Source organism: Bicyclus anynana, chromosome Z (genome assembly GCF_947172395.1).
Source record: "Bicyclus anynana chromosome Z, ilBicAnyn1.1, whole genome shotgun sequence".
NCBI classification, from domain to species: domain Eukaryota; kingdom Metazoa; phylum Arthropoda; class Insecta; order Lepidoptera; family Nymphalidae; genus Bicyclus; species Bicyclus anynana.
In genome coordinates, this window is record NC_069110.1 from 10,584,344 (window position 1) to 10,645,291 (window position 60,948).

Below are 60,948 nucleotides of genomic sequence, written 5' to 3' on the forward strand. Positions count from 1 at the left end.
TAAAATTGATTAACAATGCATACACATTCATTTATATGCAAGCTATCACACATCACTTAGACTTTCCACTTATACACAGAATATTCGATTACTTGATTGATGTTTTGCTGTTCCGCCTGAAGAATCGATTATTTTATTACTGTATTTAATACAAACTTGATGTAATTTACTTTGAAATACTTACAAATTAACCGTGAGGGGAATGGGAATATTTTGTTGGGAATAAAAAAAAGATATGGCAAATATTCTTTTTAAAATAAATAAATAAATAAAATAATTTTGCGCAATCGTTAGCATCAGGTACAAGAAAAAATTCCAAGTCACATTGAGGATGCTCAATTGAAAATCAAAATCAAACGAATTACAAAACGATAAAAATGTTTTATTAAATGAAATAATTTCTTTTCATTTTCTCAAATTATTTTGTTTGAACAATACAGCTCAAAACGTTTATAAAAATAATCAAACATTAAATGAATTCAAACTTAGGATAGTGCTAAAAAAGCGACCCGACTTCTCCGAGACAATGGACATGGACAAAGTCTACTTTAAGTAAGCTTAGTTTATAAGCACTTTTGAAACGTCAGGTTGTGTTATTATTATGGTGGTCGTGTTGGTCTAGTGACGGAAAAGAGAGTGCACCTGTGCTTGAGCACACACTTGTGCACTATAATATCTCATGCGTTATGGTGGTAACGTACATGGTGGCGTACATAGTTAAAATCACTATTAGATGAGGCCGAAAAAAGAAAACAATCCGTTCGATAGCATATTCTGGAGATATATTACATTTACTCGTAATGTACACTTAGTTTTATAATAAGACTAGCTGACGCCCGCGACTTCGTCCGCGTGAAACTCGATGTAAACTTACAAGTACTTCTACCCTACCCCTACCCTACCCGTAAAAAAAAGTATAAAAAAAAGGTATCCTATGTCCTTCTCCTGGCTCTAAACTACCTCCCTGCCAATTTTCAGCTAAATCGGTTCAGCCGTTCTTGAGTTATAAGTGGAGTAACTAACACGACTTTCTTTTATATATATAGATATCATTTAATTATGATGACAAGTGTAAAGTTAAAAATTATAGTTACGAGATTTCCAAACGTAGGTGGATTGTGTATAGTATATAGTGGTTTCACTTTAGGTGTCTTTGACATATTTCCAACTTAAATCCATTGTTAGAATTCGTCCCTCATATTTTGCACCACAATTACCTCTATTTAGTTTCCAGTTTACGTCAGCCCTCCCCTTTCTTACGTCAGGTAACTTCAAAGCGATATAAATTTTTAATATTCCCGGTAACGTCAAGTCGTCACCCAGTTAAGGCTGTTACGTGGCTGTAACTGATTTTCTTTCTAAAAGAATAATTTTCCGATACGGACGAGGATTCTTGTTTGCTAGTATCTTCATTTAAACTGTTTTTCTTCAATATCGTATAAGTTTGAAAATATTGTGATATACTTTTTAATGTAATTTTGACGACTTGAAATAAATCATAAAAGAGTTAACTCAGAAACTGTGTTGTTTAGATTTTCTATTAGAATTAAATTTCAGTTTTAAGCTATTTAGATATCAGTATTTTAAAATACTTGGTCTAGAGCAAGATTTCTCAAGGTGGGGTACGCGAACCTCTAGGGGTTCGCCATTCGACGGCAGGGGGTTCGCGACAAGATTTACGTAACTGATACAAAGTCAGAATTAAGGTTAAAATTGTCCAAAATTACTCCTAACATTGAATCCATTTGCGACAAGAAAAAAGCATATCCATCACATTAATATTACAAAGACATTCCTTTCGGTACTTTATGTGTTACTTTTTATTCAGATAAAAACCTTATTTTCTTCAACTGTCACATTAATTTTTTCTTTAAGGGGGGAGGGGGGTTCATTAGTTATTAGGGGTTTGCTGTCACTTGGAAATTTTAACAGGGGTTCGAGGACCCGAATGTTTGGGAAACCCTGGTCTAGAGAATAACTCTACAATTTGTGTTTAAGTAGTTAATATCTTTAAATTATTAGTTTACTATTTTTTTAAAATTTCTGTCTTTTGTTTTAGGTATTTGTTGTCTTTTGTGTATTATGTGTGTGTGTGTCCAAATAAAATAATTTTCTTTCTTTCTTTCTTTCTTTCTTTCTAGTTAAGGTATTCTGATACAGCTAGCGCCTGTCATCGATCCATAGCAGAGTTGATGTAGCGTAAATGTCTTTCCATGCTTCTAGATTCTAGGGTGACGGAGGTTAAGACCGTCTAACCTAAGAAGGGTACCTACCAATGGCGAAGGATGGAATTTAGATAAAGGTAAGCTGTCCCAAAGAAAAGGAAATTCGTATAGCGCGATTCAAACTCAGGTTTCTCATAATATAGCTAGATATAATTTTGGCTTGGCGGTACGATGCCGTGTAGAAACCGAAAGGAGTGTGAATTTGCATCCTCCTCCTAGCGAGTTAGCCCACTTCTATTTTAGATTGCATCATCACTTACCATCAGGTGAAATTGTAGTCAAGGGCTCGCTTATATAGAATAAAAAAAACAAACAGTACTACAAAGAATATACATAAATTTTTAAAGGTAATCCGCCAGGCATCCACTTGCATGAACTCTTCGCCGCTGGTACCTACCCACTCTACTTAAGTTGTCAGAGCCTCGCTCGTTGTTGAACGCACCCACAGATTTCCTTTAGCCAGCAAATGTGTTAAGCCGACATACATTGTCAAAAGACTCTAGCTGTTCTCTAGATGTTCTACTATTACAAAAACAAACGAAAATATTTTGCTACTTTCTTACATACTTTTTTTTTTTTTTGACTGAAAAGTTTAATATTTTACGACCGAGGATACGAATCTAGGTTTTTTTTATTCTTTACAAGTTGACTACAATCTCACCTGATGGTAAGTGATAATGCAATCTTAGATGGCAGCGGGCTAATTTATTAGGAGGAGGATGAAAAATCCACACCTCTTTCGGTTTCTACACGACATCGTATCGGAACGCTAAATCGCTTGGCGGTGCGTCTTTGGTAGGGTGGTAACTAACCACGGCCGAAGCCTCCCACCAGTCAAACCTGGACCAATTAAGAAAACCTCAATGAGCCCAGCCGGGGATCAAACCCAGGACCTTCGTCTGGTAAATCCACTGCGCATACCAATCTTTACCTACCCATATTTTAACGAAGTAAAGTTTGTGGTATTGTAGGGTTAATCTCTAGATCTACTGGACTGATTTCAAAAATTATTTTTGCATTAGAAAGCCACGTTATTTGTGAGTGTTATAGGCTACATTTTATCCTCGTATTCGCACGGGAATGAAACTTCTCGGGGCGTCGGCTAATTTTTAATAAAATGAACAATATTATCCAGTCTGTTTACTCGATATCGAACGTGGGTGGTTATAAAAAAAGAACGAATTATCTCTGAATGAAGTCTCTACTTCTTACGTCTCTACTTTATTAGGCTATCTATCTAAACCTGCACATCACTGACAGATAGGCAAACAAAATAATGTGATTTAATAAACAAGCTCGAATATGGAGTTGCATATTTCAAACATCCCCGTAACTTCGAATATGAGTGTTTTCATGTTGGCTCGGTGAGCTTTGCAGTGGGCGGAATTCGATCAAAGTAAATTGAAATGCGAAGTATGCAGACATGATGCCACCGCAGGTACCAAATAGCTAGCTAATTAATATTGAGGTTTACTATTCTGTACATACGAGTATTATAAACCAAAGTCCTCCGAGCTACGCCGCGTCTGTCTGTCTTATCGCGATAAACATGGATTTTTCATACGGTGTTCATATTTACAAAATTCAAATATTTTTTTTTCAATTAGTCTTAGTTTTCTGTTGAAACGTCAGGTCTGTCCGTTAGTTGAGAATCTACCATCTGCTGAGAAGCACCTGTAAGAACAGGTTGCTCTTTTGAAAATCATACATACTTAATTTCATCATTATCTACCCTTAATCTACTCACTGTTCTGCTCGAGTCTCCTCTCAGACTGAGAGGGGTTAGACCTTAGTCCACCACGCTGGCCCAGTGTGGATTGTCAGACTTCATACACTTTTAAGGAGTGATAGTAAGGATCATTATGTAATCATCATGTATGCAATGATAACCAGTGCACAGTAAAACTAACTGTGGTTTGTGTTGCACTATGGTTAGGCTTAATTTCAATGTGTTGTTTGTTAAATAATAAAAAAAAAAAAAAAAAAAAAATTAGCTATTAAATTGAATAGGGTCACATGGGGCAAAAATGTACCGATTTCGAAAAAAAGGGGCTCATCTCTTTTTTTTAAGAAAAGTTAGTTTTAATATTTATACATATAAGACGGTATTAGATCTGATTTTGTACATTATAGATAGTTATTTAGATTTTTTTATTGTAGGGCACTGTAATATAATCGACACTGAAGCCAATACATTTTATTTATGAATTTTTGTCTCTCTGTCTGTGCGTTTTTTTGTTGGCCGCGTATCTCGCCGAAATTACTTAGTGAAACTTGGCACGAATTGACTTCATACTACAAGATAGGACATAAGATAGTCACTTATTATACTAGAAATAGATGATCCGACAAACATTGAACTACCATAGATAAATCTATACTAATATTATAAAGCTGAAGAGTTTGTTTGTTTGATTGAACGCGCTAATCTCAGGAACTACTAATCCGATTTGAAAAATTCTTTTAGTGTTTGATAGCCTATTTATCGAGGAAGGCTATTATAGGTTATATATTATTTCCGTTTTTCTACGGGAACGGGAATCACGGGCGTCAGCTAGTATAATTTATAAAGACATACGAAGGGCAGGATAAAAGAGTGTTAAATACTTCACGTCCATGTGTTGAATCCATTACTTACACATTGCTAATTTTTCAAGGAGGTTACAGATACTACTCTAATTTTTCACTGCATCAAAGGTGATTTTTTTCAACGTAATACGCGTACAAAAATACGACTTAACCCAAAAACTACTCATTATTAAAATGTGACCTACTACTAAAAAAAATATTTATATAGTAAATACCTGTCACCATTGTCAAAACTTAACAGTAATATAACAGAATAGTAATAATATTTTTACTCTATATTTTTTTTGCATTCGGTATTTTTTGGCAAGTTACTGGCCATACATTTATGGCAATGAAAAAAATAAATTAAATGATCTGAGAATCTTAAATTATAGAGAAATGAATGAGTATATAATTTTGCAAATAATATCCGAAAACTCTATCTTTCTGTTCTGGGGAACTTCGTGATATTATTCACATCTTTCACAATAATTGGTGATTGGTGAATGAATGGTGCTGATACTATGATCAAATAGCTATTTAAAATTTCGTTCATAATTTTGTGTAAAAACAGTCACTATATATAGATGTACCCAGAAATTATTCTAATTTAATCTTTATAATTTTTACAATAAATGCGGTTTATAAAGAAAGTAGGCTAGACAGGAAGAACGACGTCAGTCGGGTCAGCTAATAATATATCCAATCCCTTTGTCATTATCACAACAAAGACACGAGTCTCAATAACTCGACGCCTCCACGCATTAACCACTATTGAAATAGCTTCACTCTTAAAGACCGGACCGGACACAAATCTGAGAAGGCTTGGTTTTGAGCCCGTTGGACCCGTTGGCCCGTTGGATGTATCCATTCCATAGCTGCACACGCTATTTGATTAATTAGAATGAAAATAGGAATACAAGTAAGCTCTGTAAAACATATATATTATAGATATAGCCATATTTATCCCTCTCCTAATTATTTCCTCAAAATATTGGTAAACTTATGGAAATCTATTTCAAATCAAATTAAATTCAAATGTAAATTATTGTATCATTATTTACATAATAGTTATGTGCATGCATAATTTTACGGTAATGAAGCAAGAAAACATAATATCATAATCATAATCATCTCTCATTTATTTATTTGTCCTTTTTTAATTTTTAACAATGTTTACAATATACAAAATATAGCACAAAACACTATTAAAATTTAAGAAAAAATAATAGTACCCTCCCGCTGCGGGACATTTAAGTGCCCAAGAAACCGGTGGTCATGGTTCCATTTTGGAACCTTCTTAAATAAGGGCCGTCTCAAGAATAACTGCCGTCTGTATCTGACGTTTAATCCAGCAGTTAAGCTGAAGCTTGAGGTGTTGGTCGAAGCTTTTCTCTTTGGTAATCTTTTGAGCAAGGTCCATTATTATGAGCCTAGTTTAATGCCATGCTATAGGGCGATTCCTTCTTTTACAATATTAGAGAGCTGGTTTGTAGCTTACACCTACCATTCTTCGCTATTTTTGGTCATTGGTTTTTGCTATTATTGAGGAGCTTCACTACGCTGTAGATTTTCTAACAGCGACTCCCAGACTGTAGCAGAAGCGAAACGAGTTCACACTCGCTACTCAGAGCATGTGCAAGCATATTTCCGAAGTGACAGTTTCTCCTGATACCTCTGGCTGCACTGGGTTATTCTTCATGAACAGTTTGTATGCCGTAGCACTTTTTGCTAGTACATCGCGGGGTACGAAACTTTGTTATCAGAGCTTTACTTTAGAACCTTTCAAGGATTTCGATATTAGATTTGCTGTTCCCCACAGCTGCATGTCGTATGTCCAAATTAGTTATATATTAGTCTGCTAAGTTCCTTGATGACACTCCCATGATATGCGGGCGACGAGGGGAAAGACTGCACAGGTGTGAAATCGTGCGAGGATGTGAGGTGCATCCTTCGTCGGCCTTTTATTCATCGCTAGACGCCCGCCGGCCCGGGCGGCTCATCGAGAATGTTACGAACGAAGTTGCCAAGCTATAGTTTGTTTTTTCAGGAGAAAATCCAGAGTTTCCAGAATTTTCAGGAGAGAATACTTGAACCACACGATAAAATATAGTACTTGTACTTTTCCAAAGTAAACTACGGACTTTTTGGAATAATCCAAAAGCCACACAGTCAATCAATGTAGGAAGGGTCTGCAAACAATTCTCCTGTCTTTTCTTTCTACAATTAAAATAACACCACATTAAACAAAGCATATAACGCTCCTCATGAGTTTTTCCGTTGCGTATCTACTCCCAGCGCAGAACAGTTGTAGTCTTACCTACCTTCCTGTTTCTGCAACAAATCAACTTAACAATTCACCGCGTAATTATTCTGTATTGAGCCCGACTGATTCTTCTATTTGTCTTGCAAATGAAGTACATGTACTCGTATATGTCACCGCTCATGAATACGATATCAACGCGACGTACTTGTGCGGTTTTTTTAACGAAACAGAGCCGAATAGAGTAATAGGCAGAGTAAGCAATTTTCCTTGTTTCGAAAAGAAAGGATTCGTAGGGTTAAACGGACTCTTTGTTCACATCAGCAGCGCTATTCTGTAAAGATGTTTTTATGATCGACGTAGTTGATACCTGTTTCATAGAAGATAGGATATGGAGCGTACACTAAGAAAAATAAGCTACTTAAATGAGTTACTTACATAAGGAGCTTTCACATTACTAATTGCTAAAGGTGCAGGATACGTACAATAGATGCCGTATACTAAGTAATGACGCAGCATACTGTACCGTTTAGAAGCAACACCATGCTACTTATGGAGCTTGACACAACATAGTATCTGGTTTGCGCACCAGGATTTTTATTTCAGTGTAGACCCACCGGTCTACTCTCCATATCCTCTCACCTATAAAATCGGCCTGCCTTGTTGGCCGATAAAGTAAGCTGATAATGATGATCTACATTATGGTCTACAGAGATCTCAGAACAATTATAGAAGGACCTGTATCGCACTCATAGTCAAGAACAAAATTATCTGTCATTTTCTAAGGAAAACGAGCTTAGTTTTGGTATAAATCTTATACTAAACTAGAAGTTTTTGCCCGTTTTTTACACAATTCAACTACACAAAAAGGTATTTTTACGGAGCTCTTTAACCGACGAACACGATAACAACTATTTAACATCGATTCTATAGAGACAGCTTTTATAATCGCATTAGATCGTTGATCATATATTTTGACAGAAAAGTAACGTCTAGCGAGGTAGGTCCTATTCAATAATTGGTCTGAGACAGAGATAGATATACACAAATTCTAGACTCACACAATCAAGTTTTCTAAACGTTCCACATAATAGCGACACTGCACGCGTACTATGAAAGCTTCTGAATCTTCAAAAAAATGCTTACCGGCGCCTGCCGTATGCAACGCTGTATGAGCTCATTCTGGTAGCCGGCCGCTGTCCTCTTCAGGTTGGACTTGGATCGGCTGGAGCCCCACTTCAGCTGCTCGCGTCCCTACGGCAACTGCCTAGGGGCCCTGTATTGGCTAGGGGCCCCTAGCACCTACAAAAGTAATTGAAAATGTCTAAGAATATAATTATTATACAAACAATAATTTTGTAATTCAATCTAATGGAAGTTTTTTTTTTTATTTTTTTTATTCATTACAAGTTAGCCCTTGACTACAATCTCACCTGATGGTAAGTGATGATGTAGTCTAAGATGGAAGCGAGCTAACTTGTTAGGAGGAGGATGAAAATCCACACCCCTTTCGGTTTCTACACGTCTTTGCCGGTAGGGTGGTAACTAGCCACGGCCGAAGCCTCCCACCAGCCAGACCTGGACAAATTAAGAAAATCTTAATCTGCCCAGCCGGGGATCGAACCCAGAACCTCCTTCTTGTAAATCCACCACGCATACCACTGCGCCACGGAGGCCGTCAAAAAAGTGCTGGTATTTTGGAATGGTTCTTTCAAAAGGGCTCTTGACTCTAACAAAAATTAGCTCTTAAAAGCTTAATATTTTTCAAACGGATGACTAATTAGAAAAATATTGGTAAAATACTCCTAATAGCTTTCAAAGACCTATCCAACGATACCCGATACTATTAGATAAACGAGTAAAAAAAATCATCCCCACTTTACATTTAGGGAAGAAAAAATATTTTTTAAAATTTTATTCCACGACTTTATTAACGTTTTTAGTGTACATACTAATGCTAATTTACAGCTTTCTGGTAGTTACAGTTTGTGCGCTAAACAGACAGACATGACGAAACTATAAGGCTTCCTTGTGGACACTACGGATCCCAAAAAAAGGGGCGTGGTTTTTACTTATATTTCAAAAACTATTTAAGATATTTCCTATCTGACATAACATTCAAAAAGAAGAGGAATAAACAAAAACTGTAACTTTAAGCCGTCATTCGCACGAGAGCTTTTTAATGGACGATAAAGAAGCGTTCCTAATATAGTATAAAGTTAAATAAAGGTCTATTTCCAACGCCCAAAATTGAAAATGCAACAATGCTCGGCAAAAGTGTCGTATTTTAAAAAAGCTGTCGTGTGAACATATACTTGGGATTTCATCTGTTGTATTCAAACGCTTTTTTAACGTCCGTTAAAAAATAACTCGTGCGAATGGGGGCTTACAAGTCTGACTAAATAATCATTGAAATAAACGTTGCGCTGAAACAATGGCAATTCATCGCTAGGAATGGTACGACTCAGATAATTTAATTTATATAAAAAGGATCCAAAAAGAACTAGGTTTTTAGAATAGATGAATATTTTTTCATGATCATTTTTATAAAAATAGAGCATCGCAAAATGTAGTAAATTTACAATCCACTAACTATTTGAAAAATCAAAGAAAGTCTTTTTTGACGACGGTAGTTGGTTCTGCTATGTCTAAAAATTAATCCATATTTATTACAGATTTTTAAATTAATATTTAGTTCTCGAAAACATAACAATATCTGAGTCGTCCTAGCGGCGACATGCCCATGTTTCAGCGGTTGGGCGGAACCCCATTTTCAGCGCAATAATTATTTAGTCCAACTTCTAAGGGTTACAATTTTTGTTGGTTTTTGAGATATAAATAAAAAACCTCTTTTGTTTTTTAGTTAATTGTTTGTATGTATGTATGTAATATTCTTTATTACCTCATATCTTCCAAACCGCATAACGGATTTACGTGATCGATATCGTTATATTAGTCTTAATAACCCAAGTGTTCTTAAATAGGTGAAAATAAAAAGCCAATACGACGATTGTGAGACGCTATAAAACTCGAGGTGAAAAATTTTTTTTTTTTTTAATTCAACGGCTCATCATAATGATTTCAAAATGGTATATCGTTACTAAATACAACGTTTATTTAAATATAAAACGTTTATTTAAAAATACTGCAGTTAAAAGAATGTTATTTTTAAATTGCTTAAAAACTAAAAAGTGTAAAATGAAATAAATAATTAATAAAATAAAAAAACTCGACTGCATAAAATATAAAACTGAAAAGTAAAAAAGGTAGGGTAAGGGTAGAGGTAGGACAGGGGTACGGGAGGGGTAGAGGAGGGGCAGTGCAGGGGTAGTGCAGGGGTAGGGTAGGGGTAGGGTAGGGGTACGGTCGGGTAGGGGAGGGGTAGATAAGGTATAGGGTAGGAGTAGGGTAAGGTGGGGTAGGGTTAGGGTAGGTTAGGGGTAGGGAAGGAGTAAGACAGGAATAGGGCAGGGGTAGGGCAGGGTAAGGGTAGGGGTGGGGCAGAGGTAGGGTAGGGGCAGGGTAAGGGTAGGGTAGGGGTAGGGTAGGCGTAGGGTAGACTTACGGTAGGCGTAGGGTAGGGGTACGGAAGAAGTGCACATAAGTCAAAGCGAAGCTTGATCGGGTCCGCTAGTGATCAATAATTTTAATATACTACTCGTACACTCTCCTATCTCTCTCGCAGGTCCTGGATTCGATCTCCGGCTGGGCTAATTGAGGTTGGCTCAGGTCTAGCTGGAAAGAGGCTTCGGCCATGGCTAGTTACCGCCCAACCGACAAAGACATACCAAAGCGTTGAGGTACGATGTCGTGTAGATACCTAAAGGTGTATGGATTTTCATCCTACTCCTAACAAGTTAGCCCGATGCCATCTTTGATTGCATCATTACCTACCATCAGGTAAGATTATTGTCAAGGGCTAACTAGCAAATAAAAGTTCTAAGTTTAATAGTCTTAATAGCCGAACAGTACAGGAGCGGAACGAAATCCGAAAGGATGTAGGATCAAATCTTCATATTTATTGTGCTATCATACTTACTCAAAACATTTAGCTTTTGGTTTTAGAGACGAAATTAAATATTTTTAACAAAATTGAAAATATATAAAGATGAATTATAAAATACTTGGATATATAAATTATAAATAATAAGAAAGCCTGAAAAAAATACTCTGATTTCAACCATAACAAAAGGTAAATATTACAAAATTAAAACTTACATTAGTTATAATACAGCCGCCTCTGATGTAAACGGAAAGTTCTCAAAGAAAACTAAGTTCTAATTCGAAAATTCGCACAAATTCACGACAGTACCGCAATCGTGAGGCGACGCGCGCTGACTGCAACAACTCGAGGGCGGTAGCTTCAAAAGGAAAAGCGAGTCGGGAAAATTTCGTTCGCGCATGCGTATCCATATATAAGGGATTTTTGGGATTATCACTAGTTTAAATAGAATAATGTAATTTAAACACATAAGAACATATTATTTTAATCATTAATACATATATGAATAAAAACAAATCGCCAAGTGTACCTATTTCTATGCAAGTTTATAGAAGAAGGGACATGTACGAGATGCACCTCGCTGTTCAAATTCTGGTTGGCGGGCTTAGGTTATCAGAATTTAATGAAACAGGACAAAAAGATAGCAATGACAGACAGACATTTTTTAAAACGCATCTTCTTAAAGTACAATTCACTTCTAACCCAAGGATTTACGTATAAAATTAAGTTATTTTGTACCAATTAATATATAAAATACACATTTTTCGATTTTTAACCTCCGTGGGTGTTTTTTTTCATCAAAAAGGGATAATTTTCTAAATAAGATGGTTTTTCGTGCGTTACAAATGCTCTGTCTGTCAATTATTTGAACTGCATTCACGTTAGAAATGTTAAAAAATCAAAATTAAGTGCAAAACTGTTTTACAAATATTTTTCATTCATAATCATCATCATTATTCAATGGACGTCCACTGCAGGACATAGGCCTTTTGTAGGAACTTCCAAACATCACGATCCTAAGCCGCATGCATCCAGCGAATCACTGCGCTTTCCAGTGCGGGGTCGCCATTCCATTATTCATTCTTTATCTCATTTACTGTTGTGAAAGATGTAGAATATAATATTCTTTAAATGTTTTTGAGATAAAAGTGGTGTTATTTGAAGGATCGCCATGAATTTTGACTGGCTGGGAAGATGATTACGCATAATATGACGAGAAAAATATAAAAACCATAAAAACATACGCTTTCTACTTGGACGGTTGAGGGTCAGGAGCTTCAGTTGGCGTGGTGAGTCTGAATCCATTAAATCTCAGCTCCTACATAAGAGAGAGACCTGATCTTGTTGAAGTCAATGGCGTACACAGTGACTTGCACTCCATAGATGTTAAAACGCACTGCCTACCCTAAGAACTCATTACGAACATGTATTGGAGATATTGGTTACGAAAATGTATCGCCTGTCTACCGATCTTTTACCAGATATACTTCGGAGAGTACACAAGAACTTTATAATATTGTTCCTCCACCCCCATCTCCATCCCCATCAAGAAAAATCTTCGTGAAGAAACCTGACCTACCTGGGAATGTTCTTAATTCTCTAAGTGTGCGATGTCTGCCAATCTGCATTGGAATCTCAGGTATGCAGGTTTCCTCACTATGTTCTCCTTCACCATTAGAGACACGTGATATATAATTTCCACCAACCACTGACAGTAACATTACTGAAAAGTTGGAGGTGCATGCCCCAGAACGGATTCGAACCTACGCCCTCCAAATCGAAGGCACAGATCTCACGAAATACTTATTGAAAGAGTATTGAAAATTAATTTTAGAGAATGAACCACAAAAGCTATGTATACAAAGTTATTGATTTGTTTCACTATAGAGACAAATTTATAAAGTGCAATTTTAGTAAGGTTTGAGGCCTCCAATTCATAGTTGTTACAATACATAAGCTGGAGATCTGCCAACTCTCGGTAGAACAAAACAGGAGACGTTGGCCAAGGTTATGGAAGTACTTATACTAAAGCATAGATTTTTTAAGCACTATTTTGTAATTTCACTTACAAAACACAATCAAGTGTTTTTATGTGTTTTATAAAATGTTTCTATACTTTCATTTGTTATGACAACTACGGCTTTTAGCTTTATTGTTTGTTACAAATAGGCTCCGAAACTACAGAACCAATTTTCTTTCACCATTAAAAGCGATAATATTATCAGAAAAAGCAAAGGATGTATTTTATCCCCGCTTTTCCGCTCACTCGCAATTAAAGTTTGGATCGATTTTCTCGCCGACGAAGTCACGGGAGATCGCAAGATTTTATTAAAAAAAAATTATTAAGTACTTTTTCAAATATTAATTTTCTACATTTTTTTTACTCTTGACTTGACTACAATCTCACCTGATGGGAAGTCATGATGCAATCTAAGATGAAAACGGGCTAACTTGTTAGGAGTAGGATGAAAATCCACACCCCTTTCGGGTTCTACACGACATCGTACCGGAACGCTAAATCGCTTGGCGGTACGTCTTTGCCGGTAGGGTGGTAACTAGCCATGGCCAAAGCCTCCCACCAGCCAGACCTGGATCAATTAAGGAAACCTCAATATGCCCAGCCAGGGATCGAACCCAGGACCACCGTCTTGTAAATCCACCCCGCATACTACTGCGCCACGGAGGCGGCATATTAATAAATAATTTTTAGCGTTTCATAATTAACACTATAACTCTCGGCTCACTGTTGAGCAATATTGAGCACTGTCTCCTCACACAATGAGAGGGGTTAGGCTAATAGTGAACCACGTTGGCCCAACGCGGATTGGCAGCCTTCACACTCGTAGAGTATTGAGGTATGCAGGTTTTCTCACAATGTTTTTCGTTCACCGTTTGAGACAGGTGATATTTAATTTCTTATAATGCACATAACTCAGCAGCGATTAGTTTAAACAACCCGATTCGTAGCGGCATTGTAAAGTTGGATTCGAACCTACGACCTCCGAATCGAAGTTAAAGGTCATATCCACTTTGCTATCATTGCTCATGAACGTTTACTATTTATATATTATCTTCAGTGTAACTGCTTGCGTTGTCCAATTCTATGTGACTTCGAATGACGAGGCTAGAGCTGTAAAATACTCTTAATTCTCTCTTCTAGGAAAAACTAATTCTTTCTTCTAGGAAATTTTGATTAAAAATTCTCAGCCCGAAGTGGGTGGCGTTTCACCCCTTTGCCTCGGAAAATATGTATGTTAGCCCCGTTGATTATTACGTCAGTGGTTGCTAACATGCGACTGACGAGATAATCTCGTGAAGAGAAAAGACAAAATTCAACCAATGGCAGCGCTATACTGAAGAGATGGTACTGGGACTACTCCAACATTATTAGACGACATTTTGTATACTACATTTCTCTTCACTGATCGCATATTATCACCACTGATAGTGACGTATAAAAAAGTTTACATTATCATCCTTAGCCCGCGACAATCTGCATTGAAGCAGCGTGGTGGGCCTAAGCTCCATATCCCCCCTACTATTAGGAGGGAGAAGGCCCAGTGAATATGACCTCTGCCTCCAAATCCGGATGGTGTGGGTTCGAATCTGGTCCGGGGCATGCACATCCAACTTTTCAGCTGTGTGCATTTTAAGAAATTAAATATCACGTGTCTCAATCGGTGAAGGAAAACATCGTGAGGAAACCTGCATACCAGAGAATTATCTTCATTCTCTGCGTGTGTGAAGTCTGCTAATCCGCATTGGGCCAGCGTGGTGGACTATTGGCCTTACCCCTCTCATTCTGAGAGGAGACTCGAGCTCAGCAGCGAGCCGAATATGGGTTGATGACGACGATTAGGAGGGAGGTTTTGTCCTGTAGTGACCCCTTAAAATAGGTTGATAATAATGATTATCCATCCAAGTCGTCGTATTAAAAAGATGTCAATTACTGTCGACTAGATAACTGTACCGACAAGTGTCGCCTTCGTTCTCTATCATTAACTCCATTAAAACACTGTATGACGTCAGGAAGCCTTTACATGACATATTACTAGTAGGTTTGTATTTCCAAGACGTTTTTAACACAATTAGCATGTACGAGTATATTATCTAGCTCATCCCTGCGACTTGTTCAGCGATCAGATTTTGTGTGCGGATTTGTAGCAATGTTTTTTCACGACTACTTACGCGTTGGTTTGCTTAGCTTAACTCTGATTTGTCTGATTTTCAGCTGAAGAGACTGGTCGACCACAAACGAGTGAGTGGCGATACAAGCGATTTTGTGCCCATTATGGGCGGGAATCGAATATTTGCAATTATAAAACACCTGCAACTTCATCTACGAGAAAATATATACGGCTGGCAACTGGTTTGTACAGTAGACACAAAATACTAAGATATAAACAGAACAAAACACACTATAAAACAACATAAACTACAACACGAAAAAATATATAGAAAGCAAAAATGAACAAAGAAGAAAGAGCCAATTAATAGTAAAATAAAGTAGTACCTACACTTTTTATCTTCAGGGAGTTGATAACGTTACGATGGAAGGACATCGTTTTAGAATTAAAAAGGTCGATGTCTTGATCATTTTTATACAGAGAATTAAATAGACAACAAATTCGATTAATGCAGGGATTCATTAGGTGTAGAAAATACGTTGTAGTACTTGCGAAATGAGTAACTGGGTACTTTGCAATTGATGTTAATCTATACTAATATTATAAAGCTGAAGAGTTTGTTTGTTTGTTTGTTTGATTGAACGCGCTAATCTCAGAAACTACTAGAAATTGAAACATTCTTTCTGTGTTAGATAGCCCATTTATCGAGGAAGGCTATAGGCTATATATTATCCCCGTATTTCTACGGGAACGGGAACCACGCGAGAGAAACCGCGCGGCGTCAGCTAGTTTCTGATAAAATTGAGGTGTCAGTCTCTTCTGATAAAATTGAGGTGTCAGTCTCTTCTGATAAAATTGAGGTGTCAGTCTAATTGCTAATAATTTTGTGAAGTAATATCAAGTCAGAAAGCTTACGTCGAATGTACAGGGATGCAAGCAATCTCGCGTTTGGTAGAGTTGCTAGAATGGGGAAAAAGCTTATACTGGGGCAAGGAAGAAGGTTAAAGAATTAAGAAGGCTGCTCGAGAAGATGCGAAGTATCGGGCCCGCCATCCCACTGATTCGGCCCGTATGACTGCGAAGTCGGGTGGGCCATGCGAGGTGGGTTGTTCTAACGTACAGTACTACAGTTTTTGGCAAACCAAGTGTTCGTACTTGATAATCAGACCAGTTATTACACAACCATGTCATCGCATAATTGTCACTAAAGATATGCAAGTGTTTGCAAATAGCCGAATTAGAATTGTAGCTGCCAAATTTGACCATTACCACACACCGCATAATACCGCTGGCGGCTACGTTTTTTTTTTTCTTTTATTCTTTGCAAGTTAGCTCTTGACTACAATTTCACCTGATGGTAAGTGATGATCTAAGATAGAAGCGGGCTGGCTTGTTAGGAGGAGGATGAAAATCCGCACCCCTTTCGGTTACTACACGACATCGTACCGGAACATTAAATCACCTGGCAGTACGCCTTTTCCAGTAAGGTGGTAAATAGCCACGGCCGAAGCCTTTCACCAGCCAGACCTGGACCAATTATACGTCATACGTCACGTCATCAACCCATATTCGTCTCACTGCTGAGCTCGAGTCTCCTCTCAGAATGAGAAGGGTTAGGCCATTAGTCCACCACGCTGGCCCAATGCGGATTGGCAGACTTAACACACGCAGAGAATTTAGATAATTCTCTGGTATGCAGATTTCCTCACGATGTTTTTCCTTCACCGATTGAGACACGTGATATTTAATTTGTTAAAATGCACACAACTGAAAAGTTGGAGGTGCATGCTCCAGACCGGATTCGAACCCACACCCTCCGGAATCGGAGGCAGAGGTCGTGTTTACTAGGCTATCACGGCTTTTTAAGAAAACCACAGACTTTCTTCACGGACCAATTAAGAAAACTTCAATCAGCCCAACCAGATAATGACGATTGTAATAATTAGTAATCAAGGTAAATTGAGTAAATTCTTGTAAAATAATGGCATATCAAAAAGAAAATTCTTGCTAGTTTCATGACTTCGTTATATGCGCAATAGCCTGATGTAAAATTGAATGCAGCCGAGGCTATTACAAACTGTCAGCTTTTGTAAAATTTCCTATCAAAATGTCACACGCCCTTTCGGGCCGATAAAAAATTAATTATTATGGTCTAGGAGTCTGTCATAGTCAGACTTTCAGTATTTTATAAATGTGTACTAACCCATGCTCCCGTGTTTTTTTTTACTCTTTACAAGTTAGCCCTTGATTACAATTTCACCTGATGGTAAGTGATGATCTAAGATGGAAGCGGGCTAACTTGTTAAGAGGAGGATGAAAATCCACACCCCTTTCGGTTTCTACACGACATCGTACCGAAACGCTAAATCACTTGGCGGTACGTCTTTGTCGGTAACTAGCCACGGCCAAAGCCTCCCACCAGCCAAACCTGGACCAATTAAGAAAACCTCAATCGGCTCACCCGGGGTTCTAACCCAGGACCTCCGTCTTGTAAATCCACCGCGCATACCACTGCGCCACTGCGCCTAATCGTCAAAAATCAAACTATGTAATTGGGTAGGTAACTGTGGTTCAATACCTATCCAATTACATAGTTTGATTTTTTGATGATGACTTTGGAAGGAGGAGGGAATGATATCAAATGTGTATATTTTACAATTAAACTATTTATTCGTTATCTTGCAGAGCTTATTTTTTAGTACACCAGTAACTTGCTTTTTTGCACCATTTCCTTAGTGAGAACTAGGTAACCAGGTAACCATTACTCAGGTAACCATTAGAAGACGATTCCTAAGCCTACATGCTTCGATGGTTCCATCCAAAACTAATTCTAAGAATAATGAAAATGTGACTTTTATAAGAACTTATGACAATATGAAAAATCTAAAACACTCATACTATTTAAAACTAAGAAGAAAACTTAAAAATAAATTTAATTTAAAACTTGGATACGACAAAAAAGACGACTTTCCTTGGACGTTAGGTCTAAATGCATGCTTCCCAGAATGCAGCTTCATGTATTGTCTTTAGTCTCTATAATCTATATCCCTATATTGTCTTTTATAAGTTACCGAAGGTCAGGCTTTAACAGGCAGCTCTCTTTTGTTCAGGTATAATGAGAAATGGATTTTTCGTGCAAGGGTAAAACTCAATTAAGTGAAATTTTCAACGCACATCCAGTTTTGATACGACATCAAACAGTGTTTCAATGTTATACCATCGTGTTTTCGTTACGTTTTTTAAGGTTCCGTAGTCCCTTACAAGGAACCCTTATAGTTTCGCCATTTCCATCTCTCTGTCCGTTAGTCTGTCCGCGGATTCAGCGCAGACAACCTACCTACTACTAGAAAGCTATTATTTAGCATGAGTATGATCATTAAAAATGTCCACAAAAACTTAGAAAATATGTTTTTTATAAATATTTTTTTATCTCATAGTGTGGGGTATCGTTGGATTTGTCTTTAAAAACGTTGTGGGTCTGAAAAGACTATTTATCGTTTTTAACATATTAACGTTTTTAGTACCAGAATGAGAGGGGTTAGGCTAATAGTCCACCAAGCTGGCCCAATGCGCCAATCCGCATTGTTCCAGCTTTGTGGACTTCACACACGCAGAAAATTAAGAAAATTTTCTGGTATGCAGATTTTCTCGCAATTGTGTTATTGTTAAATGTGGGATTCGCTGGAAGCAGGCGGCTCAGTATCGTGATGTTTGGAAGTCCCTACAAAAGGCCTATGTCCTGCAGTGGACGTCCATCGGCTGATATGATGATGATAATGGGATTTCCTCACGATGTTTTTTTTCCCTTCACCGTTTGAGGCACGTGATATTCAATTTATTAAAATGCACACAACTGAAAAGTTGGAGGTGCCCCGGATCGGATTCGAACCCACACCGTCCGGAATCGGAAGCAAAGGTCATATCCACTTGGCTATCACGGTTCCGAGTTCAATACTTACTGTTACCATAATGCGGTCCTCATAATATGTACACACAACTTCTCACATCGCCATTGTAAACAAAATGCGGTGTCAAACAAGATAAATAGAAGACGCCGTGTTGCTCGTCAGCAACACGGCGTCTTCTATTTATCTTGTATTGAGGTATTATGTGCTTGGTGGGGTGCTTTTGGAAGAATTTGATTGTATCTTTTTATTTCTCTCATTTCTTTATTTGTCCTTTTTTTTAAATTCTTAACAATGTCAATATAAAAATATTAAACACTATTAAAATTTATAAAAAAAAAAAAAGTAAACCCTTCCGCTGCGGGACATTTGAGTGCCCAAGCGACCGGCGGTCAGGGCTCCAGAGTGAGGAACCTCCTCACAAAACGCGCCGTTTCAAGAATCCTTCTGTATCCGACTCTTGATCCAACAGTTAAGTGAAAGCTTCTTAAGATGTTGGTCGAAGCTTTTCACTATAAGACCATTGACTCAAACAACTATCGGAACAATAATAGTTGACTCAACTTTCCTCATGGTAATCTCGTGAGCACAATCCAAGTATTTTGATACGTTTTCGTACGTATCAAAATACTTGGATTAGTAGTTAGTAGTATTTTGATACGGAAAAGTCATACTGTCATGCTCTTCAGTAATTCTGATCGTCTATAGCGTGACTTTATAGGCACGTAAAATATCTAATAGTCGTTGCCTACAAGTAATTGCAGCGTTGAATTATGTTATTTTAATTTAACTGCTGCTTTGATTCCGTGGTAAGTGTTTGTGACTTTGGATTAAGAGTTTTTGACTACAATCGCACCTGATGTTAAGTGATGATGTGAAGTGTCTATGATGAAACGAGCGGGCTAACTTGTTATGAGGAGGATGAAAATCCACACCCCTTTCGGTTTCTACACGACATTGTACCGGAACGCCTAATCACTTGGCGGTACGTCTTTGTCTGTGGCCGAAAGCCGGGGATCGAACCCAGGACCTCTCCGTATTGTAAAACCACCGCGCATATCACTGCTCCACGGAGGCCGATAAACACGCGACACGGAGGTCCTGCACCACGAAGGTCCTGTATTGAAAGCCTGAATAACAGATACCTACTGAGCTTTTTTTCGTTAAATAAATGTTGGTATGGTTGTGGCGTTACATCTCCGTCACTCGAGGAGCACGTTAAGCCGTTGTTCTTTATCATTAATATCAGATAGTGGTGGTTAATGAATTTAATATTATTACCCTAAGCCCGCCAACCCACTTTGGAACTGTATGGTGAGACTTAGCTTAAGGAGGCCTTAACCTGTAAGGAGAGAGGCCAGAAATAGGCTTATAATGATGATAATGTTATTGTGCATGGAGCACAAGCCTTAGGTAGATCGGACCTAAGGCTGAAGGCAATAGAAGTCAAAATATGAGGTTTCATGTAAATTATGTTAATATGTATTTCAGTAATTTTTAAATAAAAAAAAAATATGACGAAATTTTTTTAACTATTTTTGAATTTTTACAAAATTATTCAATAATAGGAAAAAAACATTTAAGTATACATTACATGTACCTATGTCTACTAGAACTATAACACACCAGAATATAAACAAATCCCAAGCCCTTACTTTTTTTTCACTGTCACGTTTTTCTTTTTACATAAAATTGCCCCATTTATCATGTTAATTAGTAACATAATTTGCGACATTTAAAAAAAATAAAAATAATAATAACCCAAAATTACTTTAGCTCTACTTATAAATTTGTCTTATTATTTTATTTATTACACTAGTCATATCTTTTACATTGCGTATATCTCCTGGATTTTCTTCGCATACCTTCTAAAAACATGAAAATAAACCGAATATACATTTTTTTAATTATTTCAATAAACTTACCATTTGAATAAATAAATTTATTACTCTATCTTGATAGAGCCTCATGTCATTAACAACATAAAGTTCTTGTACACCAGTCCATTAATTGAAAGCACGTATCGTCAAAGTTTAGAAAGGTATAACCTCTAAAAATCACATACGGTTTGTTTTTTTTAATAGGTTATGACACTTTTGGCACACTATAGTCTGTCAGATTTAACAACATTCCCGTACCAAAAGTAGAGCGGTACTGCTTTACTTACCGATAGAGTTTTGAGCCGACAAGGAGTGCCTTTTACATACAACGATCTAACACGCCTGAAATTCAGGGCAAGTGTAACGTGTAAGACCGAGATAGTGTGATTAGTCGGTTCGCTCTAACTTGCAGGTTCTATACGAAATGTCGTGTCGTTTATCGTGGTCATATCGTCTTCGTAAACGTCAGGCTGTGGTTACAGCGTCGAGGTCCATTCAAGAAACATGGGACTCGTCGATTGTATTTTCCCTTTTACTCGTGTTAAATTACATATATCGGATAGGCATATCTTAATTCATTTTAGTATGGGTGTTCCTAGAACACAACCATGCCAGCATGTAGGTATGCTTAGCTCAATTGGTACTTCATCATCCGTCCGTGACAGCTGTATTCTCTACAAGAAACTATCTGCAATCTGTTTCTATGACTGAAGACAACAATAACTCTTAGAGTTGCCAGTCTTAAAACCAAACATTACAGTGTTACTAGACATTTGGGTAAAAACACTTAGATTCCTTATTTTTCAAGAATAAAAGATGTCAAATATATACGGTCGAATTGAGAAACGTCCTTCCTTTTTTTTGAAGTCGGTTAATAATGTGTGGCTTTTTCTCTTTACCTGGTAACTAACTTACGCCAATGCCTTTAGCCTTATTTTGTATCGTTTACAATTTTTAGCGCGAAAATAATAGAAGGAATGTTAAGAAAATAACTTCCACATATAACATACACATAGAAAGTCTTCCACATATAGTTCCACATCATTGATCGCAAATATTATAGTATCACCAAATAATATTTATAATTATAAAATTAAATAGCTTACATATTAATTTAAACAACTTTTTTGAATACTCATAATTGCAATGGAATGGGTAAGAACGGTAAAACGGATATTGCTTTACGCCGTTTCTCTCGTTATCACTTCTTGTTGTGTTGAAATGAGTTACAAACAAGCTCGTGCAGTCAGGATATTATTTATTGTCATACAAAACGATAGTTAATATCCTCCGTCAATTTTATATACATGCATAAAAGCTCACACAGTTTTTTCAAGTTTAGTTACAATTTGTTCGTGTATTACTAGCCTACGCCCTGCGGTTTCACTTGCGTAGGTAATAGGTTTAGCCTATAACACTCGCAAAGAACATGGCTTTATACCGGTAAAAGAATTTTCAAAATCGGTTCAGTAGATCCAGATATAACCCCCTACAACCTCACAAATTTTACCTCGTTATAATATCAGTATTTAAGTATAGATGAATATTGTGAATATCAGGAAAAAATAACTTCAAGTTTAATGGCACCTCCCTTCATGGGGTTGCGTATAATGTGCTTGGATGTCATGAAGCGACATCTAGCATCATACATTGAAACTTTTTCACTTTTCTTGGACGAGCCACTGGAATAGAAACACTGATGTAGAGAACGGTAAAAGAGCGCCCTCTACCTGAAGAACATGACGTTTTATCGCCAGAACCTGCGCACTAAGGCTAAGGCATCATGACATGGAAAATACTGAAGCTACAGAGAAAGTGCACTGCATGTAAGAGAGTTTAGACATGACAAAAAGAGATGGACACACCAAACAATTATAAATTGAAGGATATCAGGCATTATGTCAGGTAAATGTGTATCTAGTATCTATAAATTAATAAGACACAGCGTTATAATAAATATCTTGACTCTTTCGAAAACACCGTTTCTTAAAGTTAAGAGTTGCCACAAAGCTAAAGGGTCTGGCAACTGGAGACATGATTACTCATGATATCCCGTAGTAATTAAAAAAAAATCTTATTGTTCTTCGCGCCAAAACGGTCATAATGGTCTATATTTTATCTGTGTAATGACGTCACGTAAAGCCTTAAATACTAAATGTATAGGTCCAGACTGAGAGAAGCAAACAATTGGATATGCCTTAATTTGACGTTTATTTCTCTAATATGATATCAAGAAACATTGTAACGTCACAAAATGGACGACAGCGATTTTAACTTTTGGAAATTTTTTTATATTAAGTTTTTCAAGAAATCCTTAACTTATATTAATTAATATCGATATATTGCGGACCCTTAATCCATGTAAGTGCTATACGAAATTAATATTGCTTATATTAAATTTTATATAAGTCAAGTACCCTGTTGCTGATTGTTTTATCGACGCATATACAACATTAAAATTTTTGAAAGATTTTAGCTATATTAAAACTAAAATTTTATTGCATAGTATAGTCATATGTAGATGTTGTTTCAATCAAATATTTACTGTCATACAACCTTTTCTTGACTTGTCGACTATATTAGTTATGTTCGATAAATTGTCTTTAGTTACGTCCAATTTTCCGTAAGTTCTTAAGTTATGACATAACTTAATTGACTGATGGATTATTGAAGACAGCTATATTACAGATTTCAATAGTACAAATATCTGCGATTGTTTATTTTTCTATCTGTATATTTTTTTAGATATAACTTAGCATACTACGACAAAATTTAAAAGTACGTCTTCTTTTCGTGCTTCATACTCATCGGCACATTGATTGCCATCTGTCGAAATTTTTCAAAGCCATATCATACATTGGCTTAGTGTTAGGGAAGATTTTATACAGCATACTAAAACACGGTATGCATATGTGATCAAAAAACTCCACCTGAGAAAAAACATACAATATATTAAATAAGTAACGAATTGCTTAATATTAAAATAGATATAGGTATATCAACTTTTGCCGTGGAGACCCTTGGCCAAAAAATTCGCAAAAAGTTGCAGTGCAAAAAACTGGTGACAGAGGGCTAGCTCATTATTAACGCAAAGGATCAGCGTGGTTGTCCAACGTACAAATGCAGACAGTAGTCTTGACTTGGATATTAGGCTAATACTAATTACATAAAAACTAGTATCGTACCCAAATTCACGGAAAAAAAATGTCTGACATTTTTTGAGGAAAACGGACTTAGATTAAGTATATAGTTTTGTATAAGATATATACTATATATCTTTATATACTAAACTACTTTCTATATACTTTCTATATACTAAACTAGAAGTTGTTGACCGTTCTTTACACCATTTAACTACACAAAAAGTAGTATTTTTACGGAGCTCTTTAAGACGAACATGTTTAAAACTGTGAAACATCGAATCTATAGAGTTTTTATAATGACATTAGATCGTTGATCATATATATCAAACTTTGACAGAAAAGTAACATCTAGTGAGGCAGGTCCTTATGTAATTAGTCTGAGCTATTAGTATAAGTTAGCTTAACTGCCCTCTAGTGTTCTTTCTCAAAAATAAAGACTAACCTGGCTAACACATTGCTGTTTTGGTTTGTTTCTATCCATCATGGGCATAGGAGTCTGGCCGGCTTCGCGTTCTTTGTCACCTTGACCATAAAACTCCTCAAATATTACTTTAACAGTTTTATTTTGTATATCCCAAGGTTTTGCAGATGCAGACAGGTCGGCAGCTGTCATTGACAAATCCATAACCAAAGATCTAGAAGAATACAGTACAACATACACATAAGTTATCATTTATACCTATTCAAGAAGGTAGGTAGATATTAGCATAACAACATATAATCACCTAAATATATATTACTTCCCATTAAGAATTATTCTCGAAAGTCATATTGAATATTAATAAAATTATTATTAAATATGAATATAGAGTTTTACCTGTTACTAGGAATGTCCCAATTGAAACTTTGATTTTCTGAATTTTGATTAACTATCTTATTTAGTTTAGATAAATTATTCGGAAAAGCGCTAAGATCTGTCGCTAGTATGCACTGTTTCATGTATTGCAAAATTTCTTTATAATCGTTACTTGATAATTTGGAGAAGATGTTTAGACCGTCCTAAAAATTACTATAATTAATATGTAATTATTAATATTATAAATTCAGTTTTAGCCAACGTAAATAGCCAGCTATAATAATTATAATGTGTTACTATATTAGGCATCTCTCACACTGGACGTCTACGAGCAGAATTATTGGCTAAAATGATCACGTTATTTGAATAGACAATTGACCGCTTCAACGACCGTTCGTGATCATAACCGCAAGTCTGACCGTACCCCAACCATTACTTTTATGAACATCGACTACGCGTTGTCCGTGGTCGCTTAGTGCAGGAGGTGCCTTGATATTGTCATGACGAGGGCATGTCGTCACCTGTTGTAGAATTGTCACTGTTATACTGAAATGATGATGTTCTAGAGCTGAAGATGTATACATAGCTGCCAATGGTGATTTAGTATCTTTCAGGTATTTGTTATTGTAGCCTCGATGGTCCAAGTCGTGACAAAGACATGCCACAAATAGCGCTAGTTTCTAAAAAAAAAAAAACTTATTAATATACTGAAAATAAAAACTTCTACATATTCAGCTACTTTTGGTTGTACTGTGTATTTTATTTACGTTTTTTATTATCTATTAAAATTAAATGGAAAAGAACGAGAAGTTGATATTACGAATCGTAAGTTGGACTTATTTAAGTTACTGCGAAACATTACAATGCTAAAAACTTCATAGAAAGTACATTTTTTTAGATAATATATAGAAACAGATAAAAAATTTAATAACCATTGTGTTGAACTTAAAGCCGCCGTCATATAATAACGTTGAAAATATTTTATTATATCTACACTACCTACAAAAGTACACAATTTTTCTTACTGCATATTTGGAGGCACAAAGAAAAATTTAATTTGCTCTTACCATATTATAGTTAAAGCGCTGCTCATGATCATTTTTCAAAATAACGTACATAGCGTGTGCTACAGACCATCCATGATCAAAATTGTGATAGGGTACCGTTCTATAATTCTTTTTTACCGTCAATATAAATTTTGTGACAGTCATACTATCAAAAGACGATAGCCCAAAAAGGTCATCGAACATTGTTATTACAGCTTTACATTTTTGTAAATGATCAAATTCATAAGGATCCAAGTAAAAATCATTAAAAGTTGTCCAATTATCATTCTGGGTTTCTTGTACTTCTTTTACTTCTTGGTCTTTACAAGTGTTATGGTAGCATAACATCTCTAACGCCACTTTGAATCTTTGTTCATTTCTTTTAATTTTGTCATATAGTTTAGCGTTGTACAGAGCTAGTCCAAAAAATATCGAAAACTTTTCAAATGCAACCTCATCCTCGCGATTAAAATCGAAGTTATTTATTTTATTTACCATTTCAACAACGCCTATAATTTTCTCTCGAACTTTGATAGGCATACACAATATACTTTTTGTCTTATACTTAGTTGCCTTATCCACCTCACTAAAAATTATTATTAGTTAATTACATTCTATCCTTTCTAAAATTAACTCAAATAATAGAACCGTGGGAGAGTTATATACAGATACAATATTATTTTTTTATAAGGTACCTGTGTACCTGTGTGGTATCTGTGCTTTACTAAATAGAATAGTCTTACCTGTTGAATCTTTTATCGGCGTAGGCATCGGTAATATTCAACGTTTCCCCAGTTAATGCTACATGTCCAGCTATTCCTTGATTAATGGACATTCTGATTGGTTGTGTAAGATTTCTTTCTTGTCCGTGATCAAATTTCAAGTCAAATACAGTCGATACGAGTTCAGAATTATCATTATCTATAAGGAATAAAGACGCTCTTTCCGCGTTAACAAGAAGTTGTGCAGATTTTAATATATTTTTAATTAATTCATCAAGAGATACCATCTTCCTAAATATCGCCCTAAAAATGTTTATATTTTATTAACATATTGTAATTTTCATAAATGCTTTATCTTAATCGAAATTTGTAATAAAAATTTAACTTCCACTTACTGTACAACATTTAGTAACAGATCTGACATATTGCTTTCCTTCTGTTTCATTGAAAATAATTTGATGTAATGAAGAGCAGCTACAATATTAGCACATATTTGTACATCTTTATCATCGTATGCCTCTCTGATGCGCCACATTTCAATCACGTAGATTGTGTTCCCACTGTTTAATAAAGGTTGATAAAGTAAATAATTTGCGTCTTCCTACAACAGGTAACAATAATGATTATTAAAAAATCGCGATTGACGTTATCCAGAAAGGTTGATCATCCTTAAGCTAACACTAACCCAACAATTCAAAACTTTAATTTAAAAAGACTCTTACCACATTTTCAAGACCAAATTCCCTGAGTGAATTTGTGGGTATTTTAGGAAATGCTAAATCTGTATTTTTTGAAAGGCGTATGCTCTTTTGTGTATTTGCCACATTCCGTACCAATGCAACTATATCATCATCTGTGTTAACAAACTTTCCACCTGTTAGAAGCTAAAAAGAAATATATGAATCAAAGTATTTTATTTAGATCTTTTTTTTATTTGTGTAGTAAATACTTATATTTAATTTCATAACTTAGTTTTTTATATACAAAATTTATGTTTAATACCACGCTATAATTAAATAATAATTACTATCACGCCACCGGAAAACCCACTTTTTAAAAGTGAGTTTTCCGCCACCTTTTTTATTAGTCGCTGTAAAAATACTCGTACAAGATTTTTTCATTACACAGAGATCTTACAGTCCTAAAATGCACCCACTGTTGGAGTTTTTTTAGAAAAAAATCAGTTTATTTATGATCCTATCTTAAATTTCATAAGCTCTGTTTTTATTTTTATTCATTTTACAACTTCGCGAGCAAAATTTGATATTTCTAGTAATCTACACAATCGATATGGACGTCAAAATCAAAACTTAAATTTGAGTTTCGATTTTAATTATCTACATGTTTTTCCAAATTAAATGACACCTATTCATATATCGCCGTGACTGTTAAAATATGGTTAAAATGTTTGACGAAAAAAACACTTCTTGACTAGTCTATTAAAGAACGAGAGCCTATAATATCCAGACATCCTTCATTTTATGAAAGCTGAAAGTTTGTTAGCCCATTTTTCTACCATAGGCACCTAAACACGATAGCCAATTGAGGAGTTTGGATCGTAGTGGCTTTGGAAGGAAGGTTTCAAGGGTATAGACCCTCAATTGTTCAAATTGAAATCCTATATTTTTTGTTATTGAAAGAAGAATGACATATTCATTCAGACTCATCAAGGTGCTGCTAACGAATTTTTGCTGTATTAAAATATTATAGATGGCTCAGGATTGTGATGTTTGGAAGTTCCTTCAAAAGGCCTAAGGTTTGCAGTGGATGTCCATCGGCTGATATGATTCATGATGATGATGAAAATATTATAATAAATTACTTACATTTAATGAATCCATTACAAAACAATTCACTGAAGAATCAGAGTCGTCGGACACTATTTTGAAAATTCTGAATGCATCTGTGGCCACTGCCCTTTGAATATAGCGAGCAAATATGAGTACAGTGGAGTGTTCATCAATATTTTGTTGTTGTAATTGCTTTTCCAGATTCTGAAACAAAATTTGAAATGTTAGGTTCCTTGAAATGGGAATTCTAACTCGTCTAATCATTTTTAGCTGTGCAGTTTTTCCTGAACAGTCGAAATGTCAGTGTCAACGTCCGCGTGTAGGCAAAATAGAAAACTCCACAGTTGAACTGACAATCTAATCGAAATATCATAAGAATAAACTGCACCTACAGTTAAAAATAAAGGTTACAAAACGGACTACATAGCTTTCTTTGTTTGTACGAATGTTTAACGTACGCTACGTTTTTTAACAAAAAAGTGATCAATAAAGTGAACTAGGCCTTTTTTTATTTTTTATTATTATGGGGTATATTGCTTACAAAATCAAACTTACTTGAAAAAACTCTGTCGAAGATTCACCCTGAGTTATTATACTTGCATCATGGGTCTCTCTAGTCTTCTTCTGAAATAAGAAACGTTTAATCACTGTGAAAGATAATCATGTTATAGGACTCAAAAGGTGATTACAAATATAAGAAAACTAATGTCGAACAAAGATATGATTCTCATCACTTGTCAGGACAACTTAATTAACAAATCCAACTGTAACCAAAATAATACCCTAGAATGGCAGAGAATGACCTTGAGTGGAGTCACGTACTTGTGAACGATGTGTGTAGGGTTAAAGGTACCTTTGACTGTATACAAACACTCCCCTTTTCCACTCAAGTCACTCTCCCCGCCTATCTTAAGTAACCCATAAAGAATTACACAACAAGAGATGTGGACGGCTCGAACGCCACGAGCACACTGAAGCCAACACGAGATCGAGCGACGTCATATCCGTCACAGACTACTATTTCCAACACTAAACGGCGATAACAATCAAAACCTTTGTATACGTTATATTAGCAGTACCTAAAGTTGAAATTTTGAGAAGATGTTGAGATCCTTGAGTACCTAAACAATCTAGTAACGTAAAATACCTATGCTATGCCGTTTTTGTTTCCGGAAATAGAAAAAACTGGACTCCTATTAAGGTTTTAGTGATTAAAATTTTAGAAAACTTAATGAAGTCGCAAATGTTCAAATCATTGTATTAAGTTCGTTGTTTTTATCTATTGAATGTTTTGCCACCATTCGTTTTTACTTGACTGCAAGGAGGGTTATGTTCTTCGCACGTATCTTGTATGTATGTAATATTGTTTATTACCTCCACCTTATTATTTATCTTCTAAAACACTGTGTCCTTAGATAAGTGAAGTTAAAAAAAACAACACGACGACTGTGACACACTTTGAGACTCGAGGTAAAATAAAAAAAATCTTTTTATTTTTAGGTTATTTTAGGTAAATGTATGGTTAATGTGAATCCTAAAAATAATAAACAATCACAAATGGCTAAACATACTCTTACTTAACATCATAAAATTTTTGTACGCCAAGAACTTACCCGATAAGTCTCAACTTTTTTCTCCAACCAACTTTCCAACTGGTCCACAGACACACTTTTCATGACATAAGCTTCCAACGTTTCTTGTTTGTGGTCAAGGTGGTTTACAATACTAACATCGGTTTTTCTAGATTCACAGCATCGCGCTATTTACGAGTAAGAAGTCACAAGTGTTATTTAGTTAATAGTAAAAATATTAAATAAATTAACCGCAATTTTTTATATACTAGCGGATGCCCGCGACTTCGTCCGCGTGTAAATCGATGTAAGCTTTTAACCCCACACCTTCTATTTATATTTTCGCGTGTTTTATATACCTATAATAAATAATCTACAAATTTTACTAAAGAGGAAAGGTTTGATTGTTTGTTTGTATGCATGAATAGGGTCGAAACTGCTGAACCGATTTGAAAAACTATTTCACTGTTGGGACTCTATCCCCGAGTGCTAGGGGCTATATTTTATCTTCGTATTCTTACGGGAACGGGAACTAGTAGGACGAAATCGCGTGGCATCTGCTAGTATTAAATAAACCAAAACCCTGAATGGGTTAAACGGAGATAAAAAGCACTATACTATTTAAAGCTGGTAAGCTTTAAGTAGTCCAGTGATAGCAGATTCGACTGGATCTCATCGACAGACATACTCCTTCAGGACAATATGGGTCTGCCGTTGCCCTGAAGGAGTTGTGTTGTGTTGTGACCACATGTTGACAAAGTCGTTCTTCAAGAGCTCATATTATGTGAGATACTTAAGCATCTGTCCTATTCTCCGGATCTTGCGAACCTTTGATAATAAAGAGGATTTTAAAAACCAACTCAATCTTCGAGACCCGACAACGTAATGGTATATACAAACAGGTAAAGGAAATGCCGTAAAAACGTCAACGGCGAATGAATAAATACATATATGGTCAACATATTGTATAACCAAGTTTTTAGTAAGTCTAAGTACAATATCTTATTCATACCAAATGGCAAACAGAATCTTGAAAAAGCACTTCTTGATTTTTTCTTCTTCACCTCTCCTGGAACATATTCGTTTATCTAGAATCCATAAAAACAGTAGTAAACAACTAGTTTATACAACTTACCAAAAATACTATGGCTTGACAAGTTTGTTGATAACTCTCCCATGATATGCGGGCGACGGGCGGAGAAGGACTACGCGGGTGTGAAGTCGTGCGAGCGGGGCATAGGGAAGGACTGAGTGGGTATGAAGTCGTGCACGCGGGGCATAGCTACCCCACTCCCGGCCCCCGCAGACCATCGTAAGTGTTACGCCAAATTCGTACGAACAAATTTGGCAAGCTATAATAAATATTATGTAGATAGGTCAAAGACATATGTCGCTGATATACAGGGTGTCCCGTAATTAATGGATCAAACGCAAATTATAGATACACAACCTAAACTAATTTAAATAATTTTGAAAAAATCCCTAGGGTTGATTTTTCATATGTTTCTATTTTGAATCGGTTTTTTATGCTCTATAGCTACTGTAGTTAGGATTTAAATATCTGATTGTTATTACTGATTAAATGACTAATGTACTTCTATACTAATTTTAAAAATATTTTTTTCATTTTTATTTTTTTTTATTTATTCAAATTTTCTATTAGATTAATCTAAAAGAAAATCATAAAATTCACATATAGTCAGTCGTTTTAGGTTTTATCTGGGGAAAAATTCCTAGTGAGCAGAAATTTTGTATACACCTTTATTACGGTGTTATTATAAGGATGTTAAAAATTTACACACACAATGTCATGCCGGCTAAAAAAAGTTTTTTAGCAAATATTTTGCGATCTATTGCTGGGAGTTCAATAGAGTTCCTTATAAAAAATTTTCCTCATAACATTGTCTACAAAATATGTCTTATGTAGTTTTCTCTAAAATTAACAGTTTTCGGATTAAACCGCTAAAAAAGCGAGTACAATGAAACATTGAATACATGTATTTGCGAAAAACTGATTTTCATAACCTTTTGACCTTAGTAACTTTTTTAGCCGGCATGATATTGATGTCAATTTTTCACATCTTTATAATAACACCGTAATTAAGGTGTATACAAAAATTGAGCTCACTAGGAATTATTCCCCAGATTTTTGTTTGATTTTCCCCATATTTTTTTCAGATTTAGATTTTTAAATTACTGGACTAAGAAAACAGTCGTAAGCAATGGCATAAAATGTTTAAGTATGCAGCGTTGCGTATTGTAGGATTCTTCTAACTAAATTATTATTACCCATTGTTCTAGCGAGTCGCGAACGTGATTATCTTACAAATCGTTAAGGTGAGACTAAACAAGCCTCAATAGCTCAACGGTAAGAGCGGTTATATCTACTCATCACCAAGAGGTGGTGGTTCAAACCTCACCCCGTTGGTCTATTGTCGTACCCACTCCTAGCACAGTCTTTCCCGACTAGTTGGAGGAGAACAGGAATATTTTTCATATTATAAGAAATATGGCAAATATTCTTTAAAAAAAATAATAATGGTCAATAAGCTGATAATGGTGATAAACCTGCTGATTCCTACCTTAGTTAGGTGAACGATTCCATCTTGTACTTCAATGATTGCACCCGCCGTGTCATCGCTTGGATCTGTCATTTCACTAAAACATTTAACACCAAATATAACGTTTATTGCAATTCTGTAACAAACTCATCTATACAAAACAAACAAACTCTTCAGGTTTATAATAATATTATTTTAAATCTGAAGAGTTTGTTTGTTTGATTGATTGAACGCGCTAATCTCAGAAACTACTGGTCTGATTTGAAAAATTATTTCAGTGTTAGAAAGCCCATTTATCGAGGAATACTACAGGCTTGTATTCATACGGGAACGGAACCACGAAGCCGCTGAGGCATCTACTAGTTTAAATATATACAGGGTGCTGGGGACTTGGGTCGTATTTTCCATAACTCTAGGGTTATATTCATTACCGAAAATTAATTAAAAATGTTCAAGGAAAATGACGTGTTCTAAATTTAATATTTTCGGGGTAAATAATACTTATTTTGTAAATAGATCTTAAAATGTTTCCGCTAATACGCATCCTTATAATTATGACATATCCAAGTGTTACGTATTTTAAAATGCAAGGATATGCAATACATAACGGCGTATGTTAACATGGATAGTCGGATTTATTTTAATTACTTTGTATGAAAACATAAAAGTTTTTATTTTTTAGTTAAAAAAATATTAGTTATTTAGTTTGGCTCCTATAAATGGACTCGTCAGCACCTTGAAGTTATGGGAAATACTCCCGAGTATATAAAAACGGATTAACAGCACCAATGCTCTTGCTCTTAATTAATTTAATTTAATTGACATAACATTACTAGTCCGGTCAAATTAAACCAAAAAATAAGAGTAAAGTTACCTAAATTCCCACCAAGCTGAAAATCGGTACGATTGTTTAAAATATCATTAAAAACTAAATTTGAAAGTTCCCCATCTTTCCTCTGTAAGGAAAAAGTTTTATTTAAGGTCAAAGGTCAAAAAATGTGTTTTTCGCGATTTTCAGCAAAACGGTATATTTTATCATAAAAATACCTGAGACAAAATTGTAGATCATAAAATTATCTACAAAAAATTGATAAATACTTTTTTTCTACGAGCCACCGTTTTTGAGATATAACGATTCAAAAAGTTGTAATCGGATTATACCTAATACATTTTAGTACTTGTGGTAGAGAGCTAAAGCTAGAGAGTTTGTGTTTAATTGATAAAGTTGATAAGCCTTGAACAAATATTACAGAAACACTTTCAGCAAAACGTCTTATGTGAATGGTCAAAAATGGTTTCAAATTAGCAAAAATAAATTAAAAGTATGCACTTTTACTACTAATGCAAGTATAATGGAAAAATATCAGTTCGCAATACTTTTTGACTTATTGTACAAATAATTGGGTATTACATTTAAGTAGTGATTATTATCTCAAAAATTAAATCAATGCGAACGAGGTCGCGTGTGTTTATGCATGTATAATATTTGTTATCATTACTATGTATAAAAGTTATATAAATATGTTAACACATAAAAACTTATTTTCCGATAGCATTGGCAGGTCAAGATTTTTTTATTTTTATCCTTTTTTAACTGTTACAAGCTTGAAATGATTATCAATTATCATTATCACAACTAAATTTTTCGCTAAGCATTACCACATGTTGTTATTAATAAAGTATGCAACAGCTATATTAATTAATATAAAAAATCAAAACATTTAAAATGACTAACCTGTGTTTGTGGCTCCTCTTTTTAAACTGCAGAATGAAATGAAATTCGGACACTTATTATCAACGACTTATATTGTACCTACGTTATACGCAAATGATAAACATGCCTACTCTATAGCGAGGCACAAAAACAATAAGCACTTTGGGGTCCTCTATACATATTGGTCGCCCAATTAATTTACTGAAGCTCAGTCCAGTCACGTTATCAATATTTAAGATATATTAAGCCGGCGATAACATTAAAATAATAATTATTATTTATTGAACAACGCACTGTTAAGTCACTCACATCTCATGTGCCAGTATCGATACGTTTACTTAATCGGAGTATTCCTAGAGCTTACATAGCACGAGTTGTAGCAAAAAGCGTACTAGCATACATTTTAATCGCTGTGCACATGTTTTCTATGTATTCTGGGTCAAACTACTATTACAAGCACTTAAAAAACTTACATACATGTACATATGATACTATCGATGCCCTCGACTTCGTCCGCAAGAAGATCGTTGTGAACTTTCTTTGTATGTGACATTTTTTCAATATAAAATGGTTATAGTAAGTAAGGATAACTTACTAAATATATCTGCTTACGGCGCATGGTGAAAGATGCGCACAAAAAATGTAACGCTGTCATTCTTTCATCGAATTTTACTGCTCATATTTTTTTCATACGGGGGCTATATATGAAAAATCGATTTTTAAGGAGTAAACACCAATAATTAATATACAATATAACATGATAAGTACTTAGATACATAGATAATAGGTGTCAAAGTGATAAGTATATGCTTATAACTAAGTCTCCTGATTTTTTGTCTGATTTGTGAGACTTATACATGGTACCTACTGACGTAGTGATATTATATATTGGGTGTTAACCAGTCAGATTTACGAGTCTGTACAAGTAGGTGTTAACCTATTATCTATGTATCTAAGGTGTTAACGTATTAGATCGATGATGGTACCTCATAAAGTTTAATTTATGATATTCTACAATAAATCCTTTTTATATTTTTACAAATTGATTGATATTCTGTAACTTTACAGTGACATACTATTATTTATCTTTCAAATGTATGTCAAAGGCAACAGATCATGTCTCCTGTAACAAGGTAATAATAAATAAACAATGATGCGGGATACAAGTTGGATACCGACTTGGTCCAAATAATACAGGAATGTTTGTAAGACGGTGCCAATAAAATGGTAGGATATCATAAAGAAGACACTCTGACGCCAAGCCAAAAGCTGTATGCTGGTATAAGTGCTGGATTTGTGACTCGTTTTGTAACACAGCCTTTAGATGTTCTGAAAATAAAGATTCAATTATTAAAAAGAACACCTGAAACCAAAAACTATACTTTGTCCAGTATGGCTAAAAAAATGATGCATGAAGAAGGAATTACTGCCTTTTGGCATGGCCACGTTCTTGGTCAGGTAAGACTATACATTGATACCAAAATAAATGTAGCCTTTATATAACTAAAAGTACTAGGTCTATTGGCTGGTGGGAGGCTTCAGCTGGGCTAGTTACCAACCTACCGGCAAAGACGTACCGCCAAGCGATTTAGCGTTCCGGTACGATGTCGTGTAGAAACCGAAAGGGGTGTGGATTTTCATCCTACTCCTTACAAGCTTGCCCGCTTTCATCTTAGATTGCATCATCACTTACCATCAGTTGTGATTGTAGTCAAGGGCTAACTTGTTAAGAATAAAAAAAATGTATTTATAATAATTGACATATCCATGCTAGCTTCATTATTCTTAGTTGGTAAAATACGATGCTCAAAGCAAGGTGCTATTCTATATGTCAATACGCTATTCTGATGCTGAAGTAACTTTAATATTGAATAAATAATTTGATTTTATTTAATTTGAATTAAAGATTCCTCGATTACTATAGGAAGACGACCACAACTTTCGCTTTTTTATCACCTTTTTTTATTTTATTTTTAACGAAGAAATAGAATATGAGTGCAATTCAATTCATTTGTAATACCTACCTAAAATTTTTATTCATTTACAGATGCATTCAATCCTTTCTTCGACGAGTCAATTTTTTGTATACGAAATGACCACAAAACTAATTTTTAGCTATTCTATAGATCCGAAGTACAAGTGAGTTTGTTGAAAAATTTTCTTTAATGTATCTGTACTAATTCTTTTACTTTACAATATATTAGAATTATAAAGAGGTAAAGTTTAAGGTATTATAGGGGTAATCTCTGGATCTGCTAAACCGATTTGAAAATTATTTTAGCACTAGAAACTCATATTATTAACCTTCGTATCAAGACTATATTTTATCCCCATTTATTCACGGGAACGGGAACTACGCGACAGTAACCGCAGGCTAGAATTCGTATATAATTCAAAAATACAATCCTTTTTAGAAAATTAATTGCTATTCATTAAATGGCCAACGTCTTTGTATTTGTATTATTGTAAATATAAAGTACCTACCCAGGATTTTATAACCCAAAGCCACATTGGCTTACCATTAGACCTATGAGGCTGTTGTATATTTAAGAATATATTAGGACTTACATATGAAATTGGCGTTTTATGGTAGGAATATAAAGTCGATTATTTTAAATTTTCATATATTTTCATATATAACGCGGATGCCCGCGACTTCATCCGCGTGGAAAGAGTAAGGGGTAGAGTTCTTTTTTATTATCTACAAGTTAGCCCTTGACTACAATCTCACCTGATCGTAAGTGATGATGCAATCTAAGATGAAAGCGGGCTAACTCGTTAGGAGGATCCACACCTATTTCGTTTTCTACAGGACATCGTAACGGAACGCTAAATCGCTTGGCGGTACGTCTTTGTCGGTAGGGTGGTAACTAGCCACGGCCGAAGCCTTCCACCAGCCAGACCTAGACCAATTAAGAAAACCTCTGGACCAGCCGGGGACCCACACGCACGCAGGACCTCCGTCAAGTAAATCCACCGTTGACAGGAGGCCGTCAGGGTTGGGGTAGTTGAAAGTTTACATCGAGTTACACGTGGATGAAGTCGCGGGGATGATGAGAGTTTTTTAAATTGTATATAAATTAAGAGGACGCTAATAGTAAAGCAATTTTGCAAAAGTAACAAGGTATCTGCGATCATTACTTTCGGAGCTACAGGGATTTAAAGGGTCAGATTTGCGGAGCTGCCGCGGATCCCTGAAAAACGCCCCATACAAAATGGTACGAACTTATGACGTCGTAGGCAATGATCGTTTGATTTGTATAGGGGTTTAAAGAAAATTACTAACATCTTTGTTGTTTGTGCGTTAAAAAATGTCACATTTAGTGTAAGGAAGCTAAAACTATATGAATTTTCATCTAATCACGATAAAATATTTTTAGTAGATTTTGAAATTGTATAAGCTTATTTATTTTGTAAATATCCAGTCTATCTTTGCTTTTTATGTATAAATTAGTTACCATTGACCTTATTTACCCGAAAGTATCATAAAAATCAATATATTCTAACCTAGTCATCATCCCCATTGTAATTATATGCTTCTTTGTTGTAGAACATTTCTAGAATTCTTATGTGGCATTGCCGCTGGCACCTGTTGCGCTACACTGGTTACTCCTTTGGAAGTAATACGAGTACGACAAATGTTGGTAAAGGAACAGTATGGTGGTTTGTTCCAAGGTGGTAAGAGAGTTTATGCCGCTGGTGGCATTCCGGCGTTTTTCGAAGGATGGACCGCTAGTGTACTTATGGTAAATCAATGATTCCTTAGAATAGCGTCGTCTAATTTAATGTAATAGATTAAATATATATCCTTCATTTTACCATATCTATACTAATATTATAAAGCTGAAGAGTTTGTTTGTTTGAACGCACTAATCTCTGGAACTAATGATCCGATTTGAAAAATTCTTTCAGCATTAGATAGCCCATTTATCGAGGAAGACTATAGGCTATATATTATGCCCGTATTCCTACGGGAACGGGTAAAACCACGCGGCGTTAGCTAGTTTCTGTATAAAATAGTGATACATCTTATGGCGGGTAGGTAATAATGTTGAATGCTTAGACGCACACAAACAATATTACCTAGACCGACGGCTTAACGTAATCTGCGTAAGGATGGCTTTACGTAAATCTGTTGTGTAACACTACCAACTTCCAACTGCCAATTTTTAAGAAGAATGAAAACTCATCATGATCGCCTTTGGGTTCGAATGCTGGGTCGACTACAACACCAAGCATTCGAACCCAAAAGCTCAAGATCCGAAACCATATAGGTTAATCATTGGACCAACGAGTCATCATCATCAGCGTCATTAGCAGCCGTTGGACGTTCACTGCTGGATATGGGCCTCTTGCATAGACTTCCCAGACATGACAACAAGGCCCCTAAATAACACAACCATTACCTATAAATGAGCATCACCTTGCGGGGCTAGCAACGTTATGAACGTTATGCATAGACCGACACCCGTCAAACTAAAACATAGGTATTTAGGATTGATATGCCCCAGCAACCATGTAGGCGACCGAAATAAACATGGTTATGGTACTTCCTACTTGGAAAATGTCTAACCACGTAACATATCTACGTAATTTGTACGTATAAAAAACATTATAAAATCCCAGCGGATGCCGCTATTTCGAGATCTAGACCAGACATTTGACCTTTTGGTCCAAACAAACTAAGCGAATAGTACTTGTAGAACTTACTGTGCCGTGGGAGACTAACATTCTGAAGGACTACAGTATAAAAGTGAATAAATATTATGGCCTAACAAATGAACTAACAAAGAATGGCTATGTGGTTAGTCTGACGCCGTAGAATTAGGTGCGAGAGGATTACCAGCAAAATCTCTCTATGACTTGCTTGGAGACCTTATTAGCCTCTCTAGAACTGCAGCAAGTTATATATTAGCACGGGTCTATCCAATGCTCTAGTAGAATCTTACCAAATTTGGCAAGGCAGGGAGAACAACACGAGCGGAGTAGTGGAGTGTTAATCGATTGTCAAAAAATTCCTTAACCCTACATCCATTGGTCACAAGTCCTCTCTGCTCGGAGATTTTTACTTCACCACGCGATGGACCCGGCACCCGCACGGTGAATCCATGGACTTCTAAGATATTTGTCTCGAAAAATCCTCCGCCGCGTCCTGTTTGTTTGTCTATACCTATAATTAAGAGGTAAACTTTGTGGTATTATAGAGGTCAATCTCTAGATCTACTGAACCAAATTTGAAAATTCTTTTACCTCTATAATTTGTCCCCGTATTTGCACGAGAACGGAAACTACACGGATAAAACGCGGGGCGTCGCCTAGTTCGCGATAAATTCAATACTAAACGTATTGTTATGCGATGTTCACTAACAAATAGAGTGATTTATGGGGAAAGTTGCGGTATATAATTCATCAAAATGCCCCTCGTTTTAAAATATGACGACAGGTTTTGGAAGTGTCGGAAAAAGTCAAACCAATTTAGCTTTCATCGAAAACGTTATCTTATGTCTTGAAGGTGTTACAAAGATACGCATGGTGGAATATTCCTCTTTAATAGATCTACATAAAAATCAGTAGCCCAATTTATCTTTTTAAACATGGTCATGCACTACGATAGTTTAAATCGAATTTCTCGCAGACAAAATTGCAGGCGTCTGCTAGTAGTACCTAAAATAATATTATCTACACTTAAAAATAAAGACATGTAGCTGTTACTTATTTAGATGTAATAAAATAAAGGCCGTGTTCGACCGCCCACCAAGTGGACCAACGACATCACGTCGCAGGGATTCGCTAGATGTAAGCGGCTCGGTATCGTGACGTTTGTTAGTCCCTACAAGTCCCTACAAAAGGCCTATGTAATGAAGTGGACGTCCATCAGTTGATATGATGATGATCATGATTAAAATGAGATACTTTTCAGCTGGGACCTCAAGTTGGGATAACGTTTTCCGTATTCAGTATTCTGCAGCCAATGATCTTGAACTATCTTTACAAATGTAATGGAGAATGTACTCATCCAAAAGCCAATGCTCACAGGCCGGAACATATTGTTCTAGCGTCGTCAGTTGCTGGATCTATATCCGGAACTGTCTCAAAAGTGGCTACTTATCCTTTAGATCTAGCGAAACGACGATTGCAAATAGCGGTTGGTAATTTTTTTCTATAATATTTAAGTGTTAAGTGTGTTTGTCTGTGATTATCATATTTCTATTCAATTTAATAAACACGCTGCTAGGAAGTATTTCCCATAACTCTGGGGTTGTATTATTTACCGAAAACATAGTACCAACTAAATCTATAAACTATACCAAAATCTTGCCATAAGAGTTAATTCAGCGACTGACGATCAAGTAAACTCACATGCCTGCAGCGCGATGGCTTGACAGTCGATAATCCGATCATGTTATGTTGGTCGCAATGTTATTGACATCATGACGATCACGTGATCGTCAGTGGCTGACTTAAAAATTAATCAGTATCATCTAGCCTATATACCTACTGTAAAGAAGAACAAGTAGCCGAATACCTGTTACTTTGAATAAAATTACATAAAATCTAATTACAGCTTTAAAAAAGCACGAAAACACAAAAATTTAAATAATATATCAGTCAATTAATCTATTTTCGGTTATTTCCGTAATTACTAATAAAGTTTCAGTCCAAAGTCGCGATCTTTTGGAACATTTTACATGCTTTATACCTATATATTTTTTTTATTAAGGTACCACAAAAAACTAAAACAAATTAAAAAATATTATCTCGCAATCGTTACACTGTAGAAGTTAGACGGAACCCTAACTTACGTGTCGGCCTCTTTACGTAATACTTTAATGATATGCCTATGTTTCAAGAAGGATTAAATAGGTAACCATAACAGTGAAAGTCCTATAAAATTAAACACAGTTTTGTTAGTTACTGATGTTGCTGTATTAGTATTATCATTCTTCAGTTTGATTTAAATATCCGTTAAACTTCAAAACAACTTTGATCTTCTCTTCGAAAATAACAATCTCAGATACGCTAACTACATATATACTTCTACACAATTTCTCTATTTGCACATTTTTAATATTTACTCTATATTATATTACTCATTACTCTATGCTTATACAATAAAAAACCGGACAAGTGAGAGTTGGACACTCCCGCCGAGGGTTCCGTACGTAGGATCATTATAAATAGTTTTTGCCGAGCTTCCCAAATTTTAGACTCCCTATTTTATAATATTTAAAATAAATATATAGTTTGATGTTTTACTTGTACCTACCTGTAGTCTAAAACGATGTATACTTGACAAATACCGTTGGTTCTAGGTCAACGGGACCCAGTGAACTTTATTTCCAAAGTAGTGTCGAAATAAATGCTTTTTTTTATTATAAACCGCCGGCCGTATCTTATTAGAAACCTCGATTCATTCAACTTAATACCTCTCGCATTCCTGAAATAAAGGGTCTTGACAAACAATCAGACGGACAACATAGTGATCTTATGCTTCCGTATTTTTCCTTTGGTGGTACGGAACCCTAAAAATGGAAAAGGCTTGTGGTATGCTTTTACTTGTTGGGTTGTGTTTACGCGTAATTGTCGCCAAAAATACCAATCAACAAAAACCAAAAATGAGTTATTGCATGAATTTTAATATCCAACAAGGATATAAGATTACTTAATGAACGTATTGTAGGTTACCTTCGAGTGAAACTTCAAAATCACAAGACGTTAAGTAAGCCCATTAAATCGAATCTCATTGATCGACCTCAAGATGACAGAAACCTTTTCGGAAATATTTCCGTATATGCCTTTTCCGTGGAACTAAAATCTATACTAATATTATAAAGCTAAAGAGTTTGTTTGTTTGTTTGTTTGATTGAACGCGCTAATCTCAGGAACTACAGGTCCGATTTGAAATATTATTTCAGTGTTAGATAGCCCATTTATCGAAGAAGGCTATAGGCTACATACTATCCCCATATTCCTACGGGAACGGCAACCAAGCGAGTGAAACCGCGTGGCGTCAGCTAATATTATTTTATACGAAACGTGACTTACCCAGTCTCGCAGTTAGTTCATAAATGATAGAATATATTAATTATAAACTTTCTAAAAAATCTTTCTTTCTTTTCGTAATTTATTTTAGGTTTACGAAACAATGATAATTATTTTTGTGCTGCGTTTCACTAGTAGAATTTTTTTTTTATTCTTTACAAGTTAGCCCTTGACTACAATCTCACCTGATGGTAAGTGATGATGATTTCTAAGATGGAAGCGGGCTAACTTGTTAGGAGGAGGATGAAAATCCACACCCCTTTCGGTTTCTACACGACATCGTACCGGAACGCTAAATCGCTTGGCGGTACGTCTTAGCCGGTAGGGTGATAACTAGCCACGGCCGAAGCCTCCCACCAGCCAGATCTAGACAAATTAAGAAAATCTCAATCTGCCCAGCCGGGGATCGAACCCAGGACCTCCGTTTTGGAAATCCACCGCGCATACTACTGCGCCACGGAGGCCGTCGATTTAGCAGTGCCCACAGCAACAAGAGTCTGATTGAGGTTAGACATAAGAAAATAAATTGACGAAAAAAAAACATTATACTTAATACTAATTTATTTTATACTAGCTGACTCAGCACTGTTTCACACGGCGTTCCCGTAGCAATACGGGATAGTATAGTATATAACCTTCCTCAATAAATAGGCTATCTAACACTGAAAGAATTTTTCAAATCGGACTAGTAGTTCCTGAGATTAGCGCGTTCAAGCAAACAAACTATTCAGCTTTATAATATTAGTATAGATACTTAGTTTATGTATGGTTGTTATACAATTTATGTACATAAAAAATAAATTAAACGTTATTTATACCTACTAGACTAGAAGAGAATTTTTGAACAGCACTAATTCTTTTATGTTGGTAGTCTTGCATAATACGAAATGAATGAAATAGATGCACATTTTACATTATTTCACAATAAAATTTTACGTAAATAATAATTATATGGTTACGCTATAAAGAGTTTTAACACGCTCGAAATGTAAAGTAAATAAAATCTACTTTCCTTTTAATTGTATTAATTTATTATTTCGCAAATGTGAACCGGCCGAGTGCTTAATTAACCCACTTAAAAATTAATGCATAATATTTGTGAACGGTGGTTGGTGTCGATTTTATTACTTGCTTTGCTGATATTGAATACATATTATTATCTATATATATTTCTTCGTTATTTTTAACTATATATATACAATTTTGGCTTTCTTTATCGTTCATAATGATTGAAATAAAATAAACTATTTATGGTTATAAAAATATTAAATACAAATATATTTAGATCAAACCAGTTTCATTAAGTTTTGCATAAAGTAATCTATTTTTATACAATAACATCATTATTACAGATAGGTAATTATTATACAGTAATTACAAAAAAATATCTTTTTAGCATGATTTGCCAAGGGCAAAGTTAGGTTATAATAATGGAATGCTGAATATTCGTAAATTTTATAATATAAGTCATGTCTGAATATTTTGGTTTAATTAGTATTTTCTTTTTTCAGAGTCACAAGTCCGAAGACAAAATACAGACCCCGAGTACGTCTAAACATCTTATTCGATGTACAAATCTAATACAATGTGTAACAAATACTGTTAAAAAGGAAGGTTTCTTCGGATTATATAGAGGTTTACTGGTAACTCTGTACAAAGCTCAGGCCACCAACATCGTTATGTTTACGACTTACGAATCTGTTTGTTTTCTATTAAGGAAATAAATTTTATAATATTGTACTTGACTCGGAAAATATTTATTGTCTCCTTTGGTTTTGGAAGCTCATGTTTCACCAAACTAAAATTTGGGACGTTAACTTAGAAAGGTAAGTAAAACATGTCGCCAATAGGTAGGGAAAATGCTTACTTTAGATAATATTATCAGATTTCTGGAGGAGCACATAAAATTATACTGAGACTGTGATTTCATTTACAACCCATACATTCACTGTCGAGCACGATTCTACTCACAGAATGAGAGGGTTAGACTAATAGTCTGCCATGCTGGCCCATTGCGGATTGGCAGACTTCAAATACGAGGAGAATTAAGAAATTTCTCTGGTATGTAGATTTCCTCATGACGTTTTTCCTTTACCTTTTGAGACACGTGATAATAAATTTCTTAAAATGCCCTTAACTGAAAAGTTGGATGTGCATGCCCTGGACCAAATTAGAAATTACGGCCTCCGTACCGAAGGCAGAGGTCATATCCACTGGACTATCACGTCGTCACGACGTGGTCACTGTGATTTTGCAGGCAATATTAACCTCATAGCAGATGCCAATTGGCAAAAAAGTCCTCAATAAACATATTGTTATTATCAACACTTAGGCAAATCTCGATAAAAATTGGCTCAGCCATGAAGTAGCCTATCAAAAAGCATAATTGTGTTGTATGTAAAACTAAATATGTAGAGTAGGTAATTAATATTCTGTCCACCAAATAATTTAGACTCGATTGTACACGCTACTCGTAAAACAGTGTACCTATTGTAAACACATTATCAAACTAAACCACAGACTCAACGATATTTTATATTAAAGATATGTTACATCCCTATAAAATTACCGCAAAAAATGATCTGAATTTAGTTGAACTACTAAAGCTCATTGCAAGGTAAAGCATCGGAAGGCGCAGTGTTGGTCGATTCCCCAGTAGGTGGACCGAAGACATCAAGCGAGTTGCAGGGAGCCGCTGGATGCTGGCAGCTCGAGACCGTTGTGCTTGGAGGTCCATGCAAGAGGCTTATGTCCAGCAGTGGACGTCCATCGGCTGATAATGATGGTAATGATGATGACTAATGGTTCTGGTAATGGTTGGTAATGGTTCTGGCTGGTGGGAGGCTTCGGCCGTGGCTAGTTACCACCCTACCGGCAAAGACGTACCGCCAAGCGATTTAGCGTTCCGGTACGATGCCTTGTAGAAACCGAAAAGGATGTGGATTTTCATCCTCCTCCAAACAAGTTAGCCCGCTTCCATCTTAGACTGCATCATCACTTACCATCAGGTGAGATTGTAGTCAAGGGCTAACTTGTAAAGACTAATAATAATAATAATAATAACTAAAGCTCTACTCCACTGAGCGCACACACTTTGTGTTTACTTACATTATATATTGTATATCTAGTTTTTCATTTCGTAAACACACAACTCGACATTGTAGACAATATTTAGGTATTATTTGTATAAATAACTTTCGTTGTTTAATAAGCGACTAAATGAAATTAAGACAATTATGCACATTTGTTCGCCTCAGTTTTGATGCCCTAGTGCCCTGTCTCTAGTATAAAATATCGTAGTCCAGACTAAATAACAATACCTAATATACTATAAGTACTTAAGCAAAGCCTCATCGTAGATTTTATTGGGATTTGGTAGTTCAATTGGAGGTTAAAAAAAATAACTTAAGTAACTTTTTAACGGCTTTATTACATTCTTTGGTTCTTAACGGTAACTTTGATACATTTTTTTTATTAAATATTTACAGAATGAACACTTATATGTAATGAGAAGATGAAACCACTAACATGAACTGATGTATGAAAATTTTGTTAAAATTTTTCTTATGACTAGGCTCAGATATTTAAGTAAACAGTTTGTCAATTGGACTTACAAAACATACCTACTCGTATACCTTTGTTATAAACATGTATCCAAATTGAATAGTTTAATGGGTAGATTTGATGGGTCATTGATTTAAATGAATAATATTTTATTAACTAATTATAAAGTACCTGTAAACAAAAAATATCATTAGTACAATTTTATTAATTTTATACAATATTTAGTAAATACTCTTTTTGATTTTGTATAATTTTAGTTATATTTAGGCCATTACCTACTTTAAGTAATTGGACCAAAAAGAATCCTTACTATTAATATTATATATGCGAAAATAGTGTGAGTGCTGACTGTCTGTCTGTCTCCTTTTCGTGGCCTTACGGCTAACCGATTTTGAGGAAATGTGGTATAGAGTTAAATTGGACCTTAGAGCAGAAAATAGGCTACTTTTCATCCCAAAAAAGCCTATGGTTCCCGCGGGGTTTTTAAAAAAACATAATTTGACGCGAACGAAATCACGGATGGCCACTAGTATAATATAAAATCTATATCCAAAGATTAAAAACAGCAAAACTACCTTCTTGTGACCTTGTCACAGAAACACCACCGCTAAACCTTGCAACCAAAAATGGCAATCGAAAACGCGTCTAGAACACCATAGCCATAATATGTGAATATTTAATGACCGAGCTATTCGCTCAATTGTTGTGTACATTTGCTGTACCTATATCGATTGAAGTTATACTATAAAGTAATATTTATACTTAGTTCAGTGAAGCAGCAATGTAGAACAAAGTAACTAAAATTACTTGTACATAAACCACCTGAACAGATTTTGATGTGGTTTTCAAATATGGTTTGAAAATTCAATAACATGCAGAAAACGAAGGGACTTGTAAAACTCTAAAATACCTACTCTACCTTCAAAACTAACTAGTTCCTGCTGTATTGTACTTTAGTTATATTTAGATATGTGTCATACCCATATTTTTTTAATTTTTAAAATGATATGCAGGCTCCAGTACAGTTTTATTTATTCGCAATTTCATTTTAAAAAAATCTGTGCTGTTAAGCTTAACTGTACTGTTGTATAGCTCTCATATTTGTCTACATATGGAAGTTTTAACTGAACAGTTCGACTGTACAGGTATAACTGAAGGTCCGTAGCCCGCATTAGTGACTTTAGAAACAGAATCGTCGTGTAGGTAACATGGGTAGAAAGCCGAGTCAATTTAGACACCCGAGGTTACATGAATACCCAGAAAGCTGATTGATATAATCATTTAAAACATAATTAGAAATGGAATTTTAAGTCAGCCATTGACGGTCAATTATTCTCACGTTTCTGCAGCGCAAACGGCAGCGAAGACGTTTTATAAGTCGAGCCATCATGCACGCAGCGACCAATACACGATCAATTATAGTAGTGGGTGCTACAGAAACGTGAGAATAATTGGTCGTCAATGGCGTGCGTAAAAAGTCCTTATTGATCCGGTGAGAAAAAAATACTCAAAGTCAAAAAATGGGAAAACGTTTTTTTTTTGTTAGCTAAAATGAAATTGTAGAGTATGAATGTAGCTTTACATATATTTGTGTTAAATTGACCGTGCCATAAAGGTTAAAATTTACAAAAAGAGAAAAACTTATTCTTACCTTAACCTAGAAGATTATAATCTAAATCAATGCCAGCCATGCGACAGCGACTCGCTCTCCCACCCATGATGATGTTCTTCCTCATGATGGACGGGCACAAACACCTGCTTCTCCACCTCCACCTTCTTGATCACCGGCACAGGTATGTGCTGGATAACCGGCACAGGCACATGTTTGATAACAGGGACCTCCTTGATAACCTGCACCTCTTTCACTACCGGCACATGGACCGGGTAGGGCACTTTGGATACATGGTGATGATGGATGGTGTGGATCTTGTATGGTACGTGGATGGTCACGTGTTTGCTGTAAAAGAAATCCTACGTTAAACCAATCCTATTAATAATTACAATACATTACAAATATTAAAAAAAAATACCAAAAACAAAAAATAATAATAATAAATATTATTAAAGAACGCCCGCGTGTTCATTCGCAAGAAATTCACTTAAATGCTTGTTTAAAAACGCAAATACTATGTTAAATTTTATATTTACACGAAATAATTAAAAAAAAAATTGAGATGAGATTTTTAAAATCAAAGTCAGTAAAAAGAAGTCTGAAAGTCATATATACAGCAATAACTAAAAAATTCGATTACTTTTTCACACGTACGCTGCAGACAGCCTTGTATACTTGACCGTCTGTGGCCAGCGTTATAGTATCGCACTTCAAAGACTTCGCCGCATTCGCTGATGCACGAGCAGTGCCACAAGCTCGTCATGTTCGTTACGCATATAACGCAAGGGCCGAACGAATCGTGTGCAATACCAAGAATTTCCATACTGATAATATAAGTGTGAAAGTAAGTCTGTCTGTCCTTGTGTTACCTTTTTAACCGACTTCCAAAAAGGAGAAGGTTCTACGTTCGGCTGTATGTATGTTTTTTCAATTCTAAGCTACTGAAGCAATTTACAAAGTTTTTTACGGTCCATTACAAAGAATTCTCGCGCCGGTGTCAATACTACTCGACACCGGCCTAAAAATATATTTATAGAATAGTTAACGGACTATTCGTTAAATAAAAAACAAAATGAGTTTATTAGATATGAGAACAGTTAAAGTCGCTGGCATCTCACTATATTGTAGCCTAAACAGCCGCATTATAAGAACTTTCACTAAGATATTTAATGGAAAGATTCTTTGTCTATAGATACATCCGTTTGTACTTGTATGTATGATATGAAGTCAACGGCACTGCATATGAAATAGGCGTTAAAGTGTCAATAGCTCAACGGTTAGAGCAGTCGGAGTCATCACGGAGGGGTGGCGGTTCGATTCCTATGGTGGATGGTCTATTGTCGTACCCACTCCTAACACAGTCTTTCCCGACTAGTTAGTAAAAAAAAGTCCAATGCATATGTCTGTGGACATAAACTTAAATAATATTAAAGCATCACAATTATCTATATTAATATGGAGAAGCCAAACTGTTTGTTTGGTTGCTTGAACGCGGTAATCTTTAGAACTAAACTGGTGCGAATTGTAAAATTCATTTGTTTTAGTTATTTTATTATTAATAACCTCAACATTACAACCAAAAGCAGCTTTGATGAATTTTTTTTTTTACTTTTCAGAGCTTTTACTTTAACTTTTTTATTTTTATTAACGCGACTTTTAGCAATATAATATGTATAAATAGGAAATAATAGGAAAGTATAATTTTCTCGCGGACAAAGTGGCAAGCATCGGCTTGTATGTATACTATAAACTGTTAATAATCGAAAACTGCCCAATTACTCTCCGAGAGCTCGTGATCTGAGAGTTATGTAACAATGTGTCCGCGTTTTATTTTTATTTTTTGCTCTTGTATTACCTTTGACGAGTTATGGTCTTTACTTCGATCATTACCGAGAAAGTGTACCGAGGCTTACGCACCGTAGTAAACATTATGTCATTATTAACTTGATATACTTGACATTTTCATCGATTGCCATAACTTAACTGGAACTTATTAACCGACTTCAAAAAAAGGAGGAGGTTCTCTTCTTCTTCGACACGTATGTTTTTTTTTTAATGTTTGTTACCTCGGAACTTTGTCATTTCTTAACCAATATTGAAATTTTTTGAAAGTGTATACTCCTGAAGTGGTCCCATTGTCACCATATCAAGATCTGATGATGGGATCCTGGAGAAATCGAGGGAACTTTCAAAAATTGTAAGGACAAATTATTTTTCGCTTTTTAGTCAGTGTGTTTTAAGTTGTTGAAGTCGGTTGAATTTTTTTTTATTAAATTTTTTTATTTTTCAATTTTTTTATTTTACTGAACAGAGGAGATTTTTGAGGGGGATTTTTATATTTTATCTATATACTAGCTGACGCCACGCGGTATCACCCGTATGGTCCTGTTCCCGTAGGAATACGGGGATAATATATAGCCTATAGCCTTCCTCGATAAACGGGCTATCTAACACTGAAAGATTTTTCAATTATACGTCATGTGCAGAATAAAAATATTTTTTCCATTTAAAACTGATCAAGTAGTTCCTGAGATTAGTGAGTTTAAGCAGAAAAACGAACAAACTCTTCAGCTTTATAACATTAGTATAGATTATAAATCTGAAGAGTTTGTTTCATCGGATGCTCTAATTTCTGGAATTACTGGTTCTTGATTGGAATGGATTTTTTTTTTTTTGTATTTTAATGTATACGAGTATGTAAGAGTACATAAGCCATAATCAAAATTATATACAAATCTATACGAAAACACATACGCAGTAGATGTTAAGAAACATCTGATCGGTATATTGAGATATTCCCAGTGAAAGGCCAAATGTCTGGCGGTATTATAATTTACTAATGCCCGCTGGCTCCTTCCCGTCATTATGTAACGCGATGCTGCAACTTGCGAGTCATGAGACGTTTGGCAGCTTGTTTCTTTACTAGTCCACTACAAGTTAAAATTAAAAATTTTCAAAATCCGCTAATGGTCAAAATAACGACTATGGAGCCGTGATAGCCCAGTGGATAAGACCACTGCCTCCGATTCCGGAGGGTATGTGTTGGAATCCGGTCCGGGGCATGCACCTCTAACTTTTCAGTTGTGTGCATTTTAAGAAATTAAATATCATGTGTCTCAAATCAATCATCTCAAATCTCACGGTCATCGTGAGGAAATCTGCACATCAGAATATTTTTAATTATCTGCGTGTGTAAAGTTTGCCAATGCGCATAGGGCCAGCTTGGTGGACTATTGGCCTAACGCTTCTCATTCTGAGAGGAGACTCGAGCTTAACACATAGGCTACTTTTCATCCCGGAAAAATCTATGGTATTTGTGAATAATTGTGTTCTGCCCCAAGGTGCAAATAATCTCTGTACAAAATTTCATCGAAATCTGTTTAGCGGGTTAGCTGCGAAAAAGTAACAGGTTTACTTTCGTGTTTATAATAATAGTATAGATTTATAACAGACATAATATTGTAGATTGTCTATAAACATGTTTTTATTTAAATCGTCAAATAGAATCTAGACTGTAGGAAGCCATCTTCGGTAGTCGTTAACACGTAATGGTGTAACTTCCTCGGACTTCTTGAACAAAAAACTAGCGCAATTTTATTGCTATTTATTTCCTCTACCGCTACATAGCATGGCAGCTTAAGAAGGTCACGCTAAAACTTCCAGAACCCTTTATCACTATAACATTTATTATACTATAACAATTAAATTATAAAAAGTTAATTATGAGTTATCATCTATACTAATATTATGAAGAGGAAAGATTTGTTTGGATGAATAGGCTTCGAAACTACTAAGTCAATTTTAAACATTCTTTCACTGTTGGGAAGGTACACTTTCCCCGGGTGCTGTAGGTCATTATTATCCCCGTATTCTTGCAGGAACGGAAACTACGCGGGTCATAAACATAAATCTCTATTTTAGGTTCATCACCCTAATTGCTATGCTGTATGCCCAAGCTTCAATCATTATTAAAGGGGCTGGACCCATAAACGAGAGATCGTGGGCTCGAAGCCCGCCTGCTGGACTATTATCGTACCTACTCCTAACACAGTCTTCTCCGACTAGTTGGAGAGGAATGGCAATTTTGAAATATGGCAAATATTCCTTTGTTTTTATATCTGCTCGATAATGTCGGTGAGCTTAGGATGAAAAGTAACAGTCACAATCTATATAATAATAAATTACTAGGGAGCCGTGATAGCCCAGTGGATATGACATCTGCCTCCGATTCCGGAGGGCGTAGGTTCGAATCCGGTTCGAACCTCCAACATTTCAGTTGTGTGTATTTTAAGCAATTAAATATCACGAGTCTCAAACGGTGAAGGTGTCACGTGAGGACATCTACACACCAGAATATTTTTAATTCTCTGCGTGTGGTAAGTCTATTGACCTAAACCCTCTCATTCTGAGAGGAGACTCGAGCTCAGCAGTGAGCCGAATATATGTTGATAATGATGATGATGAAATTACTAGGACTGACAGTTAACCGTTCTCTCAAAGCACTAGGGTATATCTTCCCAATCCACGCTATCTCATCATAAACTCTATATAATCTCATTCATAACCTGATCTAGGACTCTAACCCATGTCATCGGATCATTTGGACAGGACCAACGAGAAAGTTCTTTTAAGATTGATTTTTAATAATTTGAAATCATAAAAATGGCAAAAATGTTATTCGTAGGTGAGTTTTGCTTCAGAATTATATAACTTGATACAAACATTGCTTGTTTAGTAGGATTACGAATGGCTTACGTCGCGTATTCATTTCGGATCATGCTCTACAACGTTACTAGCATTTGAGATACTTTCCTTTGTTTCCGATAACTGGTCACGTAAGCACTCTCTGGTATTAGAATATCGGCACCATTGACAATTATTGGTGTCAGGCAAGTCAGACATTTTTGTGGCACATGAAAGGTGTTCCAACTCTTTCTATGGAAGCTGGTATAATCGATTTAATTTGTTTTTTTAATTCGCGGTGCACAATGGAAATGTCAAGTACGACGACGCGTGGCGCAGTGAGTAGTGACCCTGCTTTCTGCATCCACGGGTTCGATTCCCACAACAGGAAAATATTTGTGTGATGAGCATATGAGTGTTTTCCAGTGTCTGTGTGTATTTATATATTATATAAGTATTTATATGTAGTATATAATTGTATATTAATATTATAATGTCAACTATCTTAGTACCCATAACACAAGCTACTCTGTATGCTTACTTTGGGGCTAGATAGTGATGGGTATTGTTTAAATATATTTATTAAGTAAAACAAAAACAATGCCTACATAGTTAATAATTATAAACAAATCATATCTATCCTTAACTAGTTTCCTTTTTTTTGTGTACACGTACAAAATGATAGAGAATTTCTAGCTGTGTTTTATGAACTTCCCTAAGCTTTAAATTTGAAATTTCTGAAACTTGTTAAAATAAGTTTAAAAATATTATATTTAAAAACCAAAAACTAGTTAAAACGCAATGGATTCTTCCATTGCGCCTAAACTATTTGGCAACCTAAGTACAAAACAAACAAACATACTAACTGCTAAAATATAAAAACATCAACATTCTTGCCCATTCAATAAGGCATTACGAGTATAACAAATAAAATACGACGATAAAAGTGCAATGAATGAACGTGAATGGAGGTCGCAAAATCTTTCTTATTTTTCCATTCATCTCGTGATCTTGAACTTTAAATGGCTTACATTTGTACCAAAGCTCAATTATAGACATTTATATGTTTTGTAGTAGGTACATAATTTGTAGAGCCGTGATAGCCCAGTGGATATGACCTCTGCCTCCGATTCCGGAGGGTGTGGGTTCGTATCCGGTCCGGGGCATGCACCTCCAACTTTTCAGTTGTGTGCATTTTAAGAAATTAAATATCACGTGTCTCAATCGGTGAAGGAAAACATCGTGAGGAAACCTGCATACCAGAGAATTATCTTAATTCTCTGCGTGTGTGAAGTCTGCCAATCCGCATTGGGCCAGCGTGGTGGACTATTGGCCTAACCCCTCTCATTCTGAGAGGAGACTCGAGCTCAGCAGTGAGCCGAACATGGGTTGATGACGACGACATAATTTGTTTCCTAATACTAATAATAAACGCGAGAGTTTGTTTGGATGTTTTTTACTCTTTAACGCCGCGACTTCTGAACCGTTTTGTAAGGTCCGAAAGGAACTTTAATAGATTATATCCTGGATTAACAAATAGGCTACTTTTTTCGATAAAATTCGTGGTTACTGCGGTATTTAAAAAAATTGATGATTATGATGTTGTGAGTGTTTGTTACTCTTTCCGCTGCCAATACTGTACCGATTTGCCTGAAGTTTTGACGGGAAGTAGATTATTTCCTGGGTTCAGACACTGACGATTATGATATTTATTATGGTTGGTATAGGTATGTGTCACGTAAATTTATACGTTGGAATGGAGACGATTTATGGAAAACCTAATATCACACGATCTCGGAGGTGTTTACTAGTAATTAAGTATTTAAAATTTAAATAGAAGAACAGATTTAATCACGTGTGGCGGCTGTTGTATTTTGGCATTCTACTGTATATTTGGCTCATTACACGCACAAGCTCATAACGATTGGTCCCGTATTCCAAAGTAATTATACACCGACAATAACCACCAAACCAAACAATATCGATTTTTGTTTCGGTCCTCCTTTTAATAGAACATCTAACACAGAATTAATCAGCTCATAATTACTTGACCAATGATTCGTAAATTAAATTAAGACAAGTTGTAAGTTAAAATACAAAGAAGAAGAATGAATAAAATACAATATAGGAGAAGAAGATATATTGAGGAATTGGAACTTACTGTCCGCCGCCGCCTCCAGGAGTAGGTACGGCCACCACAACTGCGACCACGAGGGCAATGAGCTGTAATAAACAAAAAAAAAAACAATTAATAAAACTTAATTTTTAACAATAAATTAATTATAATAATTATTGTTTTGACATTAAAGCTTACAGCGAGTTTCGCGTACATGTTGCTTAGTTAGCTGGACTGATTCAAAGAAACACTTGGCCTGTTGAGACTTGGTGACTTTCTACTTAGCTCAATCCTTCCTCAAGCTTATATACACGCCATTCTTGTGTCCAAGAATTACATAATCCTTCCCCCATGTTCCCTACTAGCCCTGGTAACCCGACCATATTAGAAAGGTGATACAGATTGAACAGTTTGAAGTAGAAAGGCGGCTTTTGCCTTTGGTGGGGAAGCCGCAGGTGGGGTGAGTGGAAGAGTAAATCTAAAAGTGTAGAGCGTAAGTTACATTTACTACCATTAAAGTGTATTCTTGTCGGCATGCGAGTGATAGCTTATTGAGTGCACTTTACCAATTTTTTATTGTGAATAACTTTCTGTGGAAAATTTTAGTTGCGTTGGTGACCTTCCTTGTTATATGCATCTCCAAAAATCAGTGACTAAGCATATTTACAAGTATATTTACGCAATTTAATCGGTATTACAAATTATCAGGTACCGAAGCATGGGAAGTCAGCTACTTTATTAAGTGTTACGTATTCATCTTGTTAAATAAATGGTACCATCATAATGTTCTAGAGCTTTAAGTGCGTAAGATTGTGATGCAATTATATCTACACTTTCTGAAGCACAATAATTAGATATCATGTAGGTACAATATTCTAGTGATATGACAGGCCGTGATAGCCCAGTTGATATGACCTCTGCCTCCGATTCCGGAGGGTGTGGGTTCGAATCCAGATCGGGGCGTGCATCTCGAACTTTTCAGTTGTGTGCATTTTAATAAATTAAATATCACGTGTAGGAAAATATCGTGAGGAAACCTGCATACCAGAAAACTTTCTTAACTCTCTGCGTGTGTGAAGTCTGCTTATCCGCATTGAGCCAGCGTGGTGGACTATTGGCCTAACCCCTCTCATTCTGAGAATGCTCAGCTCAGCAATGTACCGAATATAGGTTGATAATAATGATGATGATGATATGACATCACAGGAAACGTTAGATATCATTTGTAATATTATAATGACACGACATCACAGAAAGAGTTAGATACGAGTATCACGTGTAATAATATAATGCTATGACATCACAGGAAAAGTTAGATATCATGTATAATATTATAACGATATAATCTAAGTATAATTACAATCAAAAAAAGCCTCAATAGCTCAACGGTAAGAGCGGTTGGACTCATCACTGAGGGGTGGTGGTTCAATCCCCCTGTTGGTCTATTGTCGTACCCACTCCTAAGCACAGTCTTTCCCGACTAGTTGGAGGGGAATGGGAATATTGGTCATATTATAAAAAATATGGCAAATATTCTTCTTTAAAAAACGAAAAAAATCATACGAAAAGTCTGAATTGTGTAATAATATTCATGATGAAATAGAAGAATGGTAAATTCTATTATTTCATCATTGCTTGCTTAGCGAAATATATAAGTGCTCATATTTAATATTGTTATAATTACAATGCTATGCGTGCATAATCATGTTACTTTTAGCAAATGAATTTATTTCGTACTTTCATTACACAATATTACGTATTTAGCGTGAAATATAATATGATGATAATTATTTCACCTTTCTTTTTTATATTATTATATTATACTTTCTTTATTATACTAACCGTTCCCGAGCGAATACAGTAATAAAATATAACCTATATGACACTCGCAAATAACGTGACTTTATAATATCAGTATAGACAACAAGGAATTAATCTCCAAACCACCTACATACTCGTACGTCTTGCTGTAGATTTTACCAATGACATTATTCATAGAGCTGGATCTACAATTAATAAGGAAGTCAAGATAATAATAAATTAATATGACACTTTCTAAATATGTATAAAAAATAACTAGCTAACATCCGCAACTTCGTCTGCGTTATATTCAGTTTTTAGAAATCCCGCGGGAGCCATTTCCAGGATAAAAAGTAGTAGAAGATTATATGTTGCTCATTAACCTCTATTAATAAAATGGTCCCGCGGGAATTGTGAAAAACTTTTTTTACACGCATACGAAGTAGTGGTTGTCTGCTAGCCTATACTAATATGTATATAAAGAGGTATGATTTGATTGTTTGTTTGCATTTAATAGGATCCGAAATTTCTGAACCTATTTCAAAAAGTATTTCACTATTGGGAGGCTACACTATTGTCTGTGCTATAGGCTATATTTTCTCCCCCGTACTATCGGAAGCTCGCGACTCTGATCGCTTGAAAATCTGATTATACAAATCCCACGAGAACAACAGATTTTTACGAGATATAATATAAGGTAGTCTATGTTCTGCTTCAACGTCCAGTTTATCTCTGTAAAAAAATTCATTCAAATCGGTTCAGTAGGTTAAAAAGTAACAGACCGACAGACTAGTGTCTGTTCCCATAGGAATATAGTTAGCTACATTCTTATACTACGCGGCTCAATTCACGTGGCGTCTAGTAGTAAATAAAACCGAAAATCTATACTAATATATAAAGATGAAGAGTTTGTTTGATTGAACGTGCTAATCTCAGGAACTACTGGTCCGATTTTAAATATTATATCAGTGTTAGATGGCCCATTTACCGAGGAATATTCTATCTCTATATATTATCTCCGTATTCTTACGGGAACGAGAACCACGCGAGTGAAACCGCGCGGCGTCATATAGGAATATCATATTTTACGGTTCTTTAATTAGATACCACGCTAATCGTATGCTAATTACAGTGCATTAATGAAGACGTTAAACGTTATTAACCACATTTACTGACAGTTACCTACTCCGTAGCCAACTGGTTGATTCAGTGGTTGCTGATCACGAAGCCCTTGGTTTTATCTTGGGTCGGGCTAATGCTAAGCCCACGGTTGGGAAAATGGTAGTGTTATATCCCCGGACCTCGGAAATCGCATTTAGACGTCGTTCCTGGTCATTAACATCAGATAGTGGTCATTAATTAATTTAACATTATCACCCCAAAATTTAATTATAAATCACGGCAATTTTTTTTTTTGGTTTTTGATACATTATCTACGTCATGAATCATTAAAAATGTTATTTTGACTTATTTTATTGTTATTGATAGGTTTGCAAGCGTCATGGTTTTTGCCATTCTAACAATTACCTTCATAATAATTTTAATCAATTTACACAAAATTTAAACCTTTTTCATAAATCTCGTATCTATTTTGCTAAGAAACAGACAGACGCGGCAGAGGACTTTGTATAATATGTATATATATACTTATATTAGGCCGATGTCTCGCGGTTTCCCCGCGTACTCGTAGTTCCGGGCTATGGGGATGAAATATAGCCTATGACAGTCACAAATAGCGTGGCTTTCTAGTGGTAAAAGAATTTTCAAAATCGGTTCATCAAATCCAGAGATTACCTACCCCCTACTATAAGTAACATATTTTACCTCTTTAGAATTTTAGGTATTGAATCAAGTGTAGTGGTATATTAGATGTCTAGTATAAGTTACTCAGTAATACAGCATACGCCTTTCAACACGGACGACGGACGTTTCATTTATAATATACTAGCGGACGCCCGCGACTTCGTCCGCGTGAAAATCGATATAAACTTTCAACCCCTATAATCCCCTTACAGCTCGAAATTTCAAAAACGCTAGAATAAATGTTTAATTATGTCTTATCAAGTGCTTAAATATAAAGTTTCATGGTTTTATCTTTTAAAATTAAGTAATCCCATACAAACTTTCAACCTCTTCATCCCTTTTTTCCGCATTTTTTATCCCGGAAAAATTCGTTGTTTTCGGGAGTCGCGAACATCTGCCAGTAAATAAATAAAAATACCAAGTACTTCCCCAATTCCACCCACTAGCTCTTGGACTATTATAAGCGAGTTAAGCACACGTTAATACGGCTATTACCGCACGTTTCCCCATTTGTTTACGAGCCCGCATAATAGACTATTACGGACTATTACGGATGTTAAATTAGTAATAAGAGTTCGCGTCGGTCGAACTGTAGCCTATGTCCTTTCTCAAGGTCTAAAGATTGTCTGTGTAAAATTTCATCAAAATCGGTATAGAGGTTTAAGCGGGAAAGTGTAACAGACAGACAGAGTTACTTTCGCATTTATAATATTAGTAGGGATCTCCTTACACCACGCAAGATTAACAAGACCGAATGCAGGAAAGTTAATCAACATTGTAACAGCTCTACTTATCCGCATGCTGACCATTAAGAAGTAATGGTGGGAAATATAAACACACTTACCAATTCGATGACGTAAGAGTGCAGCGCTATCATATTATAGAGATTATACGCATCATAATTACTTAAGAGTGGAAATAATAGAGGAGTTTCATAACGAATATTTGCTCATGTATATCTCGGTCAGTGGACGCGGTTTGCTAACTGAAAGACATACGAGTAGATAGACACAAGACCCATGTGGGTCGGCATGGATTGGCATAGCCACTAACATTCAAAGGCGTAGAAGAACGTTCGAGAAAATTGACGCTTGGACGCACACGTCCTACGGGTAGTACTACTAAGTACTTAGTAGTTGGAATGATCAGAATCAGAATAAGAATCATTTATTTGCAGGAAACATTAAATTTAGTTATATATAGATATACTTACGTATTAGGTAACAATGTTTTACCATTAAGGTAGCATTTGTGTACCTAACAAATGCTTAATTAATAATAAATTAAAATTATATAAGTTAGAATTAAAAGACATTAAGTTTAAAAGAAATATAATTACAACATTTTTTTTGAAATATCAGCAAAGTACTTTTCTATGGAGTAGTCATTTTTGTATTGGGATTTTTTAAAGTTTTTCTTTAAGTGTAAGTTTGCGGATGCTTCTATCTGCCAGGTGTTGTGGCAAGTTGTTATAAATTTTAGAAGCCATGTGTAAAATACTGTTCTCAGATGTTTCTTAAAAAGCCTTGTAAAAGTTGCAGTATAACTTAAATTTAAACGGGGACGCCTAAAAAGTTGAATTTTTGACTTTCAACTTTTGAGAGAGGTATAAAAATGAATAAGTTAAGGCGGATTTACGTTTGTCTGACGTGTCATGTTGTGACGGATCAGTGCCAAATCGGTTTCATACATTTTGTATGCGACGCATCAAAAGCCATCACGACATGTCGCAACACATAAGTGTAAACGTTACCATACAAAATGTATGATGCCGATTCTGTTCTGACGCGTCACGACACGACACGTCAGACAAATATAAATCCGGCTTTATTATGTTATAAAACAGAGGAAGAAACATTATCGGCATTATTCTGTAAGAAATACAATTTTGTTTAACATGTTGGTACCTACGTATGGACCTTAAGGTCCAACTAATCGCTTAATCAATTTAAAAAAAAAAACGTATCTCATCGTTTTAAATTATACATTGATCTTTGTTTATAAAGATTTATCTACTCGTTATTGAATAACGTTCACTGTATGCACGTATCCATCTTGAGTAATATCCATTCAAAGAGATTGGACGAGAAACCTCATTTCCTAAACCTGATGTACCTACTTGTTCAGATCCAACAACTTGATAAGCTTACATAACATAATAATATATAATTAAAAACAATCACCAACCTATAGTTTATAGAGGCAACAGTGTTTCTTCGAGTATAATTTAAAAATATACTTCAACAATACACACATCACTATCTACGCCCAAAGTAAGCGTATAGACTGTGTTATGGGCTAGTGCTCATAATGTCTGCCACTGACGATCAAGTAAGCACACATACCTGCAGCGCTAATTGCTTGACAGCTGATAAAACTGATCGTCTGTTGGTCGCGATGTGCATGACATCATGCCGATTGCGACCAACACACGGTCAGTTTCATCGGATGTCAAGCCGTTAAAGCTGCAGGCATGTGAAGTTATTGGATAGTAAGTGGCTAGCATAACACAGTATACACCTTAAAGTACACATTTTGACGGCCTCCGTGACACAGTGATATGCGCGGTGGATTTATAAGACGGAGGTTCTGGGTTCGATCCCCGGCTGGACCGATGGAGGTTTTCTTAATTGGTCCAGGTCTGGCTGGCTGGCTTCGACCGGCAAAAACGTACCGCCAAGTGATTTAGCGTTCCGTTACGAAGTCGTGGATTAAGGGGTGTGGATTTTCGTCCTACTCCTAACAAATAAGCTCGCTTCCATCTTAGATTGCATCATCACTTACCATAAGGTGAGATTGTACCTACTCAAGAGCTAACTTGTGCTGTCCCCTTTGAATCAGTTCTTTAGCACTACACTACTACACTACAGACCCTGTTATGCTTAGGATCTCGTAATCTCGACCTAAGTCACTTAGGTCACACTGGACCTATGAACAGGCGCAAGCTATACCTACCTTATAAAATTGCTTGATCAAGAACAAAATTAAACGACATTTATCGATTTTATGTTTC

At 35.7% G+C, this 60,948-nt stretch overlaps 3 protein-coding genes across 5 annotated transcripts; 1 reads left to right on the plus strand and 2 right to left on the minus strand.

The window, feature by feature from the left end:
• Positions 1–22,958: 22,958 nt before the first annotated feature.
• LOC112047835 (probable 3',5'-cyclic phosphodiesterase pde-5) lies at positions 22,959–34,674 on the minus strand. Of its 3 annotated transcripts, none has more exons than XM_052890718.1 (14): positions 34,336–34,674; positions 32,622–32,697; positions 31,052–31,127; positions 30,082–30,227; positions 29,024–29,092; positions 28,505–28,672; positions 27,404–27,562; positions 27,074–27,279; positions 26,700–26,981; positions 25,978–26,542; positions 25,432–25,590; positions 24,932–25,113; positions 24,557–24,749; positions 22,959–23,901 (listed from the first exon to the last, which is right to left on the minus strand). In XM_052890718.1, exons 2-14 carry the CDS (start codon positions 32,691–32,693, stop codon positions 23,776–23,778), a joined length of 2,403 nt encoding a protein of 800 aa, XP_052746678.1. In that variant the 5' UTR covers positions 32,694–32,697; positions 34,336–34,674; the 3' UTR covers positions 22,959–23,775. The 3 variants fall into 3 exon arrangements, with proteins under 3 accessions (XP_052746678.1, XP_052746679.1, XP_023940868.2); XM_024085100.2 differs by having other exon boundaries at positions 22,964–23,901; positions 27,401–27,562; positions 34,336–34,673; XM_052890719.1 differs by lacking the exon at positions 25,432–25,590 and having other exon boundaries at positions 22,961–23,901; positions 27,401–27,562.
• A 758-nt stretch (positions 34,675–35,432) lies between these two features.
• LOC112048425 (mitochondrial thiamine pyrophosphate carrier-like) lies at positions 35,433–44,182 on the plus strand. Its single transcript, XM_052890785.1, has 5 exons — positions 35,433–35,772; positions 36,362–36,453; positions 37,865–38,060; positions 40,235–40,463; positions 43,825–44,182. The coding sequence occupies exons 1-5, from the start codon at positions 35,539–35,541 to the stop codon at positions 44,079–44,081; spliced, it is 1,008 nt and encodes a 335-aa protein (XP_052746745.1). The 5' UTR covers positions 35,433–35,538; the 3' UTR covers positions 44,082–44,182.
• A 1,585-nt stretch (positions 44,183–45,767) lies between these two features.
• On the minus strand, positions 45,768–54,628 carry LOC112048585 (uncharacterized). The gene is made up of 4 exons (XM_024086181.2): positions 54,531–54,628; positions 54,378–54,439; positions 47,573–47,878; positions 45,768–46,092 (listed from the first exon to the last, which is right to left on the minus strand). The coding sequence occupies exons 1-3, from the start codon at positions 54,546–54,548 to the stop codon at positions 47,599–47,601; spliced, it is 360 nt and encodes a 119-aa protein (XP_023941949.1). The 5' UTR covers positions 54,549–54,628; the 3' UTR covers positions 45,768–46,092; positions 47,573–47,598.
• Positions 54,629–60,948: the final 6,320 nt, after the last annotated feature.

Excerpts from the sequence above, each read along its gene's own strand:
- LOC112047835 (XM_024085100.2), bottom strand. The coding sequence starts at position 32,693 with ATGACAGATCCAAGCGATGACACGGCGGGTGCAATCATTGAAGTACAA. Across the intron at positions 30,228-31,051 it reads AAGATTCTGTTTGCCATTTG|CGCGATGCTGTGAATCTAGA; the intron begins GTATGAATAAGA and ends ACTCGTAAATAG. Across the intron at positions 26,982-27,073 it reads CTGTTACTAAATGTTGTACA|GGCGATATTTAGGAAGATGG; the intron begins GTAAGTGGAAGT and ends AAACATTTTTAG.
- LOC112048425 (XM_052890785.1), top strand. The coding sequence starts at position 35,539 with ATGGTAGGATATCATAAAGAAGACACTCTGACGCCAAGCCAAAAGCTG. Across the intron at positions 35,773-36,361 it reads ATGGCCACGTTCTTGGTCAG|ATGCATTCAATCCTTTCTTC; the intron begins GTAAGACTATAC and ends ATTCATTTACAG. Across the intron at positions 38,061-40,234 it reads GGACCGCTAGTGTACTTATG|CTGGGACCTCAAGTTGGGAT; the intron begins GTAAATCAATGA and ends GATACTTTTCAG.
- LOC112048585 (XM_024086181.2), bottom strand. Across the intron at positions 47,879-54,377 it reads CCTGGAGGCGGCGGCGGACA|CAAACACGTGACCATCCACG; the intron begins GTAAGTTCCAAT and ends TTTCTTTTACAG.